At 37.3% G+C, this 72,089-nt stretch overlaps 2 protein-coding genes and 1 pseudogene across 3 annotated transcripts; 2 read left to right on the top strand and 1 right to left on the bottom strand.

Annotated features, from left to right (window-relative positions):
• Positions 1–828: 828 nt before the first annotated feature.
• LOC143624796 (ornithine aminotransferase, mitochondrial-like) lies at positions 829–5,801 on the top strand. Its single transcript, XM_077095329.1, has 10 exons — positions 829–1,048; positions 1,876–1,984; positions 2,078–2,308; positions 3,002–3,161; positions 3,935–3,990; positions 4,063–4,215; positions 4,315–4,412; positions 5,001–5,081; positions 5,205–5,438; positions 5,548–5,801. The coding sequence occupies exons 1-9, from the start codon at positions 897–899 to the stop codon at positions 5,275–5,277; spliced, it is 1,113 nt and encodes a 370-aa protein (XP_076951444.1). The 5' UTR covers positions 829–896; the 3' UTR covers positions 5,278–5,438; positions 5,548–5,801.
• Positions 5,802–37,092: 31,291 nt separating this feature from the next.
• LOC143624743 (F-box protein At5g46170 pseudogene) lies at positions 37,093–39,267 on the top strand (annotated as a pseudogene). Its single transcript, XR_013152169.1, has 2 exons — positions 37,093–38,239; positions 39,003–39,267. The product of XR_013152169.1 is annotated as an F-box protein At5g46170 pseudogene (transcript).
• Positions 39,268–49,826: 10,559 nt separating this feature from the next.
• On the bottom strand, positions 49,827–55,522 carry LOC143624793 (transcription factor TCP2-like). Its single transcript, XM_077095327.1, has 2 exons — positions 54,055–55,522; positions 49,827–50,120 (listed from the first exon to the last, which is right to left on the bottom strand). Exon 1 carries the CDS (start codon positions 55,380–55,382, stop codon positions 54,096–54,098), a length of 1,287 nt encoding a protein of 428 aa, XP_076951442.1. The 5' UTR covers positions 55,383–55,522; the 3' UTR covers positions 49,827–50,120; positions 54,055–54,095.
• Between the last annotated feature and the right edge of the window lie 16,567 nt (positions 55,523–72,089).

Genomic DNA, 72,089 nt, shown 5'->3' with positions numbered 1-72,089 from the left:
TTAGGCTTACCAGCTAATTTGAGCTTAATATGTGAAACTCGAGCTCATTTGTTAAATGAGCCTTAATAAAAATATTTTGCAAGGATATTGGTTTTGGGTATATTTTGGTGGTTCATATCATCTATCCCGATTCTTACCTATTTATAGTATAAATATTAGTATTTTTTCAATTTTTAAAATGATATTTTTATTACACACCTGTGACTAAAACCATTTTAAAATGATAATCTAGTCGTCCCGATTTTTTTGTATCGTGATCTAGTCGTCCCTAATTTTTTATAACATTAACAACACTCCCATTAGCTTTGATATAATCTAGTCGGCATGCTCAAAATCTTCATCTGATATGATCTAGTCGTCCAACAAAATTTACTAGTCGGCCCGTGTTTTTAACAACGTGATACAAGATTTACTCGTCATGACATAGACATGAATGCAGTCGTCGGGCCAACTGCTTTGTTTGCACTTAGATTGTCTCACGAATCAGTTGCCACCTCAGCTTTACGGGCACATGTTCGTTTTTTATTAGCTTTACGAACTAGTCGTCTTGTATTACTAAAAAGGTCGTTCCGTCTTTTTCTTAATTCTTAATGGACGTTTCTAAAGAATTCTTTGTAAAAGATAGACAAAATTAGAAAATCATTTTAAAAACTGGTTATTATGTATACTCACCAGCCACCAAACTAAGCACGCATTATTATCGTACAGTGACTAGGATTCACACATCCATGGTACCTTTTGGATAATAGCGTTTCATGAACACACTCCACCTTCATCTTCCAAATTGATATCGATCAATCAATCAAATCATAAACCAGTGTAAAACCCATCTTCCAATTCCTCTAATTAAACTTTCCGATCCAAATATCCGCAACCCAATTTTGTAAAAGCTGCATATGGCGAGCAGAATCTCTTTGCAACTTTTATCAAACAGAATCAAGAACACTGGAAGCTTTCGACGGTTCGGAACCATAACCGAACGCACGGCCTCTTCGACCGCGTCGTCTCGGCACCTTATCGATTTAGAACATGATTACAGCGCCCACAAGTACGCCCTATATTTATCTCTATCCAATTATCCGTTGATTATGTGGATTTTGCTAGAAATTGCATTCGTGGTGCCATCATTTCATAATATTTAGATAATTGTTGTATGGCCCAAGTAGGGGTGCAAACGGGTTGACCCGCTCGTGAGCTACCGGAGATTGGACCGATAAAAGGCTTGAAATCAGCCAAGCCTTATTGAGCCGGAGTCTCAAATAAAGCTAGTTTAGTTATTGAGCTCGAGCGCAAGCCTTAACGAGCCTAGTGTATTTTTTTAAGTTTGAACTCTTTTGGACTGTTATGTATTAATTTGACACTGAACAGCCGAGCTTTGGTTCGTTTAGGTACCCCACTCGAGCTCAATCCTAGCTTTCGCTCATTTAAGTTACCGCATAGAAGCTCGGGCTGAACTTAGCCTCAATTAAGGTTCTTTTTTTTAATATAATTTACATACATAAATTAATTATTAAGTAATAAACAAGCTCGAGCTTTAGGAAAAGAGCTCGAAATTATCCGAGCTCAAGCTCTCGTAAGTCAAAATGATTCGACCTTGGGCTCAGCTCGGCACGCTTGCACCCTTATGGGGTTTAATTGGTTTCTTAATGACGGTCATTAGGATTTCTTGTTAGCTTAGATTTGTTATCCAATGGACCGAGTTAGGGTTTCATTAAGAGAAACACGAGTTATGTGTAAAAGAGGTTTTTGAGTAATATAATGGGTAGTTATCCAATTTTTGCTTGTTTATGTGTTTTTCGTTTTTGTGAGTTATATCAATTTGTTCTTAAACAAATTGATATTGTTGATTTATATACTTAATTTGGTGTTTTCTAGTTATCATCCGGTCCCTGTAGTATTTTCTCATGGAAAGGGGTCAGCTATTTGGGATCCCGAAGGCAATAAATATCTCGATTTCCTTGCAGCTTACTCTGCAGTTAATCAGGTGAAATGCACTCGTAATCGTTACACGTTGTTTATGAATTTTTTATTATTTCGTTACTGGATCAAAAGGGTATTAAGTTGGTGTTTGTTGCAGGGACATTGCCATCCAAAGATCATGAAAGCATTAACCGATCAGGCACAAACACTAACTCTAAGCTCTAGAGCGTTCTACAATGACAAGTTTCCGGTATTTGCAGAGTATTTGACCAAGTTATTTGGATATGATATGGTTCTTCCCATGAACACTGGTGCAGAAGGAGTAGAAACCGCTTTAAAGCTCGCAAGAAAGTGGGGTTATGAGAAGAAAAGAATTCCCAAAGATAAGGTATTAAGTCTGTACTAATTTATATGTAAATTTTATTTCCATCGATATTCTTTTAGAACTATATGGACTCTATAAGCTTTCACTAATTACTATATTTTAGTTAGTTTTTTTGGTCTTTAAATGAACCGACCGTTTAGTCAACAGTTCCCGTTCAGCTTCCATTCAGCTGGAAGTTTGTTTATTTATTTAACAAATAGGACATGAACAAAAAACTTTGTTCATTTAGTTAAACAAATGAACATGAGCTACGTCTCGATCTCATTCATTTATGTTCATGAATGTTATTCATTTAAATTCGTGTATGTTTGTTAGTTTACGTTTGTTTAAGTTTTTTACTTTACATTCATTAATATATTCATTTAAATTTTTTTGGCCTATTTCAACTTAGTGTAGTACTAATGTTTTAGGCGTAACACATTGTTCTTCACATTACTTTTAACTAGTTTTGGCTCAATCATGCACGCTCATATATGTTCAGCTGTAAGTGTTCATTTAAGTTCGTGAACCGTTCGTTCTATTAATAAATAAACATAAATGAAATGAAAGTGTTCATTTTCTTAACGAAGGAACACAAACAAGAAAACCCAGTTCGTTTAATGATTCGTGTTCGACTGTTTGCTCGGTTAAGTTAAACAAACGAAAATGAGCATGCTCCATTCAGTTTGTTTACAATCTTGTTTGTTATATGTTCAGGCTATCATTGTGTCATGTTGCGGATGCTTCCATGGTCGTACAATGGGAGCTATTTCTATGAGCTGTGATAATGATGCCACTCGTGGATTTTGGCCATTGTTACCTGGTCAACTTAAAGTTGACTTTGGAGACGAAGCTGCTCTTACGAAACTTTTTGAAGGTTTTTCATTGTTGTTGCGTTTCCAATTTATAGAGGTGGCAAGATGGGAGGGTTTGGTAGTGAGTCAAAACAGGGCCGGTTTTAAAACGCAATTTTTTTTTGTACACGTTGAAATGAGCTGTGTTGGCTTGACCTAATGACTGGTTAGCCGCCATGATTATAGCAATAAATGGTCTGCATGAAACCGGAAGTATCGGTCTGTAACCGAAAATACAAGGTTTTAGTTTTATGTTTTTGTAAAAACCATAATTTTGGTTCGGTTTCGGTTTTGCATGTAATTAAAACCGAATAACCTAACCGAATGTATGGATTTTTGTTTTCATTTTTTAATGCTAGTAATTATTAGAGTTAGTATATAGTGTAACCCATTTATTTCATCCCAATTGTATAATAATCAATTATTAATTAACAAAAGGATTTAGACACAAATTCATTATTTTCGGTAAAAAACCGGCCCAAAAATTTCAAGCCAAAGTGGTAAAACCCAAAAAACGAGACCTAACAGAGATGGACACAAACCAAAAAAATCGAAATCGAACGCTTTTTAAAAACTAAAAAACCGAATTTTCAGTTTTTGGTTCGATTGAGCCCAAAACCGACCCATGCACACAAATAGCCTAAATCTGAATATGCTGATTTGGCCCGTTTTAGATAAAAGCACAACCGAAATTGACCCACTTATAAATCGGTCGAATTTTGTTCATCTACCATATAACACCTCTTGTTAATATGATTCTTAATGCTGTTGATCAATCATTATATGATATGTGCAGAGCACGGAGAACACATAGCTGGTTTTCTATTTGAGCCCATACAAGGCGAGGCCGGGGTATGTAATTTCACTATTTTCTGTTATTTTTTTTTATTCTAAACCGATAAAATATAATATATTATTTTACAGGTTATAGTTCCTCCAGATGGTTACCTAAAGGCGGTCCGAGAGCTTTGCTCAAAACATAACATATTAATGATTGCAGACGAAATACAAAGTGGATTAGCACGATCGGGGAGAATATTGGCGTGTGACTGGGAAGGTGTACGCCCCGATGTCATTGTAAAGTCTTCTTCTTTTTTTTTTAATTTCAATTTAATTATCAGATGAAATACTAAGTGATAATATTAAAATTCTTGTGTTGTATTTATTTTGATTCAGATATTAGGGAAAGCATTGGGTGGTGGAGTGATACCGGTAAGTGCAGTTCTTGCAGATAAAGATGTTATGCTTTGCATACAACCAGGGGAGCATGGGAGGTATGTTATATAATTTAGGCTTGTAAGCGAACCGTACAAACAAGAATCAAGCATGTTTGTGTTTATTCGTTTACATTTAACCAAACAATTGATCGAAGATGAAAGGGGTCTTCATGTTCATGTTTGTTCATTAAAAAAACGGGCACGTTCGTGCTCTCATTTATGTTCGTTTGTTAACTATATAAACGAACGGTTCACGAATGTAAGCAAACGAGCCTAACTGAGCTAAAATGAAATAAAAGTAGTTGGGCCTAAACATTTATTAAAACTAATTAAAACTAGACTAAGTTGTGGGTCAAAAAGTTTTAAATGAATATAATAATATAATAACAAAGGCAAACGAACTTAAATAAACGTAAACTAACTAACATAAATAGAACGTTCACGAACATTAATGACCGAACAAGACACGCGCTCATGTTTATTCGTTTATTAAATAAACAAACTTTCTGCTATGGTTCACAAATTGTTATCTGAATGTTCAGTTCGGTTGCAGGCGTATTATATATGTATAAAATAATGATTTCTGATTTATATATTTTCATAATAACTAACACATAACATGCATATTTTTTTGTTAAACTTTAGTACATTTGGAGGAAATCCATTGGCCAGTGCTGTTGCCATTGCATCATTGCAAGTGATACAAGACGAGAAACTTGCTGAGAGGTAATAAAGTTATTGTTTGATTTGAATCATTTAACATTGCATAATCACTTCCAAAACACATATCTAAACACACTGATTCTGTTAATTCTTTTTAATAACCCGTGTGTTTGTTATCTGCTTCAGATCTGCTGAAATGGGAGAGGAGTTGAGGCGATTATTAACAAAAACTCAGCAACAATTTCCCGAAACTGTGTAGGAAATTAGAGGAAAAGAATTATTTAACGCGGTGGAGCTAATTAGCAAGTCTTTATACCCTGCAACCGCGTATGATCTTTGTATCAAACTGAAAGGACGAGGAGTTCTTGCAAAACCGACTCATAATGCTACTATTCGGTTAACTCCTCCCCTTTCCATCAGGTAGATATGATTACTTTCTAGTTAATTGTTACTGGTAAATTTGTGAAAGTATGTTGTAATTAAATCCGATAATTTAATGACAAGTTGGCATAAATGTTGTATTTTATAGTTTGGACGAGATTAAGGAAGGAGCTAAAGCGTTTCATGATGTTTTGGAACACGATCTCCCCAAACTGGTGAAGGAGAAGCCTGAGCCAGCATCCCCGAAAGATCGAGATACGTGTGACCGTTGTGGACGGGAGTTGTATGTTTAATGACACTATCTCAATGCTAGGTTTATTTTAACCATGTAGTTTTTTTCTCTTTAATAACTCATTTTCTAAATGATCTTGATACATAATATGCATACCCTATCTAATTAAAAGGTCAATAGTTTATGGGATTGTTATTGTTCGGTTCGGATTGATATTTGAGTCGAACAAATGCCACTCCGTTTGAACACGACTAGACATTTTTTACGGGTTGTTTGGCACACTTAAACACGACCCCTTGTTAGCATGTTTAACATATTCGTAACAACTTGTTTAGTTAATGAGGTTGTGGGGAGGGGGTGGGTGTTCAAACAATATTTCGGCATACCCTTTAATTTTTCTTCTAGATCCGTCACTAGTAATCATCGCCAACCGAAGAAAGATGCAGAAGAGAAAGAAAAATAAGTGTATTATTGGCTTTGGGTAAGGGGTAGGTGATTAGGTATTAATAATGGATCTCTCTCTCTCTCTCTTGACCTAGTAGTAGGAAGACTTGGGTTCTTTAATGGAGACCCAAGTACGATTCCCACTTGTGTTACTTTAGATGGATACTGACAATTAAAGATTTGAGTTAGGCCTTGCGAGGTTGTCAGTTCAGATCCCGATCCCACTCCCATCATGTGTTACGACAGAGGGTTATGCTCTTGTGGCGACACAACGACTGTCAAGTGACCGTCGACGGTATAGTTTCCCGAGGGAACACCCAAGCCAAACTCTGAAGCCAGCGTGGGTCTGGTTAAGACAATATAGTCTGGTCAAAGTTGGGCAACGAGACTCTATAAGTTGGAGAGTGTGACCTAAACACAAAAAGAAAGTTGTCGTTCTTAAAAAATGTACTAATAATGGATAATGTATTTTTCTTAAAGTTCTTACAGATATTTTTTTTTCTTTCGTCTAAGCTAGGGTTTTATCTTAGCAGATATTTTTTTTCGTCGTCTAAATTAGGGACAAATTCACGAAGAGTTCAAACCACCGGGACCATTATTGCATTTTTTATACTCATACTATATCCATAACCTTTTGCAAAACATATAAACCATTTATGTGATTTACCTGTGTAATGTACCTATAAGAGCATCACCAGGGTGATTTTTGATGATGTTTTTTAGACTTTAAATGGTAAATGGATTATCAAACGCATTCTCTCTCCTATGTTCTCTCCCCTCTTTTCTTCACATCTATCTCACAAACTTGGAGATTCTTGTACAAGAATTTTACACCTCCATCTCTCCTCAACATCACAATCTCTCTCCTCCAACTCATTTTTTCTCTCTCTTTTAAAAATCTCTAAAAACATTCTATTAGAGATGGTCTAATAAGTTTTGGATTGTGCTTAAATTTAGGAATCATGAACCATCTTCCAAACTCTTGTAACACATTAGAATAGATTATTGAAATATAAGACACGCCAAAAACAATTCGTTAGGATAACTGTTCTCAACTGAATCCTCCATTAACATTATTAGTCAAGGTATCAAAATCAGAACATGTAACTACTAAAGCTAAGAGTCTGTTTGGTTGAGGGTAATGAAATGAATAGAGAAAGAAATAGAAGAATGAATGAAATGGATAATGAAATAAAATGGATCATTATAATTCTTTTGCCTTGTTTGGTTAACCTATAGAAATACTGAAATAGAATGAATTATTACCTTTTAGTATCCACGTACAAAAACGAAACGAAAATGCTGGAAAGAAATGGAAACAATAAAAATACTCCTATCTCAAGATAAAAAAAACACCATAGTAAAAAAATGGCAATTGCGACGGCAGCGGCGACAACAACGGTGATGGTGGTGGCATTGGGGACACAGATGGTGGTCAGGTATCGACAGTGGTGGTGGCAGCGTTGACAATGGTGGTGGCGACTACGACAACGATGTGGCGGCAGCAGTGGTTAGGTGGTTGGGTGGTAGCGTTGATGGCAGGTTGTGGTGGTGTGATGGAAGCGACATTGACAATGGTGGTGGTGGCTACGACGGCGGTGGTGGTGGCGGCGGTGGTCAACCTAGGGTGGTGGAGGTGGTGTCGGCGGCATCGGTGTTGGTGGTGGTAGTGCAGGCGGTGGTGGTGGCGTTCACAGCGGATCCAGAAAAAAAAATTTCAGGTGGTGCACTACTTTTATATGCTTCAATTTCATAGAATCGGGTGTAAAAAATTCCAAGTCGGTAGAGGTTCGGGCAAATTAAAACTAACAAATTAAAACTAAAATTTAACAAATAACTTAACAATTAAGAACATTAAGAACAATTAAATATTTAATAAATGAATATAAACTTACATTTATAGTAGGAGAAATCTAGAAATAGTAGCAAGAGTGAGTACGAGGAAGGAAGAGAGACAGCCACTTACTTAAAAAAAAATTACAAAATAATCAGTTGCTACATGGAATTGAACCTGTGACATTCCGTTTACAAAACAAGCAACTTATCAGCTATTCCAGGGCTTGTAGTGCAGATAGAGTAGTTCCTTTCTAATTTATATGGTGGTTCCTATAATAATTTCTATATATCGATACATTATTATTTCGAAACTCGGGTGGTTCCGGGGAACCACCCCTGGGCGGTCAGGCGGTCAGGTGGTCAGGTGGTGGTGGTGGTGGTGGTGGCGGCGACGACGGTGGTGTAACACCCCGACCAAAGGCGGATTATACATCGGGGCGCCACATATTGTTTCATTACTCGTGACACTATTGGGTGTCAATATTTAATAAATATATTCATTCACGCATGCGCAACGTATACATAAGATATAAATAAACCAACATAAATCAATATATTATAAATCAAAATATTCGAACAGCAATAACTTGTCTTGATACATTTTAATCTAGGTCCAAAAGTAAAAACGTCCTATGTGTCCACAAGCTCCAAAACAGCTACTGCAAACCTGAACATGTGTTAAAATAAACGTCAAACACTTGCGTGTTGGTGAGAAATCAAGTTTAATACAATACATAGATAACAATAAATCTGCGCGCAACACGTGTATGTCTGGTGTTTAACAAGGGTGCAATCAGATTGTGATCAAGCCTAGATAGATCATAGCTCATAGTTCATAGTTCAATCCGTGCTCCCAATTGAGCACAAAAACGAGAAAACATCTGTGCAAGTGTAAACAAAGAAAACCGTAAACGATAGGTCTCCCGTGTTCATCTAATGGATCCATGAAAACTGCGGAATAGGCCGAACAAAGCGGTTAATGATACACACATACAAATAAACAGCCAAGTAAACGTCCTCAACACATGGGATACTGCGCGACTAAAGCTCATAAACAAGTTTAAGACTCTAAGTTTGTATGAACACATGAACATCCCAAAACATTAAAAGCAAAAAGGGATTAGGTACGAGATTACTCACTTGATAAACGATGCGGTGAAAGATAAAGCAAGAACCAACTTCAAACAAGCACAAGTTAACCTATAATTAAAGATTATTGTTTTAATGATTTGTTTTAAGTCTTGATTATAAGTTAGCATAAGTAAATTATTATATATAATATATATATATTACCGGAAAAGCAGGACAGAACAGGGAGGAAGACGGAGGCAGAGAGGGAGGCGGCAGAGAGCAAGGAAAACAGGAGAGATTAAGTGTTTGTGTGTGTAGTGTTAGGAAAAATAATACTATTATTATTTATAGGAAAACCCTAGGAGACATAATCCCTAGAAAAGGGGAAAGGATCTTTAACAGGATCAAGCAAAAGATATCAAAAAGCATAAGAATCCAAAAGCAAAAGATATGGAAAGATATGGCAGCCGCAGAGGCAAGATAAAGCTGACAGGGAACAGTAAAAAGCATGGGCGGGTCAGATAAAGGTACTGGTCAAGCATGGAAAAAGCAGATCTCCAAAGATAATGTCAGTCACTTTTTCTGCCAACCAATGGGGTTGGTGCGCATGCTGCGCCGAAAGTAACTTTTCAGACATAAGATAGGTCAGGTCATCAGCACAGAAGATAAGACAACATAAAAGCAAACGGCTAGATTAAACAGAAGGAAACTCAAAGGGTTCAGCGCGAGAAGGCTAAGGCGCGCCGCGGGAAGAATCACATTTCTTAGCGCGCCGCGGGAGGAACTATAATTCCTAGCGCGCCGCGGGAAGAACTATAATTCTTCGCGCGTCGAGGGATGAACTACGATTCTTAGCGCGCTGCGAGAAGAACTACAAATCCTTAGCGCGTCGCGGGAAGAACTACCGTTCTTCGCGCGCTGCGAGAAGAATTACAATTCTTAGCGCGCTGCGAGAAGAGTTCGTCTCGCGTATCGCTGGAACAGATGGTCTTCACGCAGGCTTCCTTGAAAGGAGTCTGGCGCGTGGAGCTGCGCAGACAACCTTAGGCGGGAAGAAACAAAGGACAAGGAAAGAGTTGGAAGAAAGAGGGAAACAAGGCTTAAGGGCGGGACGGCGACAGGAGGGAAAAGAAGGCGGAAAGAGAGAAGGAGAGGGACGGGACGGCGGAAAGAAAGAGAGAGAAAGAGGCGGGAAGGAAATTATATATTATTAAAAGTAAAATATAAGTATAAATATTAAATCATAAAAGAAAGAGATCGGGTCAGAGAAACGGGTACCTGGGTCGGGTCGGATCGGGGCAGATGTCACAGTCTCCCCTACTTTAAGAAATTTCGTCCCGAAATTTATCTCGAAGTAGGTTGCGCAGAGAACAGGTGCGGGTACTTGATCTTCATTTGATCTTCCCTTTCCCATGTAAACTCGGCTCCGCGCTTGGACTCCCAGCGAACTTTCACGATAGGGATACGACTGCGCTTGGTTTGCTTTACCTCGCGATCCATAATCTCAACAGGCTTCTCAACGAAATGCATAGTTTCATCAATTTGAACTTCATCAAGTGGGATGTGAAGGTTCTCGTCGGCTAAACACTTCTTGAGATTGGATACATGGAACGTTGGATGCACATTACTGAGCGCGGGCGGCAGGTCAAGTTTGTAGGCAACTTTTCCTATACGCGCGAGAATCTTAAATGGTCCAACATATCGAGGAGCAAGCTTACTTTTCTTCCCAAAGTGGACAACACCTTTCCAAGGCGACACTTTGAGGAGAACAAGATCACCAACTTGAAATTCGAGAGGCTTTCGCCTGCGATCTGCATAACTCTTCTGTCGGCTTCGGGCAGTCAGCAGATGATCACGGATCTTGGCGATTTTATCGGTTGTCTCTTGAACAAGTTCGGGTCCTGTGATTTGAGTTTCACCCACTTCGCTCCAACAAATCGGGGAGCGGCACTTACGACCGTAAAGTGCTTCAAATGGGGCCATACCAATACTGGAATGATAACTGTTATTATAAGAGAACTCGATCAGAGGCAGGTGCGAATCCCAATTACCTCCAAAATCAAGAACACAAGATCGGAGCATATCCTCAAGAGTTTGAATAGTTCGCTCAGACTGACCGTCAGTCTGAGGATGATATGCCGTACTCATGTCCAAGCGAGTTCCTAGCGCAGATTGGAGAGATTTCCAAAAGCGAGATATAAAACGGCCATCGCGATCGGATATGATGCTCAAAGGAGTACCATGGCGGCAGACAATTTCCTTGACATAAAGCTGCGCGAGTTGCTCAACACGGTAGTTTTCACGAATGGGCAGAAAGTGAGCAGACTTAGTCAAACGATCCACTATTACCCAAATGCTATCATGTTTGCTTGTTGTCAAAGGTAACTTGGTAATAAAGTCCATCGCTACACATTCCCATTTCCACGTAGGAATTTCTGGTTGTTCGAGCAGACCAGATGGGCGTTGGTGTTCAGCTTTTACTTTAGAACAAGTCAGACATTTAGCTACGAACACAGCAATATCCTTTTTCATACCGGGCCACCAATAAGTAATGCGCAAATCCTTGTACATCTTATCAGCGCCAGGATGAATAGAATACCGAGATTTATGCGCTTCACTCAGGATATCGGCGCGAAGATTCTCATCAAAGGGAATCCAGATGCGATTAAGATAGCAGAGAATTCCACTCAGATTAGGGACAAAGAGTGCTTCCGCGCCACACGCTAACTCGGCGCGAAGGTTACCATTACTGATGGATGCGCGCTGCGCGTCACGAATACGCGATTCAAGGTTGCTTTGAATCGGCGCAAAGTGAAGATGCGTGCGCGGCAAAATACAGTTAAGCTGGCAGGGTTTTCGGCTGAGCGCATCGGCTACCACATTAGCCTTACCAGGATGATACCGGATCTCACAATCGTAATCGCTGATGAGTTCGTTCCATCGGCGTTGTCTCATGTTAAGTTCCTTTTGATCAAAGATATGCTGAAGGCTTTTATGGTCAGTGTAGAGGATACACTTAGTACCATAAAGGTAGTGTCTCCAGATCTTCAAGGCAAAAACAACTGCACCAAGTTCGAGGTCGTGAGTTGTATAATTCTTTTCATGAACCTTGAGTTGCCTTGATGCGTAAGCGATAACCTTGCCTCGTTGCATAAGAACACAACCGAGACCTTGGTTGGATGCATCGCAATACACGACAAAATCTTCATTACCCTCAGGTAGCGCAAGAACAGGAGCTTCACACAACAATCGCTTGAGCGTCAGAAAGGCTTCTTCTTGCTTCGAGCCCCAAATATACGGTTTACCTTTGTGCGTTAGAGCTGTTAAAGGCAAAGCGATCTTTGAGAAGTTCGAAATAAATCGCCGGTAGTAACCAGCTAAGCCCAGAAAGGAGCGGATCTCAGAAGGAGAGGATGGCGTAATCCAGTTCTTGATTGCTTCAATTTTGGATGGGTCGACATGAATACCCATCTTGTTCACAATATGGCCAAGAAACTGTACTTCATCAGACCAGAATTCACACTTGGAGAGCTTAGCATAGAGTTGCTCAGCTCTAAGCTTTTGCAACACCAACCGAAGATGTTGCTCGTGCTCGGCCTTGGTCTTAGAATACACCAGAACATCATCGATAAACACAATCACGAATTTATCCAAGAAAGGCCTACACACCCGATTCATTAGATCCATGAAAACGGCGGGTGCGTTGGTTAAACCGAAGGACATGACCAAGAATTCAAAATGGCCATAACGAGTTCGAAAAGCAGTCTTCGGAACATCTTCATCGCGGATGCGCAACTGGTGATAGCCAGAGCGGAGATCAATCTTCGAGAAACAAGAGGCACCTTGGAGTTGATCAAAGAGGTCGTCAATGCGCGGTAAGGGATACCAGTTCTTAATGGTGAGTTTGTTCAACTCGCGGTAATCAATACACATGCGAAACGATCCATCTTTCTTTTTAACGAACAACACCGGAGCACCCCAGGGCGAAGAGCTAGGGCGAATGAATCCTTTGGCGGTCAACTCTTGAAGTTGACTTGCCAATTCTTGCATCTCAGCGGGCGCAAGACGGTAAGGAGATTTAGCTACGGGGGAAGCACCAGGGACAAGATCAATACGGAACTCGACTTCACGAGCGGGAGGGATACCAGGAAGATCATCAGGAAAAACTTCAGGGAAATCACGCACGACAGGGATATCGCGAAGCTTCTTTTCTTCAGCAGGTTTAACCACATGGGCTAAAAATGCAATACACCTTTTCCGCATATGCCTTTGGGCTTCGGCGCAGGACATAAGCTTAAGACCACTGGAGGGTTTTTCGCCGTAGATATGAAGATCACCATTTTCTCGAGGAATGCGAATCAACTTCTTGGCGCAAATAACTTCGGCGCGATTATTCGAGAGCCAGTCCATACCAATAATAACATCAAAGCTCCCAAGAGGCATGGGGATGAGGTCGATCAGGAAATCGTTTTCGTTAAGGTTAAGCGTACAATCTTTAATCACTGAGTTTATTAAAATAATTTCACCGTTAGCCAATTCAACTGAAAAATCTTCTTTTAAATCGCTGCGCGGTCGCGCAAGCTTCTGCTCGAAGGCGCGAGAGATAAAACTTCGATCGGCGCCAGTATCAAAAAGTATAGAAGCATAAAATCCGTTAAGCAAAAATGTACCATTCACTACGTCATTATTCGCTTGCGCTTGGTGCGGTTATGTTAAAAGCTCGTCCACGCGTCACTTGATTCGAAATCTGGTTCACCGGATTCGCTTGCGTAATCTGAACTTGTAGTCTTGGGCACGCGTTCCGGAAATGACTGGGATCACCGCAGTTAAAGCACGATCTGGGTCGTGGGTTTTGGTAGGTTGGTTGTGGATTCTGCGGGTAGACTGGTGGTGTTTGCGCAATTGGGTTGGCGAGAGGGACTCTACAGTATTCGGCAGAGTGACCAACGCGGCCACATCGGTTACATTGTCGACACGGGGTTTGGGTTGGGTGGTGAAGTCTACAGGTTGGGCAAAAGGGTTGATTTCCTGTGTAAGGTTTCTTAGGTGGCGGGGCAGGGAGTGCGGGATTGGTTAAGGCATAGTTATGGACTACAGGAGGGGTTGGGTAGGCTGTCAGTGGGTTAGGCGTGTAAACTGGAGGTTGGTAGATGGGTTGCTGGACAATGGGCGGGTTGGTAAGCGCATAGGCCTTGCGCCTGCGCTTGAGGTTGTTACGGTTTGAGGGTTCAGGTTTGGTTTCTGTTGGTTCAGGGGCAGTCTTGGTGAGTTTGGTCTTTTCTGTTCCCCGCAGGAACAGGGTTCCTGCTCTGACATGGTTGTCGCTGAGTACAGCGGCCAACTCGATGGCGTCAGAGAGGGTTACTGGGTTTCTGGCCCATACAGAATCTTGAATTTCCATGGGGAGACCCCCAAGGAATTTCTCTATGGCTCGGCGGGAAGGGGTAACAAGGTGAGGGACCAGTAAGCTTAGCTCGTGGAAGCGCGTCGCGTACTCGCGCGCTTCACCGCTGTATTGCTTCAAGTTCCAGAATTCCTCCTCTAGGCGCTTAATTTCGTTGGGAGGGCAGAATTCTCGCGTCAGAATTTCCTTGAATTCCTCCCATGTCATGCTAGAAGCAGCCTCTGCGCCACGCGCATGAGCTACTCCATTCCACCATGTAAGCGCTCTAGATTCCAGGACACTGGAAGCATACAGGGTTCGTCTGTCTGAGGGGCATTGGGTGTGGAGGAAAGTGTTTTCAATCTTCTCGAGCCATTGGAGCATCACGGTGGCTCCTTCAAGACCTGTGAACTTCGGAGGGTTACCCGCGTTGAAGGATTTAATGTTGTAACCAGAGGTGTTGGTATTGTTTTGGCTCAAAGCTTGGGCTATTGCGGCGGCCATTTCCTGGGAACGTTGCTGTCTACGCATGCGCGAGGCTTCTCTTCTCTGAAATCGGCGAGATAGCGGAGGCATTCTATAAAAATTTTAATTTTAGTTAATATCTTGGTTTTAGCACAAAGTATAACCTCGAAAGGCTTGGTTTCACGGAGCCAGTTACTGTTAAAAGTTAAAGTAAAATAAATGACCCTAGATGCAGACTTAATAAAGGTAACAAACTCGAATCAAGAATCGACAATTCATGTATCACCATGACTTTCCGAATTCCCAATTTTAAAATATACGAGCAAACGAGTATTGGAGATTGACGATTCATGTATCACCATGACTTTTCAATCTTCAATATAAAACATACAAGAAAATGAGTATTGGAGGTTGACAATTCATGTATCACCATGACTTTTCAAGTCTCCAACCTCAGAACATAATCGCAAATGGAAATTGAAAATCAACTATTCATGTATCACCATGACTTTTTGGATTTTCAAGTCCAACAAACGAATATGTAAGTAAAATCAATAAAAATCGAAATTCAACAAAAATCGAAATATCGCGAAATAAAACATAAAATCATATACTGCGCAAGCGCGAGCATATTCATAAATAACGAGTAATTTAACAATAAGCGCGCAAACATGAGATTTCTCTCATGCGCGAGAAGGGACTCTTAGGTATTCTAGGCCGTTACGTCTAACCACCTATCCTAAAGTCAACGAGCTCTGATACCAATCTGTAACACCCCGACCAAAGGCGGATTATACATCGGGGCGCCACATATTGTTTCATTACTCGTGACACTATTGGGTGTCAATATTTAATAAATATATTCATTCACGCATGCGCAACGTATACATAAGATATAAATAAACCAACATAAATCAATATATTATAAATCAAAATATTCGAACAGCAATAACTTGTCTTGATACATTTTAATCTAGGTCCAAAAGTAAAAACGTCCTATGTGTCCACAAGCTCCAAAACAGCTACTGCAAACCTGAACATGTGTTAAAATAAACGTCAAACACTTGCGTGTTGGTGAGAAATCAAGTTTAATACAATACATAGATAACAATAAATCTGCGCGCAACACGTGTACGTCTGGTGTTTAACAAGGGTGCAATCAGATTGTGATCAAGCCTAGATAGATCATAGCTCATAGTTCATAGTTCAATCCGTGCTCCCAATTGAGCACAAAAACGAGAAAACATCTGTGCAAGTGTAAACAAAGAAAACCGTAAACGATAGGTCTCCCGTGTTCATCTAATGGATCCATGAAAACTGCGGAATAGGCCGAACAAAGCGGTTAATGATACACACATACAAATAAACAGCCAAGTAAACGTCCTCAACACATGGGATACTGCGCGACTAAAGCTCATAAACAAGTTTAAGACTCTAAGTTTGTATGAACACATGAACATCCCAAAACATTAAAAGCAAAAAGGGATTAGGTACGAGATTACTCACTTGATAAACGATGCGGTGAAAGATAAAGCAAGAACCAACTTCAAACAAGCACAAGTTAACCTATAATTAAAGATTATTGTTTTAATGATTTGTTTTAAGTCTTGATTATAAGTTAGCATAAGTAAATTATTATATATAATATATATATATTACCGGAAAAGCAGGACAGAACAGGGAGGAAGACGGAGGCAGAGAGGGAGGCGGCAGAGAGCAAGGAAAACAGGAGAGATTAAGTGTTTGTGTGTGTAGTGTTAGGAAAAATAATACTATTATTATTTATAGGAAAACCCTAGGAGACATAATCCCTAGAAAAGGGGAAAGGATCTTTAACAGGATCAAGCAAAAGATATCAAAAAGCATAAGAATCCAAAAGCAAAAGATATGGAAAGATATGGCAGCCGCAGAGGCAAGATAAAGCTGACAGGGAACAGTAAAAAGCATGGGCGGGTCAGATAAAGGTACTGGTCAAGCATGGAAAAAGCAGATCTCCAAAGATAATGTCAGTCACTTTTTCTGCCAACCAATGGGGTTGGTGCGCATACTGCGCCGAAAGTAACTTTTCAGACATAAGATAGGTCAGGTCATCAGCACAGAAGATAAGACAACATAAAAGCAAACGGCTAGATTAAACAGAAGGAAACTCAAAGGGTTCAGCGCGAGAAGGCTAAGGCGCGCCGCGGGAAGAATCACATTTCTTAGCGCGCCGCGGGAGGAACTATAATTCCTAGCGCGCCGCGGGAAGAACTATAATTCTTCGCGCGTCGAGGGATGAACTACGATTCTTAGCGCGCTGCGAGAAGAACTACAAATCCTTAGCGCGTCGCGGGAAGAACTACCGTTCTTCGCGCGCTGCGAGAAGAATTACAATTCTTAGCGCGCTGCGAGAAGAGTTCGTCTCGCGTATCGCTGGAACAGATGGTCTTCACGCAGGCTTCCTTGAAAGGAGTCTGGCGCGTGGAGCTGCGCAGACAACCTTAGGCGGGAAGAAACAAAGGACAAGGAAAGAGTTGGAAGAAAGAGGGAAACAAGGCTTAAGGGCGGGACGGCGACAATAGGGAAAAGAAGGCGGAAAGAGAGAAGGAGAGGGACAGGACGGCGGAAAGAAAGAGAGAGAAAGAGGCGGGAAGGAAACTATATATTATTAAAAGTAAAATATAAGTATAAATATTAAATCATAAAAGAAAGAGATCGGGTCAGAGAAACGGGTACCTGGGTCGGGTCGGATCGGGGCAGATGTCACAGGTGGCGGTCAGGTGGCGGTGGTTAAGTGGTGGTGCCTAGAGAGTATGGTGAAATAGAAAAAAAAAAGTGGGAGGGATAGAACGGTTTTGATGGAATGTAATAACTTATGTAATTGTTGATTCAATTTCATTTGCCAGCCGAACACCTTTTTTTTATTCTCTCACAATGTCTCAAACCATTCACTCTCTCAATATGACATACCAAACGCTATCTAACATTTTAAAACGCTATATGTGTCGGTATGTGTTTATTACCTCCCATATTTGTTAAATAATATATTATAATATTGGTAGCATATTTTTGTAACCACAATAGTTGTGCCGTTGCTAAACAACTATACATACATAAGATGTTAGGTAATGAACACAACCTAACTAGACTAATCACCCAACTTGTTCCCATAAAGTATTCGGAACTCAGTGTCATATACACTTGGTGGTTTAGTGGTCACCACTCACTATCTATTTTGCTTGTTGAACAGGCTCTGTCTAGTCCAGTTAACATTAACCCACTCTCCACCAAGCATCATGAGAAGTGCTTGTTAAAATATTGATTTTGATTGTTTTTATAGATTTAACGGTGGTGTACTTGTAATCTTTTCTTTATCGAGTTCATTTTTTAAACATGTGTAAATCGAGGTCACTCTTCACCACTGATTCGTCTACACAATTCGCTTAAGTCGTATTAAAGGGGCTAACGCAACAACTTTTTGTGAAAATTTTATATGAATCGAAACAAATTTAATAAACTTAACACGATTTTAAAGTTTCTTTTATAACAATGATAAGTTATTTTATAGAAAGATACGAGACATATTCTTGTTTTACTTTCACTTTTTGTTAGGAAGGAACACAAAAGAGGGCACAAGAAATCCAACCTAAGGAATCCATAGTTATATTATATTATCCTAGGTGACAAGAACGAGACACAATAATATTAAAACTTTTAGTGGTTAATTATATATTATCACCTTAAAGCCAAGTCACCTTCCATGCCCTTGTTTTTCCCCATGATATATGTTTTTGAAGCACTATAATCTTGAATTTGTGACTTGCTGATGTAATGAATTTTAATATTTTGGTTTTAGTTTATCTTAATCACGTATTTTGAATATTCGCTTCGGATATGAAACTTTAAGTATTCATAGATGTTCTTGTTATTCTAAATAAAAGGGCTTGGTAACTAATCGTTTTTCCAAAGGGAGCACCATTTGTCCCATTCACAACAATTCAATTAGTTATCTAAGCGAAAAAAAATAGACCTTTCATCTTTGAAACTAGCACTTTTGATGTTATTTGGCGCATAACAATTTCTACGTGCCTATTATGTATCCCTTGGATCGATAAACCTTTAGACCTTATTAACCAAAGAGATACAACTATAGTTTTAATGGATTATAGATAAGGTGTTCATTCAACTGGTTTGTCGAAATTTCCGAGTTGAACCATTATTCTGAAAACCGTAAACTAAACGGGTTCGTTTCGTTTGTCAAGTGAATTTTAACAATCAAATCGTCCAACAATTATTTTGTTTACTAGTTTAGGCCAATATGTATATTGTGTAACAGTGTTATTTTGGCATTTCTTGTGAATTGATCATATGGTTAATTATATTAATGATGTTCCTAATTATATACACGTAACTACATATTCAAAACGATTTTACGACCAAAGAGAAACCGCCAAAAGTTCATCTGATTATATAGCATAAACTATTAGCTGAGTTATTTAAACAGTGAATCGTGTATCACAATGTACACTCCCGAACTGATTGGACTTTAATTTGCTTCGTGTTAGACGATTTCAATATAAATTTGCACCATACCATATAACTCTAGACATTTGATACAAAATTTTAATACACGTGATTCAATAATGAAACATGAAAAATAAGAACGCACATCTAAAGACTTAGCTATATTTAAATTGTCATCGTATGTACTTTAAGTCAGATTAAGACAACAGTTAATAGCATTTAAGTCAGAGTAGGGTTCAGCGCGTCGTACACGGAACCTCTTCAGCTTCTAGGTCCCAAAGCTTCGTTTTTAGCAGGATTGGCTTTGCTGTTCAAAAGGGGGTTGCGGCGCAGCTTGTTGCCCGTTTGCCTGCCACTTTATTGTAATCGTTTTATAGTAAATTATATAAAACTTCGATTGTGATGAAAAAAAAAATAAGGTGTTTTCAAACTCAAAAAAAAAAAATAAAAAAATTTCAAAGTAAAAACTTTATATATTATTTAATGTATCAAATGCTATCTATAGTTGATGTTAATTTTATAGAAAATAAAATAAAAATCTTTTAGTTAGTTTCACTTCACCATACACTGTTCTTTACCGTCTGTTACTTTTTTACAAATGCCTTGTAGACTAATAATATCAAGATGTAAACATTGTTCTTCCACTGCCGGTCTAGAAGTTTTCTAATAATTTTTAACTACCAATTCAAATAATACTGTAGAATGCCCGTTTAATAAAGGGAAAATCTCATACAATAGTAATCAACTTTCAAAAGTGTTTCAATTAGGTCACTGATGCATATTTTTCTTAAATCGGGTCACTAAATCTTCAAATCAAGTCTCACCGATTTTTTTGTGCGTCAAGAAAGAAATGGAGGATAAGATGCGGGGGTCGGAATTTGCAATATATGTAGTTAAATTTTTTAAAAAAAATTAAAAAACGTTAATTATATTAAAATTTTAAAATAAAAAATAAAATTCACGTCGCCACTCAGCGTCAACTTAAAAAAAAAGATAAAAACATTTCCTATGTGAAACAAAAAAGAAAAATGCTAAAAAAACATGTTAAAACCTTTAATTTAATCCAACACGAAAGTTGAGTGACTTAATTGGAACACTCTTTAAAGTTGAGTGACCTAATTGAAACACTTTTGAAAGTTGGTTACTTTTTTATGAAATTACCCATTTAATAAAATATTATTATTGTTATAAAAATAGATAAAAATTGGTGAGAGCTCGTGCACACTTAATCTATGAAATAAAACCAAACGTGGAGCACCAATACACAATCATAGCCTACGTCTATATATGTGTAACTTAGTTTATTTATTTATTGAATTTTTCATAAGGTTAAATATCAGGTAAATGCCATCCTAACAAGTAATTTTAATGACTTTTAATTCCATTATATGTTCTTATTAACCATTCATACATGCTATTTTATGTATATTTTGTACGATTTGAATCCTTCACTTTGACAAAGACATTTTGATAGAGAGCAAACATCTTACCACAAGAATGTCGTTTTAAAAGAGAAAATCTTACCATGATCAGATGTTCTAGTAGTAAAGATTAACTGATACTCAACATGTAGAATTATGAAACATTAATTTATAATAAGTATGAGTGAACTTGTATACACGACATGTAACCATCCCTTAACAATTCTACGACAATTAATTACGAGAATATGTAAAACTTAATATACACACTATTTTAGTATCTATATATTCTTTTGAAAAAATATTTATATCCATACTCATGTATGTTTAAATATTTAATACCTGTTGATATGGCTTGAAAAGACAGGGTGTCAAACCCACCCAAACGCTAAAGCGCACCTTTAGGCGTTGGTACATTTGAAGAGTTAGGGTGCCAAACCTGCCCAAACGCCAAAAAGCACCTTTAGGCGTTGTATTACATCCTATCAGACGCCAACCATTTTCTGACACCTTGGAAACGTAGCGCCAAAAAACTTTCGAGGTATGGTGCAAAAAGGAAGTATCTTAATGAAAGGAACGTCCATCCAATAAGAAAGTGGCAACACATAGTTAATAGTACTACATAGTACAAACATCACCGTAAGTCAGCTCCTTTACCCACCAACCTTCCAGACGCACGTGGGAACTCTTTGATTGGTGGAATTCTTAACATAGCAGGCGACCCATACTTTCTCTCCTCCAATCCGGCTATAAATATCACTCAAACCTCAACAGTAAAGGGATCGGAACTTCAAGGCGAGAACACTTACTAGTGCTCCACGATAACTTGTATTTTATCAGTCTCCCATACTGATTCTCACGCCGGATGGTGGTTACGAGAAGAACCCCCCACATCTCCTTCTCGTAACGAGCTCACGGTGTTCTGTTTTGCAGGTGCTTACACTCAGATTGGCCAGATTACATCTAACCCCTGTAGGAAATACTTGATCTCAACCTAAGGACTAGGTAATTAGAACGAGGCATCTAACGCTAAAGCGCTTGGCAAGTTATTGCCAAATTGGAAAGGGCCTTGTCAAGTTGGCAAAGACCTAGGCAAAGGCGCTTATGCGTTAATTAAACTCGATTGCACGTCAGCTCCGCGTACCAGGAGCGCGGCGCAGTTACGAAGTTGTTACATGTAAATCGATTTCTTTATTATGTAAATGCGAACCTAGCGCGCCATGGTATTATTAATGAAAACGATACTCCGCAGTTGACAGTTTAGTTTGGCGTTGATAACGTATAAACAAATAAATAGAAAAGTACAAGTAATAAACTGAGTCTTTCATTCCATTAATAACAAAATATTTACAAAACCGGACACCGACATCCGCTGATTATGTACAAAATATATAAGTCCTAAATAACTTATGTACAAATCTATTCTTGGCGGGGAGAGGCTTCATAATCGACCTTTTCTTCTTGATATCCTTCCGCTGGATCTTGCTCCGCAGCAGTACCATCGCCAGTTGTAGAAGAGGTGCTCGAGCTTGATGGCTGCAACAACTCCCTTAGCTTTTGCGCACCATCTTCTTCTTTGACATGTTGGGCGATGTCGAACATAATAGGGAACGACAAGGAGTCATATACTGCCCGCAACTTGATATTCTGCTTCGACATCAGCATTATGAAGAGTATAGAGTTCTCGGGGAATATGATTTTGCAGTGTGTAAGTGCCTGCTGTAACCCCGCCTTGTGTCCCACCTGCTACGCTGTCGTCATAAGGTGCCCAACGCTCTTCATTATAGCATCATCAGTTATGATTCGCTGGGCAACCTGCACATAAAATACAAGTAACAAAAGACAACTGGTAGAATAAATAAATAAATAAATAAATAAAGGAAGAAGGAGAAACTAACCTTGCAGATGGAAGGCTTCGACAGCCAATTGTGGTCACCGACAAGGCCGACGCTCTGAGCGGTTAAGGTTTTAATCGTTTGCTCGCGAGCCGTTGTGGCGTCAGCAAGCCTACCAGCGTCCGCCTTCCTGACTGCCGCCTCGGTCTCAAGTTCCTCGATCCGCTTACGCAGATCAACATTCTCTTGCTCATACTTGGCGGCGCCCTCTCGCGCAGCTTAAGCGCGGCCGCGTGCTTCGGCAAGATCTTCATTAGACTTGTAGCACACGGCCTGAAATTCCTTATAGCGCTCAACGCGCTCCCGAACAGACTCCGTTAAGTCCGCCTCTGCCTTCTTCTGCTTTTCCTTAGCAGCAACCAGAGCATGGTGGTGCTCTGCCGCCTCCTGACTAGCCTTCCAGGCGGTATATTCAAAAATCTTCAACTCAAGCTCCGAGTGATGTCCCATCGAGGCAGATACAGTTGGTTAGCCTCGATGGAATCACCTGGGTTCACAACCTTCGACCCACTTCCATCGGCGCTCCAAGGTCTTCAAAAAACTTCCCGATCATAACCGTCCCAATCTTGAAAGGAGGTGGTTGGACAATCTCATCGTCGTCAAGGACAAAGACCTTGTATGGAGACTTCTCTGATGACTTCAAAAACTCAGCGGAAGAGACCGACTCAGGCCCCTTATCCACCGTTTGATCTACTTGAACCTTAGGTGAGTTAGCCATGATCACAATCATAGGTTGCGATGTTTCCACTGTGATTTTGACCTCAGGCAGAGTAACCACTTCTGCCGTCATAGGTTGCGCCATCGCAATGGTCTCGGCTTTGGACGGTTTAACCCCTCCGTCTTCATAGGCGAACTCGCCAAAGTAACTTTAGGCTAGGCCTCCGACGAGCTGCCTACACACGTCTTCATTGGCGAAGAGACTGATGCGTCAATGGTTGTATTCGAGACATCTTCCTGCGCACTCTCTTCCACTTACTTCTTTTTCGCCAGAAGCAACTTCCGCGCCTTTATGCAGGAAAGTATTAGCAAAGTTCAAAAATAAAATAAAATTAAATAAACGAAACAGAAGAAGGGAAAATAGAAACAAACCTAGCGAAGTAACTAGGCTAGGCAATTTGACGGCCAAGTCTAGGTTTTTTAAACGGAGAAACGCCTTCCTCTTCTTCTTCATCGACTCCCGCCGAGGGCGCTAATGTGACACCCGGCTTTTTTAAGCCTAATTTGGTACTAATAAAATCCGTGATTATATAAATAAAATATTATAATTAATGAAATAATGTTATTTTAGTCTAAAAACTCCAAAAATATATGAGTTATATTTTAATGTGTTCAAAAAGTTAAGTTTTGACGCGTAGCGAAACTGCTCAAAACTGACACTAACAACGACCCGGGTATGGTTAAAAGTCCAAAAAATATTCCAAAACATTGAGAATGATCAAAAATAATATATTATTAATGAAAATATTAATAATATGTCACACACTTATTTTTAAAGGTTTCGGTTCGCATTAATTAGAAATTAAGCGAGCAGAAGCAGGTATAAGACACCGTAAGAACCCGAACCCAACCAACTCCAAAAATTTACGTCTTTATATGTTTTCGAAGCTAATTTTATGAGGAATTCAAATATGTAATTGGTTTTGCACATAAATAGGCCTAACTAATTATAAATTACAAATTATAATAAAGTGTTTTAATATACAAATTATATTAACAAATTAAACAAAAAAAAAATAAATACCCCCCCCCCCCCCCCCCTCTCCTTTGAGCCGTCGACAAAAGTGATGTGTGTTGGTGGAAGAGTAGTACACCCACTTGTCCAAGTATTCTTGCATGAAAGACATTTATAACAAATGTCTCATTATCATCAGCATTAGTCACCTACACACTTCACCCATCTCTTTCTTTCCCTCTCCCCAACACAAACCACCACAAACTCCTCCTTCTCCCTCTCTCTCGGCCACCACCCCCATCCCCATCATCCTCTCTTCCATTTTATCTTTCAACTCATCCATATTACACTAAAAAACCTAAGATTAATTCAAGAGATTTGGAGTTAGAAGCAAACTAGGAGAGATTCAAGCATAAACACACTTAAAGACCCATTAAGCTCATTCTCTTTCATCTTTTTTTCTAAAACCCTAAGGTATAATGCAAACCTCAAAAGTTAGTTTCTTTAAGAAACCTCTTGTTCTTGCAACTTGAAAGAGTTCACACAAACATGCAAACACATAAACACATGTAAAAATGGAACAAGGATATGATGTGTGTGTGAAGCGTGAGGGGTGTGTGTGTGTGTGTTCCGTACACACATATACATACATGCATGCATGTATTTTGCTTCCATTATTAAGTTTGATAATGTTTGGGTGTGATGATTCTTGAGTGAAATATGATGGGTTTTAGAGTAGAGAGAGAAAGAAATCCATGAGTGAGTGAGAAAGATTATGAATGTGTGTGTTCAAGTGCTTAATGTTACATGCATACTTGAATCTAGATGTTGAGGTTTGAATTTATTAAAAGTAGGATTGATTATGGTGATTTTGAAAGTTTAATGATAAAGGGTATGATAATATAAAATTTAAAAGTTAGAACTCTTGAAAACCCACTTAAAATATGGTTAATACATTCATGTTACTTGAAGCTTGATAGAATACATGCATATATGTACCTTGATGATTCATGTTTAAATATTGTTATGCATACTCAAGAATTGATGATATGTACATGATTTTTGAAAGAAATGGATTGATATTATCACAATATTAGATTTATGAAATGGTTAGCCTAGACTTATGACAAAAGTTGATGACAAAAGTTGGAAAAGTAAAGTTTTAACTTATAATAAAAACCATAGTTTAGATAATTAAATGAAGGAATAAAATCTGAAATTTTCCAAGTATTATAAATGCTATGTATCATTAGAAAATGATTTACTAAGTCTAGATATTAATGTGTAACAAAATGAATTTATAATGCGAATTAAATGCATGTTTATAATCAATAAAAGTATAATTTTAGGAAATAATAATAAATCTGGAAATTTATATATGTTTACATGTTAGAATAATTAGATTTTGTATAAAATATGCTTAAGATGCTTTACTTGGTTCAAAATGAATATCGGTTAGGATTTTAAGAGCTGAAATAAAACAGCCCCTAAAACCTAAAAACTCATATATATATATATTAAGTGTAATGAGGTCAAGATGATAAGACTTGACAATAAACGAGTCGCGTCGCAAAAGACAATGCGAAACGTTAAAGACGGCCATTTTTATGGAAAATTTAGCTAAACCGAGAACGAAAGTATTTTTATAAACTAAATCATAAAACTTATATGTTTTAACTATATAAATTTTTTTTATACTTAAAACCATAAAATAATTATACAAAATGTTAACCGGTTCGCCGTTAAACGTGAAACCGACAAAACCGGAAAATAGTTTCAAAACATAAAGATTACAAAACTTGGAATAAAAGTGTATATTGTTAGTAATAAAGTTATAAACTTAAGTCTAATAAAAATAAATAATCTTTTGTTAATATAATTATTATTAAATAAATAATAATATTTATGTGCTTAACTTGTTTAATTGAATGTTTATATGCATAAGAATAAATAGTAAGATTTAGGGATATTAGTTGTTTATAATTTGTTAGAAACTGTGTGCTTGTGTGAGAATTAACAATTTGGACTTAACCGAACCAAAGGTCGCCAGTGGGTTGTTTGAACACAAAAATAATAAATAATGAAAATAAACGTTTTTAAATAATATAATGTTTGTGTGAACGCTTCAAGTTGGATGAACAACGCATATTATAAATATGAATAGATTATTAAAAACGTGTAATATATTAATAGGGCATGAGTATTTGGACGTTTACCGACATTATACCGCTAAAGGTGAGTTTCTCATAAATCCCCACTGTTTTAACACATTTAAATGATTTTATAAATGTTTTTGGGGAAAACACGTTTGGGTTAAAATGCGTTTTATTTTAACAACTGTGGTATTGGAATGACTTTAAATTTGGCTGATATGGTCGGACTGCCGAGGGCATAAATCGAAATCATTTTCCACAGCCTTATAATCATTAACTGTTAAACAGACATAAAAATATTGATAGATCTATCGGGGTGATGCCCTATCATCACCGGTCGCGCCGGTGGGGTAAGTGATAAATATTTCGATTGTGGTACGCTTTGATTTTAGATTTAAGGGAGTCATACATTTGTTATATTCCTAGCTAGTCTATAACTATCACACTTGTTAAATAAAATGTTGAATTTTATGCACTTTCGCTTCTATAGTGAAAGGGAGGCCATATGGTCTCTTGTGGTAAAGCGAGGACCGGTGTGAAAATTTGAATAACTTTCGTGTATAAAACGAAAGTAGACCTTGGTCTAGCAAAGGCAAGGTAATGAAATGACTTCGGTCCGTATGGATGAAGTGGTATTTATGGGAATAATTAAACAAAGAAAATCTCTGTCTCAATGAAATAAATGTGAAGCGAAATACAAGATTTAAAGTTAATGATGATATTCCCATTTATTAAAATGAAGAAATAATTGATGTTAAAGCCGAAAGCTGTTACATCATGGTTTTTAAATTGAGAACTCACCAACCTTTGTGTTGACAAAATTATTTTAAACATGTTTTTAGGTAAATGAAAAGGGAATGCTTTGTGAGGATGATGTGGGAAAAACTAGTGTGTAATACTTGAGCGTTGGACTTCTATTTTAAACAAAACGTGTACAATAACACGTGTATTTATGACATTTTGAAATGAATGAAATCCAACTTGTATATTTAATATGTTGTGCTTAAATACTGATGACTAAACGGCATCTGTCACCGTCCAAATTAGTTGACTAAGTCTTCCTCTGTTAAATTAAGAATTTTTGGGGGTGTGACAGCTAAATTGTGTGGAACAGTAAACGCCTTCGCGCCCCCGGCGGACCAGCCAGATGAAACTAAGGACACCTATGTGTCGCCAACAGTTTCATGCTAAAATACTGAAGACAACCTGGTATCCACAACAGTTTCAGTCCTGGTGGTTGGGAGTAACTTCGTATCCGTAGCAGTTCCAATCTTACTAGGAACTATGGTGGAGGAAGAATACAGCAAGCCAAATGGAACATCAGAAACGACGATTTCATCATCGTTGTCATCCTTCAAGGACCTCTTCTTAGAGCCATTCGAGGAGACCACCATTTTCCCGCTACCGCATATGAGACCGTTTACCTGCAGCATAAAAAGAACACATTAGTGTCACTATGAACTACAGTCATAAAAAAGGATACTAACCCTCCTTTGGGTTCACAAAACTCGAAGGTTCCGGAGGAGGCGGAGGCAATGCCTGGTCCGTCGTGGCGAGAAAAACAAAATTCTTCGCCCGTCTTAAACGATATCGACTCCTCCCATGGACCCAATGTCCGCCAGAAACAAGGTCTTCATACCCTTAGGCGCCGGCTGCAGCAAGAACAGTGAGTCTTCCACCTCTGTAAAATCAAGAACGAATACGTACGTGAAGTCAGAATACAAGGAAATAAATTCCTTAATGAAAAAGACAGAATGCTACCTTGCAGGCCGTTCTTGATGATCGGCACCTTCATCGCCTCATCCCAGATGTAACTCATCCCTAAGAGCACCAGCGCTCGTTCAGGATACATGCGGATCAGAGACAAGCTGCCCTTCAAAGTATCATATTAGCTCGTGTTGGAATACAGAACTGGTTTGGGATCCGGCAACTCCTTACCCTCCATGAAGTGCATCGCATGGGGGACTACCCGCTCAGAAATGTAGAAGAAGAGGCTCTTGCACTCATGCAAACTCTTGGGCGCATCCCCAGTGATCGCCTTTGCTCCCGACCGGGTGTACAGATTGTACCAACCATGGGAATTCCGCCATTGGTAGAAAGCTACCAACTTGTCAGCTGAAGGAGCTATCCCCAAACAATGACAAGTAAACTCAAAATGCGAAGGCGCGCCATCCCGAGTGGATGAACTTGGGTCAGGTGCAACCTAAAGGCATCCAAAACCTCCAGCAAGAACCTCGTCATTGGCAACAAGATGTTGCCCATCTTGAAGAACTCCTTGTAAGCAGCATTCTTGTTGGGAGGAGGTTCCTTCACTGTCTTGCCAGGCGCCGGCAGCTTCGGCTCGAACATAGGGCCGATCCAGTAATCCTTGACCACCTCATTGAAGTCGGAATGAGATATCCGACAACCAACAAAATCCATCGTAAGAGGCTTTTTCTGCCCCCCCCCCCCTTTTCTGCCCCTTCTCTTGAAGAGAATGACCAACCATGAGGTAAAACAAAGGATAACACCTGGAAAACACTGAAGGATTTCGGGAAAATATTCTTCGGAGTAGATGAATTGTAAGGCCCCAAACCCCGGGAACCCCACAGTTGGTATTCATTTAAAACACTCGTAAAAATAATTAAACTTAAAAACAATTCACTTCATTAAAATAACTCTCTTAGAGTATAATTCAGCGGAAAACATAAATAATAAAGTAAGTTCCCAAAATTCCGGGAATGTTGCCCAAAACCAATTCGATTATATTTATAAAACCTTTTAAATTAAAATGTTCAAAAATAAAATATTCCATCCACGTATGCCCTTCACCGTCCAAGTAGCTTCGTGCACGTCCAAGCGATAAGGCATCCTCTTCCTAACCTGAAACTCACACTAACATGCACACAAAGTCAGCTTGAGCTGAGTGAGTTCAAGTATTAAATAAATAACATCAGTAAATAATAATCATGATAGTCATTCCAAAAGTTTTAAAGTAAAAAAGAATACATTAGTTAAACCATCATCATTGATTAATAATCATTTTCATACATATATATACATACATACATATATATATAAACATCTTATAAGTACATCTCTCTATATATATACAAATATATATATAACATCCAAGTAATAACATCAGGGTCGAGCAAACGTACAACCCAAACACGTAACATCTCATCAACGCATGCAAACACAAAGTAGGCATACGTAACATCAGTAGTCGATATGACTACAACATCGCCAAATATAGGCCATACAATAATTTATATATATATATATATATATATATTACACACACACATACTATAACATTCCAAGGCCAACTATATATTAGCAAGCCTATATAAAATAGTTTAAACGTTTCATCAGGAAAAATCGTTTGGGTGTGCATGCTAGCCCAAAACTTAAAAGAGTAAAAATGGGGCATCATGAACTCACCTGACACAAGACACGGATTCACCATGAGCTAGAGAATCCCTAAGTAATCCCAAAACTCAAACACCTGTCGGTTTACATTCAGTCAATACTAATGACATCAAGATGACTCATTTATCCTACGAGACGTTCTAACATGGTTCGAGTTACCTAAACCCTCGACCTCATCAAACTTAATCACAAAAGCCCCCGAGGTCTAACATTCACCAAAACGACCCTTAGGTACTCCCGGGAATAAAAAATTCTCAAATTACCCCCGGAAGCACTAGGTGATACCAATACGCTCGTTTAAGAGTCGTTTAGGCCGTTAACATCCAACTCAGCCCAGTGTGGACCCATTATGATAAAATCACAGCCAACAAGTCCACACGACGCTACACGAGTCAAATGGGCCGGTAACTCGCAAGTACAACGCACCAACTACTCAATAACCGCAATTGCGCGTTGTACCGACCCGTTGGAGTAACCGACAACCAATTCAGCCCCATAACTTATAAAAATGATTTTGCAACAGCCCGTACATCAAACCAAGTGTCCCAGAGCTGAATTGGTCGTTAATCACTTCAACACTCGCGTTAAACGCATCAAACTACAATTCTAGTCAACCGAACACTAACAATCTAACTACAACTAGTTGACCAATCTAACGAACACCAATGAACATGATTTTTAGGTATGATATACGGGAAATACCTAGGAAGATTGTGGTACAAAAACTCACTTCAAACAGCCTTGACAAGAACACAATTGAACATCCACCGGTTAAGCCTAAAACGAACCTATCGATCAATAACAAGTAGAACGTGTAGATTTTAGCATGCGAAGATGCATTTAATTACATAGGATAACCTTTAAAATAAATTATTAATTTTTACCAGACTTTAATAAATTTCTTAGGTTTATAAAAATATTTTTATTATATTTTTCTAGTGGACACAAAAATTATAAAAATTTCTCCAACACAGCAAGATACGTGCAGCTATTTCAGTGCGCAACAAAATGGTTTTATTTTTATAAAATTCATTACCAAACCAAATTAAACGATTCCAATTGGGTTTGATTCTTAACTCAAAATATTAAGTTCCAGAAGTAGAACCAACTAATTTGGACTTGTTGAAAAAGAGTTATGATGTCGGGAAGACAGACCAGAGTCCGTCATCCCGCATCAGCTTTGACACTCGATTTTATAAATTCATAAAAACTATTCAAATCTCGTCCAAAAATTACATATTATACCTTTCTGGAAACTAGACTCAAAGTAGAACATCATGGAATCAAGAATCGATCAAAAAAAATGGATTATCATCGCGTTACAGACCCTACAATAAACGTATATGAATCTGTCAGCAAACTGTTATCATCAAAACTCAACCCTAACGTGTTCGATAACGGGTTTAATGGTGAAAAAGACTTGCATGGACGATAGCCTAACCTTTAATTGAAGTTTTACGCTCATGACTTGGCCGGAAACAAAGAAAAATCGCAGGGGGGGGGTGGTTCTCTTGGCCGATCGGCTGCGCCTAATGGTGCTAGGGTTAGGATTTTTTGTTTTTTATGATATAACAAAATGTTACACACTAGCCCTCAAAGTTTAAGGGATATGGCAACTTGGAAGAAAATGTTAGATAACTTAACGTACCGGGAAGATGGTCGGGTCAACGAAAGATGCCGGATAACTCCCAAGAAATATACATACTCTACATGCAAGAAATCTTTAAACCGAAAAAAAATTAGCGGGCGTTACATGAATATTTGCCGGAAATCTCTCGTCGGAGGGAATAAAGTTAGAAGAAGATGGAAAGAATAGCGAAAAAATGAAGGGTAACTCTTCTTTATATACCCATCGCAATTAATATAATAGAGGGATATCGAGGAGAGGAAAATTGGCGATCCAACCAAAAGGTGCCACATATATGGAACATATCAGCAAGTGTGTTACAGCTGCGTGCATCATAGGGATTCTCGCTCACACGCTTGACACAGGCAAAAAAAATTGCCTGCAGAAAGTAACCGTCACTCCACGTCCCCTCACTCAAGCGCCCTTATCTCTTCCATCAATAATTTCAAATTTTCCGGCCTATTTCACGTGGAAAAACAGCTCAACAAGTGAAAATTCAACAAAACACACAAGTGTACTCAAGGAAGGTTTTCAATAACCTTTTATCAAAAAAGACTTCTGCCTAAGGAAGGTTTTCAATAACCTCTTGCCAAAAAGGTTTCCGCTTGAGGAAGGTTTTCAATAACCTCCCGCGAAAAGGGCTTCTGCCAGAGGAAGGTTCTCAGTAACCTTTCCGCCTAAGGAAGGTTTTCAATGACCTCTCGCCAAAAGGGCTTCCGCCCTTATGCCAAAAAAGGCCTCCGCCTAAGGAAGGTTTTTAATAACCTTCTGCCAAAAAATACTTATGCCTATGGAGGGTTTCCAACAACCCTCTGCCATAAAGGCTCTGCCCGAAAGAAAGTTTTTCAGTTACCTCATCTACAATATGTTCTTGACAAAAGGAGGGCCTACCCGCGGGGGAAACTCCAGGGACAACTCACATCATCTCATCAGACCATGATTCTTCCCAGTGTTATCACTTGGGAAAAACAATGGACTGGGGGGTTTTAAGAGGTAGGGTGCCAAACCTACCCAAGCGTCAAAGCACGCCTTTAGGCGATGTATTACATCCTATCAGGTGCCAAACATTCTCTGGCACCTCGAGAAACGTAGTGCCAAAGATCTTCCGACGTATGGTGCAAAAAGGAAGTATATTGTTGAAAGGGATGCCCAGCCAATAAGAAAGTGACAACACATAGTTAATAATACTACATAGTACAAACATCACAATCAGTCAAGTGCTTTACTTGCCAACCTTCTAGACACACGTGGGAACTCTCTGATTGGTGGAATTCCTTATATGGAAGGCGACCCATATCTTTTCTCCTCCAATCTGTCTATAAATCACTCAAACCTCAACGGTAAAGGGATCGGAACTTCTTGGCGAGAACACTTACTAGTGCTCCGCGATAACTTGTATTTTACTCAGTCTCTCATACTGATTCTCACGCCGGAAGGTGGTTACAAGAAGACCCCCCTCCCCCAAATCTCCTTCTCGTAACGAGCTCACGGTGTTCTTGTTTGCAGGTGCTTACACTCAGATTGGCCGGATTACATCTAACTCTCGTGGGAAATACTTGATCTCAACCCAAGGAATAAGTAATTAGACCGAAGGGTGAACTAGTGTTTCTTTATGGATTGTTACATATTATTTAATTTATAAATAAAGTCTATACTCATAAACCAACGACCCGTACGAAAGTTAAAGTACGAATCATAGACTAGAAAATATAATGAAAGCCCATCTTCTCTTCAAACATGAGCCAACTTGGGATGCAAAAAAAATGTTTGCCTCTTGAACTTGAGTAGGAGACCCTTTTTTATAAGGGTCACCTCTTCCTACTTTGCTTCTTACATGAGCCATGAATGCACAAAAAGTTTAGGTTTTTTATTAAGAAAAGTAACAAAGGTCACATGCATGTATAAATGTTCAACAGTCTATAAATTACATTTTGATTGCTACTATAACATTATAACTAAAAAGTAGCTCCTATAGATATTTAATATCATTTGTGACATTGTCTAAATTAGGTTGGATGATAATGTTATCTAGCAAGTGAACAAGTAATGCAAGTGTTTCAATGATCTAACTAGTTTTCAAAACTATGTGGGGTTGGTTCGGGATTTACTCTTGATTCATACATCAACGCATCATTGTGTTAAGAGGAAAAAAGTTTTGCACGGAATCATTTTGACCATCTATCGTTGAATTTGGAATAGGAGAAATAAGAATACCTTTTCTTGTACGCGGCCTTACACAGTTACCGAAGTGTGGAGAAGATCAAGTCGTTGACCTTTCTTTGGATAAAAAATAAGCCGTCTTTTAAATTTTTGTCTCTGAAAAAAAAACCGATGTGCGTGCGTGTGGTGTGTGGGGGGGGGGGGGGGTATGCATGTTTCATAGACTATATACATATAACAACTGAAACTTTTTGGTCTGCTGATGTTAACAAGGTTGATGAATTCGATTATAAGCATTGTCATTTAAAGAAAATGAAAAACATTAAACATGCTAGGAAACAAGTTACCAAGCAATCTAACCTTCATCCTCTTGCATTGTTTTAACTTTTAATTGAAACATATTGATTCAGTGTACCAAACAACATTGTTAGTTGTTTAAATGATTAAAACGTCTATTAATGTAAATAAATGAAAAAAAAATTGTAGTTCCAAACGAAAATAGTTAACTTTAAATAACTGTAGTCAAGTAGACAAAGGATATATCTGGATATTAACCGTAAGCTTACCTAACCACAAAGATATTTGTGTACTTGACTGTAAGAATAACGCTGTGCATCTTTGATTAACCAACACAAAGCACACTATATATAATAAAATAAATTATCATAATATCAGTATTTTGTTTATTGTTTAAAAGGTCGTTTCATGTTTGATGTTTGGCAACATCTCCATCATTAAGTGTTGAATTTGAATGACTAAAAGACTCAGAGCTAATAGGTGTTGAGTACGCCAATGTAATAGTTATTGAAGATGGAGGGAGGGGGGGGGGGGGGGGTTGACAAACGTACCAAGGATTATGAACACGAGTTTAAGAGATTTCCTATAACGATGTGTGTGACAACCCTGCATACGCTATTCTATTATTATATTAATTTATAAGTTTTATCATCACTTATCAACATATTTCAATATCATATGTAATCTAAATTTTTAGACACAAGTAAAATACTTATTAAATGAACTAGGTTTTTACTTTAACCATCATTCAAAAAGGCTAACAACAAAACTTGTTATTCGTGTACCTCCTATTTCAACGTAAACATCACTATTTAATAAAACCAAAGTGTCAAAACCCGAAAGTTTGTTAATTTAAAAATCCCTTTCATCACAACTAAAGAAGCCTTTAGTTTACTGACAAACGTCTTATATTTGATTGACGCTTACAATCATGGGGGATTTAAGTAGGATTTAGGAGTAGCCCATATATTTAAGGTTTTTAGCATTCTTAAAAACAATATGTATATTATTATGATTAGCAGTCCAATAACATTATCTGGAAGTGTTAAGAGTGGCTATCAAACATCACTATAAGTTGCTTAAACTCTACCTGTACAGGTTCGAAACAGGTTGTCCACACATATTCTTTTCCAAACTACAACTTTCAAAATGATGCATTAACTATTAACTGTTTGCAAAATTAGTCGTCAATAGTCATTTACACCCACTTTTAACATTCAAATACCAGATTGATCAATAACTATAAATCATTTGCAAATTTAGATTACTAGTAGTTTCGGAAAACAAAGGAAATTAAGATACCTGGAGCTTTTCTTCTAAATCTGTTATTGCTTATTACTATACATCTATATCTATATAGTAGGAATTGTTAAGGACAAAAGGTCTCTATACAATAACTCTCCAAAGGTTACATGGTTACATACAACTGCATACCAACTAAAAAAACACTAGTTTGTAAAACCGTATGTTAATTCCGGTGCAGACCACCCCCACCCCCACCCCCACCCTCCCCGCGTTTTGGTCTTCAAATTTGTGGCCGGCATCGTGTACATAATGTGTGGAGAACGGCGCTTTGGGTGAGAGATAAAGAGAGAGGAGAAATAAATAATGATTGTAGGAGAGTTGTGAGAATTTTCTTACTAAATCTGTTTTTCTATAAAACTTTAAAATGCTGATTAAACGCCACATGAGGTAAACTAGAAAAATTCTCAAAATAAGCCAATTAAGGAGAGAGATTCTTAATTTTGGCCAAAAAATTTAAAAAATCCCATAATAATTTATTAACCCTTGAGATTTTAAGCCAAATCTATCTGACTCGTGACATTTGGGTTGCCAAATCCGTGGGATTTCAAGCAAAATCCGTCTGACCCACGAGATTTTCAAGCCAAATCTGTCTGGCCCCTGAGATTTCAAGCCAAATCTATCTGGCCCCTGAGATTTCAAGCCAAATCCGTTTGGCCCGTGAGTTTTGATACCAAAACTATTTCCTTGAAAACCATCTCCTCTATGAGATTTGGAAAAAGTTTGAATTCATCTCTATCCACCATTAATTCAACACCACCACCACCACCTCACTTCTTTGAAATAATCTCGATCAATCTTCGTCACCATCTCCGTCCTTCAATATCCAGCATCACCATCTCCGACCACAGTCGGCTACACTATCTCCAACTACCGTTGCATTCACCATCTCCGCCCATCGTTGTATTCACCATATCCGGCCACCATCGCCTTCACCATCCAACATCAACATATTCGGCCACCGTTGTCTTCGTCGTTTTCCAACATCAACATATCTGCATCACGTCGTCTTCTTCGTCGTCTTCTCCGGTTTCCGGCAGGTTACGATGGTGGTGAATCAATGGTTCCGTCGTCTTCTCCGGTTTCCGGCAAGCGGCGGCGGCGGTGAATCAATGGTTCCATCGTCTTCTCCATTTTCCGGCAAGTGACGGTGGTGGTGGTGAATCAATGGTGGAATGAGGTGGATTTAATTTTTTTTAAAAAACTCACGGATGAGACTGCTTTGGCTTGAAATCTTACGGGTCAGAAAGATTTTTCTTTAAAATCTCATAGATCAGACGGATTTGCTTTAAAATCTCATAGGTTGGGGTCAACATCTTTACACGTGTCAGTATTTCATTGGGGGTAAAAATCATCAGTGGGAAACACAATGTCACGATGGAGATGACTTTCGGTGAATTATTAATGGAAGTTTTAAAATTTGTGACATATTTTGAGACTCTTTCTCTCTTCAAATGACCCATTTTAAGGATTTTCCCAGTAAATTAGCTAGGTTGTATTGTTTTGCGCAATGTCTAATAAGACATTTAAATAACAAAAAGTAAACTAGTGTGTTTGTAGTTACATTTAAATACTGTTTAAATAGTTAAATGCACCCATGTTTACCAAAGACCAAAAACAATAATAGTAGACATAGTAGTACCTATACCACAACCTCATATAATAAATAACTACAACATTTCATTTTGCTTTGCTTCAACAACAATACATCCACTAGGTACACATCTTTCTCTCTCCTCATCTCCTCCCACCATTTCTCTTGCTTGCTTGCCTTCAGTGCATATCAATCTTCATCTTCATATCTTCAGATCAGATCTCATGTCTTCAGATCTCGTCTTCAGAATCCACCCCGAACCAGTCGACCATTTCGACCTGTTACCCGACTCCCTCCTTTTAATCATCTTCAACAACATCGCCGACGTCAAGACCCTCGGCCGCTGCTCGGTCGTCTCCAAGCGGTTTCAAACCCTGATCCCGCAAACAGAAAACGTCGTCGTCCGGGTCGACTGCGTTATCTCGGACGACGACGCCAGTACGGTCTCCGGGACTTCCGACAAGTCCCGCGGACCGTTCTCGAGTCTCGCCAGACTCGTGTTTGGCGGGATCGTGAAACCGATCCAAGCGATCGGGCAGTTTCTGGGTCCCAAGAGACTCTCGCTGTCACCTCCGTCGTCGTCCTGCTCTACCTCCACCTCGGCCTTATCTGTGGGTGGTAAGGCCGAGGAAGACGACGACGGAGGTGAGCAGTCTGGGGTGGGAGTGACCCACCACTCCCCCACACAAGTTCTTAAGAACTTTAATGAGATTCGGTACCTCAAAATTGAGTTACCGAGTGGTGAATTAGGTATCGAAGATGATGTGTTGTTGAAATGGAAGGCGGATTTCGGGTCTACACTCGATAATTGCGTTATACTTGGCGCGTCTTCGGTAACCCATTCGCCAATTGTAACATCTGAAAACATTTGTTTAGCGGCTAACGATGATAATGGAAGCATACCCGAGTCGTTTTACACTAACGGCGGGTTAAAATTGCGAGTGGTGTGGACGATAAGTTCGTTGATTGCGGCATCCGCGCGGCATTACTTGCTTCAACCGATAATTTCTGAGCATAAAACGTTGGATTCGTTGGTGTTAACGGATGCGGAGAGACAAGGGGTGTTGTGTATGAATAAGGAGCAGTTGGAGGAGTTGAGGGTGAAGCCATTATCGGCTTCCTCAGCTTCGAAGAGGACGTTGGTTCCGGCTTTGAATATGAAGCTTTGGTATGCGCCGTATTTGGAGTTGCCTAATGGGAGTGTGCTTAAAGGGGCGACGTTGGTGGCGATTAGGCCGAGTGAGCAGGCGGGTCAGAAGGAGGTGTCGGATGGGTCGTGGGTTGGGTCTGCGTTTGAGGAGCCGTATGGGACGGCTGCTAGGATGTTGGTTAAACGGAGAACTTATTGCCTTGAGATGAATTCGTTCTAAGGTACTCAATGTTAATGGAGAAGTGAAGTTATTATGTGATTATCTTGTTTTCCAAGTCATTATGATTGTTAGTTTATAGTGTAAATTGTAGTTTCCAGATGACATAAATTGTGAGGACGGAAGTGCTAAAAGAATTGTTTTAAATTACTGATAACACAAAATTGTGAGAAAACTGGAGTGGTAACAGATAAAAGAGTCAGAGAGACGAGACGTCACGTCAGGAAAGTAGCACAAATCCTATTGAAAACAGTCATTAGGAAATTGTTTAGCTTTTGATATTTTGATTTGAGTTGTAGCTAACATTGTTACCTGTCTAGAAGTTATTGCTAAGTTTGTTTGATGTCAATATACTTGGTTGGTACTTGGTAGCTATCTATTTCAGTATGAGTTAAGTGGTTTGATTAAACTCTAGATTAATTTGGGCATTAGCTGCTTCAATGATTGTTGGTGGTTGAATATTCTACTTAGCTTAATTTGGGGCGTTGGGTGTTGAATTGATTGTGGTTAGTTGAGTAATTTATTTTCTTGACTATGCTTTTATTCCCACTATTGCATAGTATGCTTTCCACCTAGCAACATAAAAATAATATGGTCTTGTGGGTGGTATTCAGCATTTGTTCCGTGACTCTGTCCATAGCTGATGTGGGATTTTCATAGGGTGTTACGATATTTACTAGTTTTAGAAATTTAAACTCAATAATCTTCGAAGACATTTGAACTTTTTTGCTATTGTTCTCGTTTTTATGTTTTTTACTGCCTTTCAGTTTTCATGGCTACATGAAGGCGTTGGCTTTTGATGACTAATATTGGAGTTGAAAGATACTTGAAGGCAATGGAAACACACAATTTTGTTTTATATGTTTATATAGATGAGCTTTGATGGTGCAAATGTTACTTGGATGAAGTGAGAAGAAGGTTGGTGCACTTGGTTGTTTTAAGTAATGTTTGGTATCTGGTATGTTTCACTTTATGTATGATATATAAAAAGCTATAGGATGTTGTAGTGAATATTTGGAGGTATGAAACATGAGCAGTGTGTGTATATGTGGCTATCATGTTCAATCATTCAGTAATGCTATGAGAAACTGCCATTATTGTAATAAGTTTTATTTATTTTTTCTTTTTATTAACTACGACATGTTATTGGAAAACTCATGGGACACCGTCAATTCCCTGGTAAACAAACGCAATAGCAAAGTCACAGCTTGTACTGGACAACTGGTTGTCGTAAGGTTATAATAGAAAACGAGTTGAAGTGGAGTAAGTTCTGAGTGTTTATTTGTGTATTGGCTTTCGGAATAACAAGCATGTTCAAGCTGTTTATTTCACTTGTAACTAATCAGACAGTTTTGAATATCATGATCACCTACAAAACATGTTTTTAATGTATACACAAAAATTAGGTAAGTAGTTTAATAAGCAACCTAAACACCTTATGGGTGTTTTAACTTTAGTAACCAGTAAACCTTATTGATTTGGTTGTCTTAACCCTAGAGAATATTATTTTTATTTATAAATAAACTTTTACATAAATATTATACCTGATAGAAATAAGCAGTGGAGTCGTGTGAGCCCGAGTCACCGTGAGGTAAAGGAATAGGGATGCTCTTCGGGTGTGTGCTGGTGTTCTAGAGAGAAAACAAAGATCTATAGAAAGGAATAGGGATGTTCTTTGGGTTGAAATTTGGGTTTCGGGCTTCTGAGGTTTGATAATTTTGAGTTTAAAACCGAAATCCAACCCTAATTTGTCACGTTTTTCCGTTCGGGGTTATTTGTGTTCATGATTTATCAGGTTGGAAGGGTGCGCATAATGTTTAATCGTTGGTAGGGTGTTTGATAGTTCGGGTTTCTTGGGTTGGCCCAGGGCGGTCTCTGAGAATTTATATGCCTTGGCCGAGCCGAAATAAAATGGCCCGTAGACCCTAACGAATAACGAAATAATATAAGCAAAAAAAATAAATAGACCTTATGTAAATGGTTTTTTGTTTGGTTTAAACAATTAAATTTTTAAATGGACTTACTTGGTTATGATTTAGGTTGTGCAAACAACTTTTTGTATAAAAATAAGATTAAAAATGTTTCAAGTAAGACTAGAAGCTACAACCTTTCGGTTAAGAGTCATACCCCTTTGTCACTAGATCAAGCTAGTTATTGTATAATTAGGGTAAAACATTAAATATACATACATATATATATATATATATATATATAAATTTTGTGCCCCTGAAAATTAAGTGCCCGGGCTGGTCGCCCATATTGCCCTATGCCCCCGCTGGCCTGGGTTAACCCAAAACCTAGCAAAGTGTAACAAGCAACCGAGCCGAATTACTACAGTTCGGGTTTTGATAGCGTCTTTTCGGGTTCGGGCTAGCATTTTTTCGGGTCAGGTTGCGGTTACAAGTGACAGGCCTTGAAAGGGATCTAGTGGGTGTTGGTCAATTACAAAGTAACTTAAATACCCTTTATTTTTATGTAATTTACAAGCCTTAAGATCTTCTAATTAGTGTCATCTGTTCAAAGGACTATATAAGAATCAAATCCGTAAACATTATCTAATTAGTATATTTAAAAAGTTTGGTGTCACAAAGATTTTTTTAATATTTTATTAGTTTTGTTTTATTTTTATGTAAATTAGTTTGATACTTTATCAATTGTGATAACACTATGTTCCCGTAGTCCAATTTAGTGAAGGAAAGGAAAAGAAAGCGAGAAGAATTAGGAAAAAAAGGTGTTCCTGAGTTATTTTTTTTTTGAAGAGGGAAACAAAAAGAAAGGAATTAATTTGGAAGGAAAATTAACCCTAATCTAATTCGAAAAGAATTGGAGGAAAGAAAAATGGAACAAGATTAATCAAACTCAAATTACAAAGATACTCTCATCCTATTTATTTTAGGTCTTCGTTGTTATTTTTACCTGCAACCAAATTGTCTCCTACTCTGAAGCCTCAAGCACACAGTCGACCACCAGATCCTTTCTTGTGAAATCATTAGGTATTCTTGCTTCTAGTTTCTGTCTTTTATATTAATATATTGCAAGTTTTTGACTTTTTTCTTTTAGGATTGTTGTACTCCATGTATTTATTTGTGTCCAAAGAAGACGTATGAAACCCCCAACAATTGAACCAATCACTTTATTAAAATTGTGATATAGTACTGGAAAGCTTTTTAGAATTTTGCAAGTTGTATTTTTTAGTCGTCTACATTCTTTCACTTTGAGATTTGTACCACAACAGATAGCAACTCTTTGGTTTAGAGTTTGTCTTTATAGAATCATAAATCACTCATTTTTTTCAAGTGTACACATAAACATTCTTATATGTCCTTTATTCTAATCAAATAACGCTTTTCAACAGTTACTAAATTTGCAATGGACAATCAGATACCAAACATAGCTCATTATAAGCGAGCCAGACAATTGCAAATAATTTACATAATTTGCTTACATGTGGTTTTATTACACAACGTAGAACGTCCACTAGAAAACATGCTAATTTACCAACTAGGGAGGACATTTTACAAAAAAGACGATATGTATGAGAAGAGATGTTATATGACCTTTTAAATGGAAATAAATGTCGTGAACTTATCCGTATGAGTGAGAAAGCTTTTATGACACTTTCTGGATCAACAAACAGTCGTTGCTTCCATAGAGTTCTGCAAGCGATTTTATCGTTAGAGAGTCTTTATCTTCAACAACCTAAAGGCGACATTGTTCCAAAAGAAATTCAAGAAAATGCGAGATTTTTTCCTTTTTTCAAAGGATTATATAGGGGCAATTGACGGAACACATGTTCGTGTCAGAGTACCTAATAAAGATGCCCCTAGATATCGTGGTCGTAAGGGATACCCAACAATAAATGTACCGGCTGTTTGTACATTTGATCTAAAGTTTACGTATGTTTTAACTGGTTGGGAGGGCACTGCATCGGACTCAAGAATAATAAAGAATGAACTTACTAGAGAAGATAAACTAGTAATACAAGTACCCTGATGACACCATATAGAGGTGTTAGGTATCATTTGAAAGAGTACTCTACTCGTGCCCCTGAAAATTCAAAGGAGTTGTTTAACCTTCGTCATGCATCATTACGTAATGCAATTGAACAAGCATTTGGTATCCTAAAAAAGAGGTTTACTATTATTAGAAGCACAACGGAACCATTTTACTCTTGTGAAACACAATCTGCCATATTCTTGGCATGTTGTATTTTACACAACTTTTTACTAGACGAAGATCGAGATAAAGATCTTGAATATGAGGTCATACATGAGGTGCTAGATGGACCAGAAGAGAAAGAGCATCATAATTCAAGATACCCGCGAGAGAGTAGCATCAGAGTAGACCAACTAAGGAACTCAATTGCAAATGAAATGTGGACCAACTATTTGATGTATTAAAACAATGAAATAGATATGTCAAAATAGTTACAGAATAGTACATTATAGTATATTCAGTTTGACATTGAATTGATGATTGATGTTTGAAATTATTCATGTTATTTAGTATTTTTATTTATCATAATTATTACATTTACCATTTGTAATTTTGTGATTATTATTATTACAATGTATCATTATTTTATTCATGTTGCTATGTAGAAAGTTATCATGAGCAAACAGGAAGCTAAGGAAGCTACTGGAAATACTGGTAAGAAGGAACACTTTAAGTGGACAAAAATGATGGATAATCCATTCATACAAGCGATGATAACACAACAAGATAAGGGCTACTACAGTTGCATACACTAATATGGTTGAGGAGCTTACTACAAAGCTTCAAACGAATTTTACAAAAAATCATTTGAAGCATCGTTTAAAAACACTAAAGGATCGGTTTTCTCAATGGTATGATATGTTTCAAGGAACTTCATTAAGTGGTTTCTCATGGATTCTGAGACTCTACTAATTGAAGCGGAGGATGAAGTGTGGGAAAAATTAATAGATGTAAGTGCTTCAGTTATTTCCTTAAATTGTTGTACAATCATTGATAATAATATTTATCTGCCCAATGCTAAATTACTGAAGACGAAATAAAAGTCACAAACTACAATGAATGCTGGAACTGTTTGTAAGGGATAGGCCATCTAGTACACATGCTGAAACTGCAAATGCCCGATTGAGGAATAGTGACAACATTAAAGTAGAAACAATTACAGAATCTGATGACTTGCTAGCTGCTGAAAAAGTAACTATGGAAAACCAACACAGTAATGATGATGGTGATGATATTCAAGTGGTAGATTTTGTGACTTCTCAAGCCGAGCCGTCTTCAAATGCAAATAAAAGCAAAAAAAGAAAAGTTGAACAAGAAGATGAAGCGTTTAGCTCAAAGCTTGTGAATTGCCTTGCCAATGTGGCTAAAATATTTGATGGAGCTTATCCTCACGAGTATACGGGTGAGGAAATGTAAAGAATTAGAGCTAATGGGTTTGGAACCCCATGAAATACCGAACGCTTTAATTTATTTGGCAACTAATCAAGCAAAAGCTAAGGCATTATTTAGTTGTTCTCTTCAGATGTGGATGGGTATACTGAATGCTATGATGAGGGATGGTATTTAAGCCAGGTTAAAAGATGGTGAAAGAATTACTCTTATGCATTTATTTAGTTGGCAGTTTTATTTTGTTTGGTAATTTTGGACAAATATGACATTACTATTTCTTTTCATGGGTGGTATTACTTTTTGATTATGGATGTTGAAAACAATGGTATGTTTTTTGCTGTTGAAATATGTTTGGTGTTTAATTATAATCCTTGTTGACTACCTACACTTTCTACATTATGCTCACAACATCTGCAAATGCAATCAGTTTAGTGTTTAATAACTCTTTTTTTCTTTTTTGTTTCTTTTTTGCATTGATAAGTTAGATAAATATATGCTGCTTTCGATTCAACTCAAATTATTATATGATTATTAAAATGTTATTATTAGCAGATAACTTTAGAATCATCATTATAAAATATGTGCCAGAAGTTATCTAATTAGGATATGGTTTATTTAAATTATGATTTGAATTTCTAATACATTTTTGGTTCGTTTGGAGCATTGCTTAATTTGCACCTTTTTTGTGTGTATGTGTGTTATGGCTTGATATTTATGTAACTAAGCAAAGTAGGAATTATAATTTTGCTATGAAGGTTTGTATAAATTTAGGTGCAAGATTACAAATGCCACCATGAAGATGATAGTATAAGTTAATACTTACAAGGAACAAGGGTATAGTTGTAAAATTGTAAGTTTTCTTTCTTTTCCTTTCAACTCGGAAACACATGAAAGCTTTAATTTCTTTTCATTTCCTCTGAACTCGGGAACATGATAGTAACTTCTATGTTTTCTATTCCATCCTTTTCTTTTCTTTTATTAATTCCATTTCCATTCCTTTCTTCTATCTATTAAACTTGGGAATAGTTAGTATGTTGGTTGTTGATATGCTTGTTAAAGCTTAGGAAAGAAAATTGGGAAAAGGATTGTGCAAGTTCAAGTCCCACATCTAGAAGTTTCTTTTACCAATTTTTTTGTTTTTCATGTGGAGACTTTCTTTGAATATCTTTTTGGTTTTTTTATTATTATTTTATTTATTTTTGGTTTAAATAACTTAATTTGTCAAAATTGTTATTTAGGTTTATTTTCGATACCGTAACGAACCTATTCGATACCCATCGAATTCACGTCAATTCATTGTCGCAACATCTATGTTTTACCGATCACATAAACGTCGTTTTAAATATGTTATTTTTGGTATCATAAGCTATACGAGGGCCACTAATATACCATATTCACGTTGGTTCTCCGTCTCGACATGTGTTTTTTTTTGCTTTAAATATGTTAATTTGATGTATCTGGGTGTTGACGAATTAATTATTTTGCTTAGTTCCGGTTATATAACCCGATGCCGACCGAATTTGCGTTGGCATATAAATAGCCAAGCATCACTAACCTAGGGCAACACCCTGGGTAAGTAACCTAGTTTATAATATTTATAATGAGAGACTAAACTCGTAAATTTAGAGAAAAAAATAAATAAAATAATAATAATAGTAATAGTAAGACTAATAATAATACATACTATTATATTACTGACAAAACATCAAAACTAGTCCTTTATGTTTGCACGTTTTTTCAATGGTTGTCCATTCGCAAACTTAATGGCAAAAAACATCCTTTATGCTTTAAAACTCTATCAAGTTATGTCCTTTGGTCCTAACCCAGTTAACTTTTCTTGTTAAATTCGGTCATGTGCCAGGCACATGAGGGTAATTTAGTCTTTTACCATTTTTATTTATAATATATTTATTAAAGTTCAGAGCTTTATAAGAAACCCTTCCTCTCTCTCTCTCTCTCTAATATCATCATCGGAACCCGATTTCATCCATCGGAGCTTCAAATCATCAACAACCTTGCTGCTGCCTTTAAAGCCCAAACGATTGTTCTGTAAAAAGAGCTTGACAGTGGAGATGGAACCAGTGGTGGTTGCAGGCGGAGCGACGGTGATTGCAGGTTGAGCCCGATCCGACGGTGGTTGAAGGTGGAGGCGAAGCCGACGGTTTTTACAGGTGGAGGCGGGGCTGATGGTGGTTACAGTTGGCGACGGAGCCGTTGGAGGTTGCGGTGGGCATAGACATCAAAAAACCCTAATTTGGGGATTTAGGGTTTTAAAGTTTGCATCATATTCCCCCTTTTTTTTGGGGGTTTGAAAGCTATAATTTGGGGTGGGTTAGATATGCGTTAGTGGTGGTGAGGCCTGTTTGGCCGGCGGTGGTTTTTTGAGACAACAAGGAGACAGTGGATTTCTTTGAAGAGTTGGGCGGAGGTGGGGTTGGGGAGAGAGTAGAGAGGTTTGTATGCATGAGAACCCGCGGTGGTGCGGCGGTGGTCGTTTGATGATGCGATGATGGTGATCCCATGGTGTTACCGGAATGTTTAGGTCAATTTTTGATCTAGATCTAGCTTCGATTTCCAACTCAGATCTTTCAATTTGAATGAAATCGAAGTCAGATCCGGTTAACTTTTGCGTTCATCGTTGGTGGGGGTTAGGTCAGGTGGTGGCGTCGACGGAAAGTGGTGGTGGTGCTGACGGAAAGTGGTGGTTGCGCCGGCAGCAGGGGGTGGGGACTTGTGGTTGTTTGGTCAGGGTGGGTGGTGATGGTGGCTAGATTGTTAGAGAGAGAGAGAGAGTTTAAGAGAGACTGAGAGAGGGAGAGATAGAGAGAGAGAGAGAGTTTTTTTATTCTATTTTTAATATATTTTAATTATTAGATAAATTTGTTAAATTATAAAAATTACCCTCATAGGTATTGCACATGACCAAATTACAAAAATACCCTCATATTTCCTCATGTGCCTGGCACATGACCGAATTTAACGAGAAAAGTTAACCGGGTTAGGACCAAATGACATAACGTGATAGAGTTTTAAAGCATAAAGGATGTTTTTGCCATTAAGTTTGCGAAAGGACAACCATTGAAAAAACGTGCAAACATAAAAGACTAGTTTTGATGTTTTGTCTATATTAATAATAGTAATAGTAGACAAAATAGCAAAAGACGTCCTTTAAGTTTGAACGCTTTTTCAGTGGACGTCCTTTAGCGAAACAAATGGTAGATTACATAAGTTACGTTTCAAATATCTATCACGTTACGTCCTTTGACACTAGCTTCATTAATTTTTTTGGTTAAAGTCAGTCATATGCACCTCATGTGAGGCAACTTGGTCTTTTGACCCCTTGAGGGGTTATTTGTGTAATTAGTTTAACAATTTGGACTTTAAATAAATAAACTTAAATAATAAAATCATTTAAACCAACCCATCTCCTTCTAATTCTCTCTATAATATCCACCGCCACCACCAACCAATCACCACTGCCTTTCGCCGACCGCTGCCACTACCCACCACCTTCCGCCGCCACCACCACCAACACCATCATAGCCGCTGCAACCCACCACTAGTGCCGTACTTTTCTCGATAAAACCCACGCAGACAACCACTTCATCTTCGTCCCCAAATACAAGAAGCTCGGTTAGGGTTTTTAAAGGATGAAGCTCGGTTACAAATTTTTCAAGTTGCGCCTCCACCTGCAACCACCTTCGGCTCCGCTTCCCTCTGCAACCATGGCAACCTCCGTGTCCACCGGCTCCGTCTTAACCTACAACCACGACGCCACAATCAAAAACAAACAAACTAGCATCGATTCAAAATAGGATTTCGATTGTGGTTGAGTTTGATTTGTCCTAACATAGATCTAGGGTTTCGATTGGGGTAGAGTTAGGCTTCGATGACGGGGAAGAAGAGGGTAAAGGCTTGGTGATGGAAGTGGCAGTTTCAGGCGGTGGTGTTAAATGTTGCCGGAAATGACGGTGTCGGCCGTGGTGGTGGGATACGGTTTGTGCAACGGAGAGAGAAAGAGAGAGAGAGAGAGAGAGAGAGGGGGGCTATATATATATTTTTATTTTTTTTAGTTTTAATTAAAAAATATATAGGTGAAATTACAAAACTACCCTCATGTGCCTTGCACATGATCGGATTTAACGAGAAAAGTTAACGGGGTTAGTGTCAAAGGACGTAACGTGATAGGGATTTGAAACATAGCGTATGCAATCTGTCATTTGTTTCGCTAAAGGACGTTCACTGAAAAAGCGTTCAAACATAAATGACGTCCTTTGTTATTTTGTCGTAATAGTAATATGACTTCACTTGCTTTATGTGGTAGTAGCGTTTAATCAAACAAGTGTATCAGTAATGGGCTTGACACTCTTATGGATCAATGCCATACGTTTCAAAATCCAAATTATGTCACACGAAAAGTAAAGCCCAAGACAAGTATACACACTTGTTTCTAGTATGGTAGTTAACACTTAACAGTATAGAGGTGCATAAATCGGGTACTTTCAGGAACTGAAATCAGCTAGGAACTAGTTCCGGTATATTCAACAAAATTCAAGAACCGGGTCAGGTAGGAATCGGTTCCGAGTATGGTCGTTTCTTTTACCAGGTTTTTATTGGGTTTTGGCCAGGTCTGGTCCGAATTTTGACTGGGTAGAGGTGGAACCGGTTCCGGCGTGTCGGGTATGATTTTTCTGAGGAACTAAAACATGATTCTTACCCATGGATCCAATACACCATATCGATCCGGAACCAGGGTTTTTTGCCCACCTCTAGTTAGTGGTGTTCAAAACCGGTTTATAAACCTAACCGGTTTGGTCAATGACTGGTCAAAACCGATTTGACTCAAACCGGTTCGTTTATAAACCGGTTTAGAAGCAAGATCGGCCAGCCTGATCTAGGTTGGTTTGTTCCAGTTTAGAACCGGTTTTAAAATCGGTTTAGTAGATCTTAAGGGGAACCGGTCCTAGAACTAGCGGTTTGGGTCGGTTCGGGAGAACCGGTTTTATTGTCAAACCGGTTCGGTTAGCATAAAACTGGTACCTCTACCTCTAGTTATCACGACGTAAAGGTAAGGCCCAAAAACAAGTTAAGCCCAATCTTGTATTTTTACACAAATAACAAAATATACTTATTATTTAGTTATTTTTGTTATGAAATTACAAGTAATAATATTATTATATAATACATAAATTTTATATTAATTAAAAAATAATAGGCTCAATAGCCTAATCAAGCTAGCGCTCTGTCCCAATTTTTAATGAGTATCAAGTTAGGCTTGAACACGTCTAAACTCGTCTAAAACTTTAGCGATACGATTTTTAATTTTTTATTGGACTTTTTGCTTTAGTTTGTCAAGTTAAATTTCTATTATTTTTTAAGGAAAGCAAGACACCTCCAATATAAACTAGTTACTTAAAACTACTCAACAAACAAGCAAGTGATATTCTCAATAACTAGAAAAATAAAGTTGGGAAAAGACATCATATTGGTTGGCATTGATTCTCTTTTAGAACAAAAATCATTATTTTCAATTTAAAAGCATAAATTCAATAAATAAAAGAAACTTAGGATTGGTCATATCAACCATTCTTTTATAACTAAATTGTCGAGTATTTTCAATTTAAAGTGGGTGACACTAAAAGTAAATTGTTTCATCTCAAGAACAATTAAAAGCAGATTCTCATCAAAAGAAGCACTATGATCATAGAAAGGTATCAACACTGTTCCAATACATGTGTTCGTTGCGGGAATGAGACGAAATTAACATAACACTGGCTTACATCTGTTGGTTTGATTTGACGCGCAAGGAATGATAGTGTTCAACAACAATTCAGTGTTAGTAGTGAAGGTTTTGGTAGACAACAAGTCGAGCTCAATTCTTTTGGGTAAAATATAGGAGGAATTTTGATTCCTTAGAGTGAGTTAAATGGTATGCTTTTCAAAATTTTGTTTCATTATAAAGGATTGGATGTTCTTGCTTCTTGTTGGTATATATATTAATTAATAATAAAAGTGTCGCGGTTAAAAAAAAACAAAGGATGATTTGAAAATATAGCAAGACACGTTTATAAGCATTTATACACACAGGATTTTAATTCATGTAGCAAACAAGCGTTGTACGAAATCATGCTTAATTAATACACTGCTTAATTAAACGTGTCCCACGAGCTAACACGTGACATGAAACCGTACATAAACATAAAATTTGCACTAAATAGTGTTTAAACATAATGAACAACAACAAAAAGAATCTCACACCATACATTTATCTAGCTATCACAACAAAACACAAGCAAACAAGTGCAGGCAGTTAAAAGTTACAAAATCCAAAGGAAGGGAAGAACATATTGTTATCCTTCCTCTAGATGAATCAATCATTGTCAATGCAACTGCAAATAACTTATATAATTATATTATAATTGTCATGATACATAGATATATCGCGTTCGAAAACCCTGCAATTTCTCGCGATTTTGCCATCATGTCTCCATCTTCCATACCTGTAAGATAAACCAACATTTAAACTATCAGAAATATTATAATCCCATGCAATAAGTTTCTTGTAACAGTGAGTGATCATATGTGGTCCATTTTTGGTATTTAAAATTCATTTTGGATATTTTGTTAACTACAAGTTTATTTGAAAAACCAACTTGGTAGATATAGCAAAATATTGTAAAAATAATAATCTTCGAACAACAAAAGTGGAATGGTAAATAAATCAGAATCGATGGAACACTCAAAACTTGAAACATTTGGGACAAATAATAGGATGTGCATTCAGGTGTGAGAGCGGGTATCAACTTCGGTCTAAAAACATTTCATAAATTCAGGACGGGTATGATATCGGGCGATACCTGCCCTTTTACCCGTATCAAATATTTGTATATTATATAATCGTATATAATAAATAGTGTCAAGTTCGTTAAGAACTTGCCACTAAAAAATTGTTAGCAATGTTGTTGAGCATTTAATATTTTAAGTCGACTTTTTAGGTGAACTTAAGAATGGGTTTCGGGTAATTAGCACCTTAACAAGTGAATTTTAACTAGATAAAATCACAAACGGGTATACATGATACATTTTGTATACCTGCGAACCCGATAGATTGCTAACTAATTATATAAAATAAGATATATAACCAAGTATGATACTTAGATTATATCAGAGGTCCAGAACAATTATCACTGTGAACAAAAAAAACTTATTATGATTATTTAAAGAGACATCACCTAGCATTCATTATACAATTATTTTATGACAATTAATGGACCACGATATCCACTCTTTTTCATCTTGTGAATGGCATTGACTGCATACACTATCATTTAATTAGCCTGCCACTTCATTCAGTGTCTGCATACTATCAATTAATTAGCCTGCAATTTTCTGTCTGTTTATCTGCTTTTTTCTATTCTACTTTCCTGATAATTAGAGTTCTTGAATCAATCCAAGTTCAGATTTCCAAATTCAAATGCACTTTCATAAACTCATAAAATTAGATTAAACAATAATCTGAAAACTGATTCTATACACAATCATATTCTATGGTTATATAACAACATAATCAACTACATATAATTCTCTCTCACACTATATGGTTTATAGTCAATAATACTACATGGAATTTTTTGTGCATGCAAATCTATAATCTTTTACTTAAAATTGGTTCAATAAAGATGCCCATGCTCCTAAATATATACATATGGATGCATTATGAGAGTAGTGAACTTAATTTTATACAAGCCCAGATCAAAAATCAAGCTGAAAACATTGGCTGTTGTCAACCAGCATTATCAAATTAAACCCTAGTCATCTTTAATCACCAGTTTCCAAATACATTACCTTAGACCAAAAGATTGTAGATAAACAGTTTGATGGTCCTAAATGAACATTATGAGTATTTTCAAATAAGCAAAAAATAATTAAAACAAATAAAACAAGTGTTTTGTAAGAAGAAATGTCAATAAAACCCTGTGAGGTGTTAAAAGTTAAAACATGGAAAAAAATATTATTTAATTTTTAATGGATTAAACCCTTAAAGAACTTATATCCTGCTAGAAAGACATAAAATTAACTTTTCATTCTTTACTTTCAACCTTTTACAACCTTCTTTTCCTATTATCAAAGTAATTATTAAAGTTAGTCATAAGCATTCCATGTGGTTTGTAAAAAACAAATACTATAGTGGTCTAACTTTAAAAGGTTTCATGTTTTGGATTTGTAATTGACATTTTATATTCTCTTTGGGGTCTAAATCTAACACTATCTTTTGTTAAAAACCTGTTAAATAGATAAAAATGACCAATTTACCCTTTTACAGTCCAATGTACTCTTTATGAAGTTACTCAAAAAATAAGCAAAAACCACACCCCTACACTCGACACTACGCGCACTTGATCCTCTCATACTATTCATTGTGGTCTCCTGCAACGGGCTCTTGGTCATGATGCGACATTCACCCATCAAGCTACAATCCGTCAACGGTTCTTGGTCAACCGGATTGGTCTCTCTCCTCCGCCAACAAGTTCCAACAAACTCAATCCATAATCGTGGACCAATTTAAGGTCACCATCATATTTTGCCACTACATATGACCGAGTATCTTGATCCGCTAGTAAGGTTCTAATCGAGGGAAACAATAGGAATCCTGATCTACGACATGATTTTGAGAGTAGAGAAGAAGCAAAGGGGTTCTTTGGATTGGAAAGACTCAATGAATCATTGATAAGGAAACAAAAAGGAATCACATCATGGAAATTTACAAAGATGGTAAAGGCTTAACCGACAAACAATACTATATAATATTTTTGCTCGATAGGTGCCCTCCTCAAAATTTTTGGATCCACCATCGTCATCACCACACACGACCATAACCATTACCATTGATCCTTGGATTTAAAAAGCGTGAGACCCACCAAGATGATATGGTAGCGGTCCAAAGTGAAATCCGTGCACCGCTTTTTTACTCTAGACGCAAGGTGTTTCTCTATCATTTTATATTTCTCATAGGTTGTTAGCATCACTTACCAAAAATTTAGTTATAAATAAGTTGTATATATGATTTAATATACAAATAACATATACGTATAAACTAAAAAGCTAGATGTACATCATCCTATCGCCTTCCGCCTAAGAGCGCTTTTTAAAATCCAATTACCATCATCACCTATACCACCGGATAACATCGCATGTCAATATCTAGTCAAAACATTAACATATTTTGAAGAAACCATGACCATCCCGCCCGTTAAACTTAGTAAACCATAAAATAATCTGTTCGGCTTCAACAGACTTGTAATTAAAAAAAAAAAAAACTATGTTTACGTGTGCTTAAGTGATTTAATGTTATAGTTACATAAATACTACATCTTTTTAACTGTTTAAATCTCATATTTGACACTAAATACCTATACATAAGTCATAACTACATGTCATTAGTTGATTAAGTGTTATTAATAAATTATTTACATAACTATGACTTTTCTTTCATTTTCAGCCTATAAATCCACCAATCACAAGGTATCCATCCGTACGTGCATAGACTTAACCTATAACAAGCCAATCCCTTAAGTGGGTCCCATAGAAAGCAAAACCCTAAAGCAGTATGGTGTGGTGCTCGAAATAATCTGATAAGACTCGGGCGGCCCAGCCCAGAAACACAAATGAATTTCGGGTTCAGTGAAGCATAGCCATTAGCCAATTAAATTAATAAAAAAGTACTTAAAACCTAAGGAATCTGTCAGTGTTTTAATGTTAGTGGGTTTGTGAAGAATAAAGTGGATGGTTTTAACACTAAACATTTAACACCTGTCTTCCCTATCAAACATGCTACATTATTAGGAAACCAGATTTTGAAACCATAAACCCTATTCATATTTTCAACATACATTAAAAAACAATAACATAATAAATAAAGATCATATTTGTCAAATTGAAATAGTTGTTTCAAATATCAAGAATCTTGGATCTAAATATAAATTTGTTATCATCCAAAAATATAGCCTTTACCTGATAAAGATCTTAAAAAAAGAAAAGATCCTAGTCATGATGAGTCATTCTAAATATATAAATCCCAACAGCTTGAATGAACCAAACTGACTAGATTTGACTCATCTGATCAGGTCAGAAAAGACAGTTATTTTTTCAGTTTTCGGAAATGAAGTAGATTTTACCCCAAAAGGACATTTTATTGTTTGCTTGTTTTATTTCCATTAATAATTTCATATGCAGAATATATGCATAAATAATTATAAATATATATGTATGTGTCTGAATGGGATGAGATTTTTTACCAAAACCAGTACCGGTATTCATTTTTCATATTTTAATATCAGTAGTCTTCGGTTTCGGTAAAAAAACAGTATTTTCATTACTGTACCGATCTCATCCCAGCGTGTGCGCGCAAAATGGAAATGATTGAAAGAGAATTACCCGAGAAAGAAGAGATGGGAAAGAGGCGATTGATCAATTTTTTAGTTGTCTTTGTTACCATCTCCTCCGGGACTGTAGCCAAGATGGTAGCCACCAGTAGCCTGAAAATGATCGATGGAGCTATTCGGAACGATATAAAACGGAAAATTGGATCCGTCAATGGAAGATGTTTGGAACCTCTGGAGGTGGTGATTTTGGTGAGGTAAAAATGATGAAGGTAAATTGGACTGAAGGGTCCCCCTAGTGAAATTACCACCTGGAGCACCGGATGATGAAGATGGTGACGTCATTGAGAAGTTCAAGTTGTAACGCTGTTGTTGTTGTTGCTGTTGTTGTTCACCGCCAACTCCCGGTTGTAAATAACTGTCTTGAAGAAATGAGAATTGATGTTGCTGGTGGTTGTGGTTGTTAAGGCTGTTAGGGTGGTTGTTATCTCCCATACTGAAGTTGAATGGTGCTGGTAATTGAAACAATTGTGAAGGAGTTTGCGGTGGACGGTTGAAGAAATACTCCATTGGAGATCGAACGGTGTTCGTGTTAATCCCGCCGGTTAAAAGATCTGTAAAAGATGAATTTTCCGGTAAGTTGTTGTTCACCGGATTCATAACCGAAGCCGAAACCCTAGACGAATCGATTTCCTTCTCTTTATCCTTTTTCGACGCCATCACTCGAGCTCTTTCCCATGCTTTAATTCGATTCTCGGATCGAGATAACGAGAGCCCGGAACCCTTACTGGTTTCCGAAGTGCTACTGCACGCAGGCGATTTTGCAATCGCCTGCGAGACGTTATTATTATTATTAATAGTAGATTTTTTTTTGTCGTTACTCACCTGGTGGTGGTAACGTTGGTCTCCCCCGATTGCTGACACAATCGGAAGATCCAGCGACGGTAGCTCGTCAATTGAGCTAGCCGCCGCTTTGAGCAACCACTCGACCGCCTTGCTAGGCTGGTCATACCCTAACCGATCTTGCAGATCGTAAAACTGGATCGCCGTGCCAACTGACAGTCGTACACGACGGTCCCGTAGACCTTTCGAGGTCAAAACCTTACTATGCCTATCCTTCCCTCCTGAAGCCCGAGAAACCCTAACGATTCTTGAAGATGGCCATCCGCAAAGGCGTGCAACGCCGCCGCCTACCACATCAATAGCCCCTACACTTCCTCCAGCACCGCCGCCGCCATCATCGACATGATTCTGAAGCTCCAAATTACCTCTACTTGTGGCTATCTTTTGAGGGTTTGAAGAGTTGTCAGTAGTGGTTGTACTACCATTAGAAGAAACCCTTTGAAACTTACAGACTTGCCTTTGAATCTCATCTACTTCCATATCCAGCCAATTACATACCTTGTTTGGAAACTAGAAGAAAATCAAATTGAACACAAACACTAACTCTCTACCCCAAATATCTTATCTAGAGAGAGAATAACAAAGTGTGGTTTATGGTTTTAGAGAGAGAAAGTAATGATATTATTTATATTGGTGTGTGTGAGGACTAAGGAGTGGTGGGTGTCAACTTACTGTCCTTGTCCTTAGTATTGATGGCTAGTTTGGCTTTTGTAGTCAATTATACAGACAGACACACGCAGATAGATACAACAACTGTGTGAATGTATGTATGGATACTACTGGCCGGAATATGTCAGATGGGAAGCACCGATTAAAGCTTATTTTTCCTCAGAAAGCAAAGCCTGCAATGTTTATCACTGAGAAAGAAAGGTGAAAAGGTAGGATTAACATCTTTTTTCCATGTGATTGTATTATTTTTTTATTTTCATTTGTATTAATATTTGTGTTTTAAATTAACCTAGGCATAAGGTGTATTAGTGGTCCAGTCGGGTCGGGTTGGAAAGTAGAAGGTTAGTTGTGGACTTGTGGTTTGATTATATGTAGGTGGGGTTAAGAATTAGAAGTGAAAGATGATAAATTGATCTCAGTGGTTCAAACACATAAAATGTTATTAGACTAAAAGAGAACTAACTAAAACGTAAAGATTAGAGTCATAATATAGTTGTCTCGTCCCTATGATTACACTACAAACCTTCAAAATATGATAATTAATCTAATAAAAATTGATAGTGATTGACAGTCATACTCTTATGATGCCATTTATGAGTATGTATGTATGTATATATGTATGTGTATGCATGTATGTGAAAATAGAATATTGGACAATTTTATCGAGATTTATATATGTTAAATGGTTCACGATTTCTTTGTAGCGAATTCTTCACCTTTTTGGTCATTCCTGTAGAGCGGTCAAGTTGTCTTGTTATTTTTGGTTCTTTTTCGGAGAAAATTAACGAGAATAATAGTTCTTGCTAATTTTATAGACGAATAATTATATGTAACCATGATATACACTATACGTCCCATTGCTTTTTGTATCACTATCTTTAATGATTAATATCGATGTACATGATGTATGTGTCTCGCTTGTACATAGGTCTATGACATTATAGGTCGTGGTGTTAGCCAGTTTTCACGGCATTAGCTATTTCAATATTAGCGAATGGAAAACTTAAGGTTAGCCACAATAAAAAAAACTCGTTGATTTTTTAACCGTTGTTAAACTTTTAACATTGGACTATCATTCGGGGCTATTTAAACATACATCACATGTTACTAAAAAAAGACACCTATATCTTATAGAATAGTGACTAATTTTCAAAAGTGTTTTAATTAGGTCATTCATGCATAATTTTTCTAAATCGGGTCACTAAATCTTCAAATCGAGTCTCACCGACTTTTTTGTGCGTCAAGAAAAAAATGAAGGATAAGATGTGAGGGTCAGAATTTGCAATATATGTAGTTAAATTTTAAAACGTTAATTATATTAAAGTTTAATACTAAAAAATAAAATTCACGTCGTCACTCAGCGTCAACTTAAAAAAAAGATAAAAATATTTCTTATGTGAAACAAAAAAAAAGGCTAAAAGAACATGTTAAAACCTTTAATTTAATAAAATATAAAAGTTGAGTGATTTAATTGGAACATGTATTTTATGATTATTATTATTATTACTACTACTAATATTATAGTTATTATCATTATTTTTTTAATATGTTTAGGGTATTTATAATAAGAGGAAAGTGAATACGGTGCTGTTAGCCATGTAAGCTTATACGAAAAAGCAATCAAAACTACGTAGTTTTGATTAAAAGCCTATCATTTTAACTAAAATCCCTTCCATATTTACAATAATTCTATAAATGAAGGTTACAAAATGTCAACTCTTTTGATTATAACTTTATAAGGTTTGTTTGCAGGGATTTCCATCCCAAAAATCAAGTATCTCAAGGTTTGTTCAAGAGGAATTAAATCGGCTATTATGATCTAAAAACACAAGTTTTGCAGGTTTTGAAGATGAAGCGTGTTTTCTTTTTGAAATTTGTTTGTCATTGTTTATAATTGAAGTACTCTATATGACATCATCATTGAGAATAATACATTAATACATAACCTAAAGTTGGAAAGAAAATAAAAACAAAACTTAAGTAATCCAAGAAATCAAAAGCCACCGATGTGATAAGAAAAGTTTGCAGATTTTAAATGAGGTTGTTGTGTTTTTATTTGTTAAATTTTATTTTTCATTCTTCTGTTATTTAAATTATATATAACCTCATTGTAATTAATACATAACTTAAAATTTTTAAAGAAAAAAAATTAACTACTCCATGAGTACGAGCAAGATCCAAGAGTTTGAAAGCTAACTTATGTGTTTTGTGGTGAAATTTGAGATTCGTAAATAAAGATTTTTGTTAAAAAGGGAAGGTAGTTTAGTTAAAATGATAGGTTTTTAATCAAAACTACGTAATTTTGATTGGTTTTTTGTGTAAGTTTAGACGGCTAACAGTATCGTATTTACTTTTTCTTTAATTTCATTTTCTTAACAACAGGGGAACCTTGTCCGTACAAACACTTATGTGTCTCAATATTCCCACCATTTGAGTTGTCCTAATAATAATACTTATATTCAAAGTAGATGATGGGCCTTTATAGATCCTATTAATCAAATATAATTTACTAATAAAATAACAATAAAGTAACATAGTTAAAAGTCGTTTAAAAATTGAATTAATAAATGTATAGAAGGAGAATTCTTGTTATATAAAAGTAAAATTGTAAAAGCATGATTTTTAGTTTACTTCCAGGTCAGTTGGTTGGAGAGTTATAAATACTTAGACATGGTAAATTATAAAGAACTTAATTTTCAGACAATTATATATTATACACTTTTATATATATACCAAATATCATATAGGTACTAATATCTATAACAAAATACGTGAATATCAATATAAATAAAAAAGAGATACAAATTTTTAAATACTAAAGTATTCTAAAAATTGATAATCAATAAAATTAATAAAGTGATATTCATGTTTTAATATTATAGACATAGAAATTATGTTTTATTTATTTTTATTTAAAATTGGCTTGAGTTTTGTAGGTCTTAGATACAGAATCAAACAACAATGTTCTTGGATCAATCTCCCTGTAAGCAAGCAGAAATCACTTACAAGTAACCGAGATCACAGATCTTGTTATGGTTCGGCTATTTCCGATTAAGGAAAGGAAAGAAGTAAGTGGAGAGAGTTGGTGAATGTATAAGATAGTGAATATGTCAAAAAAATGTGTCATGCATGGAAGCTTGCACTATTTATAGTGCAAGTTCCATGCACTCTTCTTTCATTATTTTAGTCAAATGGACTTTTGTTTACAATGACCTATGGCCCAAACATACAAGAAGATGAAAGACAAATTCATTACAAAGTAAATAAACAAGATAATACAAAAGACTACGTTTACAAAATAGGGCCTAACAATCTCCATCTAGTCTTTAGTTTTGTCTTCAGTCTTCATCGTCAGTCGGTCTCGACACCAAGCATTCGTCGTCTTTTTAGTTGATCCTCAACAAGTCGTTGAACAAACTTGTTGAACTTTTCAACTATCTGATCTGTGTTTTCTTTGCCATGATTGTCAAGTGTACGCATAGGAGACTGGTATAGCTTAAATTGTCCTCTTTGCAAAGCCCATTAGTTCGTGCTCATCGAACACACGAAGAGGATGCATGGTTAGGCGCTGAATCACTGTTTCGCCTTGTTCTTATTGAACTCCCAGCATAAGAAATCATGGAGTACATTAGGCTCGAACGGTTCTCCATGATAGATTTCCCTACCTTCTTTAGGCATCTTGAATCTCCAATCCTTTCTTTGTTTGCCTGTTGCTGGATCGATCTTAGTCGGATGCTTGAAGGTTCTTCCTTATTCAGCTGAAAGTTGGAGTAGGCAGCCTTTTATTCTCTATGAATGTGTCATTTGAACCATCCTTCCGGCCTCTTCTCTCCTGCTCCATCACCTACAGCCCTTCTGAAGTAATTCATTTCTAGCTTAGACAGAGTATACATCTCAGTGTGATGCATGTAGGTGATGTCACCGTTTCCTCTTTTGATAGCCAGGACTTGCTCTTATCATGAAATTTGGCATAAAGAATCAGCGAGTCATCATGATAGGGGTAGTTTTGGAAATGAGCACTCCCATGATTGCTGACACAGTGCCAGTTCCTCTTTTTCGGTTTTGGTACGTGAGAGGTATCAGCAGCAAGAGCAATCACGGATTCGGCTTCAGGAACTGGATCTCTGACCTCTTGATCTGGCGTGTCAGGGTGTGGCGAATAGTTGATATCATCATCAATGTCAGAGACCCTCGTTGCTTCCTTGGCTGGAGATTGGGTACCTGCAATTTCATCAACATAAAAATTGAGTTAAATTGCTTCTCTAGTGCAGCATCCCGATCCCTGACTCCATTAGCCGCCTCGCTGACAGAGGGGTCATTATGTGGCTGAGCAGTTTGTGTATCCACTCCACTGCGACTAAAAATACCAGCACCACCATCTCTTCCACCATTACTTCCACCACCACCATCATCATCTTAGTCTGATTCTTCGTCAAAGCTATCCCTCATATCTTCCTCATCATCATCACCTTCCTCCTCAGTCTCTTCCTTATTTCTAGCTTCGGAACCTCCGACAACCAGATTTCTAGTGACACCTCCTTCACCACCGCTACCACCAGGTACGATTATTCCTACCGTTGAATGTTATCCTTTCTTTCGTTTATTTCCGTTTCCTCCACCGGGATTCACCTAACTCCCAAATACAGCATCTAGCCGATCGTTAACATTTTCAATGTCTTTATCTGTCAAGTTCATGATTTTAGAGGCTACAAGATACTTATTGGCCATATCTTCATTCATCTTCAACTGAGATTCATTCAGAAGATCTTGCTCGACCAATCTTCTCTTTAATCTGTCAATAACAGACCGGAATTCGATATTCTCAGCATTGGCGATTCCTACATTTCTTGAGGCTCCTTGATCACCTTCTAACAAACCAATCCTGGCCTCCTGGCGTTCAGTCTCCTGCAACATCCTATCTGTCTCCTTCTCCAAATCGTCTTTTAATTTTGCTTCAAGATGAGAGGACGACGGCATGTCACTTTCCAGATATGAAATTCTAGATTCCATCCTTAACCTTTCCTCATGTTGTTGAATGAGCGATAGAGATTGATCTGTCAGTAGCTTCTGTTGATTGTCCGCTCTCTTTTGGAGGGTTTCGATTCATAACTTTTGACTCTCAATGAGAGCTCTGTCAAATTCTTTCTCCTCTTCAAGTTTAGCAATGCTCTCAATCAATGTGGCTTTCTCTTTAGCATCCTCCACCTCCTTCTTCTTCTTCTGACTCTTCACATACTTAAACAATACTCTTTCTTTGTCAGCCCGTTTAGCGTTTGATTCTTCTAGTTCAATAATCCTATCGAGGATCGGATCAGCTTACACTGGAGATTTATTATACTTTCCACTAGACAGTGGTGTGGGGCAAGGAATATGGATTTTTAGGTTGTGGGAGGAGTATCGGATTGGGTAGGTTGAGTAGTGGTTTGTAAGGGTAAGGTTATGGTTTGGGTAGGGAAGGGAGTGGCTAAGGTCAAAGGTAGTGTATGGGGTTGGTCTTTGGTTGTGGTTTCGGGTTGGGTTGAAATGGAAATGTAAGTAGCTTGGGTAGTTGGTGAAGATGTGAAAGTTGAGGACCAAAAGGTTGTGGTTCTTAATGGTGAGGTGAAAATGTCGGGTGATTTGAATGGAGAGGTAAAAGGTTGGTTAGGAGAGATAGGTTGGTCTATGGTTGTGGTGGTGAGTGGTGGGGAGAATGATTGGTGGAAGGTTAAGGTTTGTATGGGTTGGTCTAGGGAGGTTGGTAGGTTTTCCAAAAATGAGGTTTGTATAGGCTTGTATTGTTTTGATGGAGAAATATTAGGGGATGTTACGGGTGAGTCATGAAGTAGGGTTTTAGTTGTGATGATGAACCTTGACTTGTTTGCTTTTTAGTTAAACCAATATGCGGAATAAGGTGGTGGGTGAGGCATTGTGGGGTCAGGTTGAGTGGAATGTGGAGATGGTATGGTGGTTTGGGCCCCAGTTGTGGAACCCTTGATGATTAAGGACGGAGCCTTCTTGGAGTCCCCGACCTTTCTCAAATGCTTGAGCGGTTGTTCTGCTTCCTTCTCTTCCTCGGCTTGTTGGGAAGAACCACCAGTAGAAGGCTTACCAGTGGCCTTCCTTTTCTTCTCCTTTCTCTTAATTTCCACCTTACTAGCCTCAACATCTGTCTTGGTATCTTCTTCAGCAGACTCCAACTCCTCGACAATTTCGACATCACCAGAAACATGACCACTCTGCTCTGTCTCACTAAACAACCCAAAGTTTCTCCCAGGAGTTTCCCCATCTGTACTAATAGCTACTGCTCGATGTGCTCAACATAGCTTCAAATAATAGCGATGAGCAAATTCGGTACTGGTACCGAAATTGGTCTGATTTGGTACCGTCGATACTAAATCGATACCAAAGTTTTGAGTTTCGGGACTGGTAGGGTACGGGACGGTACTGGTATTTCCCGAATTTTTTACTTTCAATACCGGTACCGGTACCGGGAATTTATGATTTTCTGGACTGGGATTTTTGGTACTGGTATCGGTACGGTACCGATCTCATCCCTATCAAATACTGTCTGTTTCACCATCTTGGCATGATGTGGCTCCAATGAGGGTAGCTCAACGCCCTTTGCATCTACTTTAGCTTTATACACTGGCTTTGGTACGTTCGGTATGAGATCATCCAATAGCATTTGCACGAACCTTGGATACGTCATCCAAGTGCTATTAGTGGATGCATTAGCAAGCATGCAAAGGAAGATTAGTCTCGAACAGTTGAACTTCACATGATTTGTCAACACGGCCATAACACTGACCCAGTCCGTTTTCAAACTATCGAATTCACCCTTCAAGTCTAATAAGCAGTGCACAACGATGTGGAACAGATATCTTCAATAATGTGGGAGATGTCTTTTCTCCAATGTTTTCCACTGGGTATCATACCCAATGTCTTTCACATACTACTGTAGCTCAGATCTTTTCGCTTTATGGAAGAAGTGGTCTTCTTCATCTTTAATATTCAGAGCCCTTCTGACATCAGCTTAGTGATAGACAAGTTCTTCCCGGCCACTTTTGTAGTTAGGGAGTTGGAGTCTTTGGAACCTTTGGCGTTTGTCCCAAACTCTTCAATCCAGCAAGTATGTATCTTGGGATTTGCTGTGATTGCGTGCATCAGTGGTGTCTCCCTTAGGCATTTGATCATAGAGGTGAACACCTTGTGTTTCCTCTTTTTGGGAAGATTAAGAGGACAATACATGTTATGTTGCTGCAAAATAATCATCAATATACCATTAGAACAAACATTTAACCACATAAAGTAAGAATAAAGTAGCATAAAGTTAATGTATTTACAAAATGGAAAAATAATAAAACTAAATTTTTTTTTGAAACATTGCTAAGTCCAAACAAATCGCAGCGCATGGAAAAACAAATTGCATCGCATAAGAGTTTGATTCGCATCACATAAGGTAATTCGAATCGCATGGAGGTTTTAATAGCATCGCATGAGTATGCGACGCGATCTAAATATTTGTGCGATTTGATTGAAAATTATGTGATCCAATTCAATGTTCGTAGCTTATCTGATTTGAATTTCATGCGATCTTATTTGAATATTTAGGCGATCAGATTCAAATTCCTTTTGTCCAAAAATATCAATTTCACTTAGATCTAGGGTCGCCTAGAATCAAATCGTCTTTCTGTCTCATTTTTCATACAAACTCTCACTTAATCTTAATCAATTGGACTCTAAACAGTCCGATAGTTCCTAATGTACAAAAAGTTATACAAACTCAAACAGAAATCTAATTAGATCTATTCATGGGTCTATTGAGATGTTGGTGCCAACAATCTTTGATTGATTTTAATAGAAATAACATATAGGAGTTCATGGATTCAATTGATGGTTGGATTAACTGTCGGCAAGCAGTGAACAAGAACATTGATCAATTGAAACAATAAGGATGATGCTATACCACGTGTAACATATCGGATTTTTCAAACCCGTATTCGTTTACGTTTAATCCGACCCGGGAATATTTTTAGATCTTTGTTATTAACCAAAAATCAAATATTTATAAGTATTAAAGATTTACATATTAATTTTATATCCCTTATACTTTCCATGTTGTTCATTCCTTGTTTTAATCATAAAATGTTCAATATTTAGCCAATTTTCAAACTACAAGGGCCTAACTTGTCAAAAAAATGAAACTTCTCACCCCTAGGGCCGGTGTGCCGCGCGACGAGACCACCATGTTGTGGTCACGCGGCACTGGAGCCATCTGATCAATTTGTGTTTCGTTATTTGCTTCCTAGTTCGTTTTTAGCATGTAAATCGCTTTTTTTTGCATGAATCGAGTGAATTAAGGTCCAAGAAAAGGAATGTAACCAAAATACATGTCCATTATCATAACCCCTTGATCAAATTCAAATTTTACTGATCTTTAAATTGATTCGGTCATTAAAAACATATTCGGTTACCTAAACGAGTGAAATCACTATAATTAGTTCGTTTTAGTGTTTTCTATATAAACAAAGCTTAAATCTTCCGCCGCAAACTTCCCTAAACCCTAATCTATCATTCTTAGCCGTCACATGCTTCTGTCCTTCATCATTCTCTTTGTTTTTGCCATAATCCTCAATTAAACAAGCTTTGGACGTTTGACTTTGCTTATACATCAACCTTTGACTTCCGTTTCCCATCGATTCAAGCATTATCCGGGTAAGTTTTCTTCTGTGAAATCATTCATACATATTCCCTAGTCAATAAACTTCAATCAATTTTGGTGGTTGAAGGGTGTTGACTGGTCAATTTAATTAAAACCCGTTAAAGGGCAAAACAGTCAACAAGTTTGACTTTACGTTTTCTCATACTTCTTGTCGGATTCAACGTTCGATCCAGAAGACTTTAATTCTCATAACGAAATTTAAGGCTACTGACCAAAACCCGACTTCCGACTCGCTGTTCGGATTCTGGTCAGTACCGACTCGTTTAAATCTTAAATTTAACGTAACCGGAGTTCTAAACATCTGTTTGGATTGATTCCAGCGACGACGAGTTCGTTTTTACTTATATTATCATATCTCAAAGTTTCAAGTTCTGATAGTTTATTTCACTCAACGCGTTAGTGGACGACTCGCTTAATCATTAACTCGTTTATTCATATTTGTATTAACTTGCCTTTATTCTAAGGTGAGTTTTATCATTCCCCTATTTTGCTAAGTTTTCTAAACATTTTGGGGACATATGCGTATTATTCATGTTTCATATTATATATATATATATATATATATCAAGATAACAAATGTGTAATTGTGTGTGATTAATCGTATATACTTGTTACATGCTTGCTTGTGCTAATATTCATTCATTCGTATATTTCAGAGGGGTCCAATGTATTCCCTTGTATAGGATGCTCATATTATTGACCAACGCCCGATTAGCTTGGCAATGGTCTAACTACTAGCTTATGGTTTGATTCATTACCACAATTTACTACGTTATGCTTATTTATCATAATGATATCATTGCAAAATTGGTGATAAACCTCACTCAATTTTATGTTGACAAACTCTATTGTATTTTCTACACATATGCAGATTATCATGTAAATTGAAGATTGAAATTGGACACCTAGACAAGACCTTAGGATTAAAAGAAGACAATCATTATTTGAACTTTTGTTGGATTACATTTACTTATTTAAATTATTTTGCCATACTTGAATATTGTGTTCACTTTTTTTTAAATGAAATAATTAACTTAATAGTTATTGTCATTTTTATATATGATAGTACCTTAAGCTGTGAACAATCGACTCACATCCCGGCATTTCTGCCTTAGGTTGTGGCGTGACACCACGGGTGAAAGATCATGATGATCAACATCCAGTGTGAAGAATGAAAGATCATGAGGTTTTGTGTTTGTAAAGAGTTTGAGGAGAGAGAGATGGGAGGTTTTTGCTTGAAAAGTTATGCGAAAATTGAAAGATATTTTGGGTTGGCCTTTTTAGTAGGGTCAAAACATCTCGAGTTTAAGTGATTTTACACTCTCAACCCCCCAACTTCAAAAATATTTACAGGTTCAAACCCGAAAAATATTTATACACCGAATCCAAACATTCAAATATATAAAGATATATTTTTGTCAATCTACACACTTGACAACATTTGTATAAGGGATCTCACTACAAAAAAGAGCGGTATCTAAGACTGAAATGAAATAATTAAAATTTAAAAAATAAAATTAAAATGAAACGAAATAATAAAATAAAATTAAAAATAAAATAAAATAAAAGTAAAAATAAAATCAAAATTACTTAAAGCAGTGGTTTTTTAAGTTAAAAACACAAAATAAAACAAATAACAATTTGCCTTCATTGATATGACTTTAAGTGGAGTCATGTATCCGCTTTATAAAAGTAAAACCACTAGTATAGGCGAATAATTTAGTTTATATCACTCTGACACTTACTCATTTGTCAAGCTTATCTACACATCAAGCAATGATCTTGTTGGCTTTTGATTTATTATTTTCATGTGTTAGGATCATTAAAGACAATTTCTTATCATTTTTCAAAGGTCGGATCGATTTCTGAAAATTTTATAAATTTTAAAATTATCTGACTCCCTCTAAACAGGAGCTCCCTCTAAGCGGGAAAATATCTTTTGAAACATTTTCTGACTATCATAAAAAAAATAAAATCTTTTTGATAAGTCAAGTGACTCAATTTTTTTTTTCTTAAAAGCAAACTGAAAATCTTTTTGGTGAGTTGAACTTAACTCGTTTAAAAAATCAAAAAGATAGTTTAATCAAAACAGATCATGCCAATCGACTCTATAAGATATAGAAATCGGGCAAGATCAAAGGCTTTTGTGAAAAGATCTGCAAAGTTGTAATCGCCCCTTTAAATAATGATAAGTTTACGATCAAAACAATCATGAATGAAATGCATTCGGATTTTATTGTGTTTTGTGTTGGAGTGTTGGACCGGGTTAACACAATATAAACAGCTGCTTCATTGGCACACTTGATAGGGGTGATAAAGAAATTCAAACCGTAATCCAGCAGTTGATGCTGGATCCATATCACTTGTGAGCAGCAACTAGATGCGGAGATCTATTCTGCTTCAACCGTGGAGGTAGACGCAGTGACTTGCTTTTTGCATTACCAAGAAATTAACCAGTCACCAGGAACTAACATCCGCCGGTAGTTGATTTTTGTCTAAATTGCATCCCCCATAATCACTGTCGGTGTAAGCAAGTAGCTTCAAAGGAGAGTCTTTTGGATGCAAAAGACCCAAACATGGTTTTTCCTTGAGATACTGAAAGATAAGCTTGACAACAACTAAGTGAGATTCTTTTGAATCACTGATATCTGGCACACTGACAAATAGGGAACATGATGTCTGGCCTGCTTGCAGTGAGATACATCAAGGAGCCAATCATGGACCTGTACATGTGTTGATCAACTGGCTTTCCTGATGGATCTGGAGCTAACATCGGTCTTGTAGCAATCGAAGTGACAAATGGAGATGCATCCTTAAACCCGAATCTCTGAACAATTTCGTGGACGTAGTTCTCCTGGTGAATCAAAATCCCATATGTCTTTTGTTTAACTCGTAAGCCTAGAAAGAATGTCATTTCTTCCAAGGAACTCATCTCAAATCGATGCTACATAACCTCCGAGAACTCTCTACACAGCTTATCATTCGTAGACCCAAAGATAATATCATCAACGTACACTTGGACTAGAATCAGATCGTGTCCAGCTTTCTTGACAAAGAGTGTTTGATCAATAACACCTCTTCTATAGCCATGCTCTAAAAGATGTTCTGCTAGGGTAGCATACCAAGCACAAGGTGCTTGCTGAAGGCCACAGAGAGCTTTGTCAAGATGGTAGACATAGTTAGGACGATCAGAATCCTCAAAACCTAGCGGTTTCTTGACATAGATTTCTTCTTTAACTTTCTCGTACATGAAGGCAGTCTTAACATCCATTTGATAGACTTTGAAGTTCGACGCATTGGCCAAAAAGAGACGAATGGTCTCAAGTCTAGCAACGGGAGCATAAACTTCATCGTAATCAAGACCTTCACATTGAGAGAAGCCTTGTACAACGAATCTAGCTTTATTTCTTGTGATCACCCCTTTATAATCCTTTTTATTTCTGAACACCCATCTTGTCCTGATAGGTTTCTTGTTCTCCGGCTTCTTAACCAGCTTCCTAGCATTCAGCTTCCTAAACTACAGCAGTTCCTCTTGCATGGCTTCAACCCATGAATTCTTTTTGAGAGCCATTTTGTAATCCTTTGGTTCAACCTGCGATATAAAACATGCAAAAATACATTTGTTAATAGTACCAAATTGGCTTCGTGTTTGGATGATGGCTGAGGGAGATCCAATGATGTTTTATGTTGGATGAGATCGGTGAATCGTCAATTGAGGAGTTGGATCAATTTGTTCAATAGGCTCTTCCTGAATTTCCAAGGTTAGGCTCTCTATGGGATGGAATATGCTAGGAGCACTCATCAGAACATCAGCGACTAGTTGAACGGTGTCTGGCTGATCAACCACATGGCTTGGGCAATGGGACCATCCCATAGATTCTCCATGAACAGAACAACGATTGCAGGAACTGACATAGAGTTAGTGTTTTCAGAAAAACCAGAAGGAACTTCATTTGCACCAGTCCCTTCAGCAACAACCTAGAAATTATTTGATGAGGGAGATGTGGGAATAGACTCGACCACACTAGGTTCTGCCTGAAGATTCACTACAGGTTCATTTTGATTCGAATCAACGTTGTCAGCCGACATGAATGAACCATCTAAACATGAATCAGAAGCATCTTCAATTACCATATCAGTTGTATCTGCTGGTTGAAGTAATGAATCAACTGCAGCATGTTGAAGTGCTAAAGGCAACATATTTCTATTTGAAGGACCAGCAGATAGATGAACATCATCCAAACTGTTTAACACATAATGCATTAAAACTGACTAAGACATTGAAGCATGGGCTGGAGTAATGGCAACAGGAGGGGTAGAGATGCACCGAAACTTACTGGCAATCCATCATAATCAAATAACCAGTTGGGTCCATGTGTGCATCTGTCGAGTTAAGCTCTTGCAGTCAACTTTGAATGATTCCACAATCACTTTTACTTTCTTGTTATAAACGTGATAAGCACACTTTTTGGCACCATATCCAGCAAAATAACACTCATCAGCCTTCTCTGCAAACTTTGAAGCCGAGTTGGCATTTGTGTGAAGCAAAGTGCATGGAAATCCAAATGTCTTGAAGTAGTTGACTTGTGGCTTAGTCTTATAATAGACTTCATAAGGAGTCTTGTTTAGACGTTTGTTCAGTAGCATACGGTTCTGAATGAAGCAAGCTGCATTAATTGCTTCTCCCAAGAAAAACAATGGAAGCTTTTAGTATGAGAGCATTGTTCTTGCAACTTCGATCAGTATTCAATTACATCGTTCAGCAACTCCATTCTGTTGCGGAATGTATGGAGCGCTGAACTGGCGATCAATACCATTTGAGTGACAAAAGTCATCAACAACTTTTTTGCAAAATTCAGTTCCATTGTCACTTATAATACACTTGACTCGCTTGTCAGTTTGATTCTCAACAAGCGTCATGAATCTGATAATAACTAAGCAGTTTCATCCTTGTGCCCTAAAAGGAAAGTCCAGCTGAAACAGGAAAAATCATCAATAACAACAAGATAGTAGGCTTTTCAGCCTAGTGCCTGAGGTTGAATAGGACCAAACAAATCCATGTGTAACATCTGAAGAATGAAATAAACATAATTGACAGTTTTGGGCCTGTGAGGGAGCTTGTGTTGCTTGCATTTTGAGCATGAAAGACATTTTTCTATGCAAGAGAAATCTTTAATAGGCAAGCCCCTCACATGCTCACATTTTACCAATTTGTTTAAATTCTTGAAGTTGACACGACCCAGATGTCGATGCCAAAGTGATGAATCTTTCTCCGAGGATTTTGATATTAGACATGAAGCAGTTCTATGTGAATATGAACCCGTCATATCTAATATATATTCATCATTAAGCCTTGGAGTACGCATCAATATCCATTCTTCAGGGACTTTGAAACCTAGTTTCAAGATCAAACATTTATTTTCTGTGAACATAGTAAAGAACTTCTTGTCACAAATCTAGGACACACTGAGCAAGTTGTGATTGAGCTGCTCCACAAGATTGACATCATCAAAGGTTAGGGTGCCATTTGAAACCTTCCCTATTTTGGTTATATTTCCTCATGTATCTCAAGCAAAGGAAACATGTCCACCATTGAACGGTTGAACGTCAAATAGCAAGGACTCGTCTCCTGTCATGAGTCGAGTGCAGCCACTATCTAAGTACCAAATACTGTTGATAGGCCTTCTTGACTGACCCTATTCAAATGAGTAATTAGTTAGACATGGTTTCCTGAGACTTAGTTATATCGGGAAGGTTAATGAGAAAATCATCAAATTTTATGTTTTTTCCTGAAATAATGAAGTAATGTGATAAATCAAAATCAGAGGAACAGTCCTTAGAAGCATGTTTCCTATTTTAAGAAGATCTTTTGGAACATCTCTTTTTTTTTCAAAATGGATTCCTCAGGTATTTCGACCTTAGGATCCCTTTTCCCATTTGTTTTTGGTGGGCTTTTGGACCTTTTCAATCTTAAAATCCTTTTTGGTTCTTTCTGTGTTGGTTATCCAAAAAGGTTTTTTTTTTTTTTTTTTTTTTGGTTTTTGATGGATCTCACATCCATTTTACTTGTCACACTCGGCCATAGGGGCCTGGACGTATGACCAATAGTTGGTATCGGTTTTTAAAATATATCAGAGTTTATTTTGTTAAAGCGAAAATTTAATTTCTTTATATAAATAGGGATTTAAATACCCTTGATAATATAGAATACTTATTTTTACTTAATCATGTTTTACAGGGAGTTTAACAAAATGAGCCCACAGATCCTTCTATATCTCTAGTGAGCTGCCTCCATGTTACTCTACTGGACTTACACTTACTACTAATTACCTGAAAATGTTTAAAAATAATACGTCAGCTAAAAGCTGGTGAATAACATTAACAGACACAAAGTATTTTAAGTTGGCAAGAATTTAAAACCCGTGCAATCGTAATGTGTGTTAGTATATCTGCACACTCAGCGGGACTGTTTCACCCGAGCGTATAACCACGGAGCACACTAGTCTTTTTAGGATTGACCGTAGTTTTACGTATGCCTACAACTGAGTCTCTTTACTAGCCATGTTACAGCCTTTCATCCGTATCACGTGTATAAACTTGATCCAACTATATATGCACTTATGGCCTGAATGCTTTTATAGCAGATTACCTTTACGCATCAAACATTTTGAAAACCATTCAAGCCATGTATTTGATTAGTAAATCATATGTAAAATGATTAACACCTTTGCGTTAGTTTTAGAGTCAATGTACTCACCTTTGTTATGATCAGTATGTCTTTGCTGATTTATGTTGTGCATGTTATCTCGAACTTGTAGTTACAAGAATATCTTTGTATGAATATCTAGATCAACTGATCTAGCTTTAGACCTTTAGTCTAGTTTGTAGCTTTAAACCTTGATACAACATTTATTTTGATATACAAGCCATTTTTATTCAAAATGCTTACTTTAGTTCGTATAACGTATGGTGTGGCATGCTTTGGCCTAATAGGTTCGAACACTGTCATCAAGCTCTCCAGGAAAGTAAATAGGTCCTGTGGTTGATTGGGATTTATACGAATTACTTTCCTTAGACAAGAAACTGTAATACCGGTTTTGTTACCCTTCTAGTTACTACATGCCCGTCATGCTTTTCTTGTTAATTAAATATATATATATATATATATATATATATATATATATATATATATATATATATATATATAGTGTTTCTTCCTTTAGAAGAAAGTCAATTGAGAATAACCTTTATATATAAAACTTTATGTATCTTAATAATAAAGAAACATTTATTTTTCTAAACCTTTATATATAAAAAACTTAAATATATATCTATAAACTTTCCAAGGTTTAGGCTATACCCTCGACTAGGATTTAAGCTATGAAGTAAAATATCTTAAACATAACTCTTACCTTAAAATGGGTATAACCCTTAAGGACGAACGAGAAGTACTTCAACTATACGTTGTGTGTCGGGGTGTGAAACATCGGAACTTCAGAATGGCGTCGGGACTCTAACTCGATGGCATGAACTACGAGAAAGTAAGAGTGTGGATTTGTGTTTTGGATGCCAAATGAGGAGCCCATGTTCACTATTTATAAGCATCCTCGTTCGGACCATCACTCACCACCATGCGACATATGTGTTTTTCGATGATGAGTCATGCTATCTGGTGTTGGCATGTGGCATTATAATTGATTAGTCACTAGCCACATGTCACTTTGTGAGGAGACGTGTAGTTACGTGTTGACATGTTTCCTTTCATGTTGCCACCACGTGACATGTGTCTTTTCATGGTGATGAGTCATAGAACA

Source organism: Bidens hawaiensis, unplaced genomic scaffold, assembly GCF_021521415.1.
Source record: "Bidens hawaiensis isolate Kalapana, Puna unplaced genomic scaffold, B.hawaiensis_p1.1 tig00003961_1, whole genome shotgun sequence".
Taxonomy (NCBI): domain Eukaryota; kingdom Viridiplantae; phylum Streptophyta; class Magnoliopsida; order Asterales; family Asteraceae; genus Bidens; species Bidens hawaiensis.
Note: the sequence above shows the minus strand (reverse complement) of the source record. Positions and strands in the feature narration are given on the sequence as shown.

What these genes read in the sequence shown, in the direction of transcription:
- LOC143624793 (XM_077095327.1), bottom strand. Translation starts at nt 55,382, where the DNA reads ATGGAAGTAGATGAGATTCAAAGGCAAGTCTGTAAGTTTCAAAGGGTT.
- LOC143624796 (XM_077095329.1), top strand. Translation starts at nt 897, where the DNA reads ATGGCGAGCAGAATCTCTTTGCAACTTTTATCAAACAGAATCAAGAAC. An exon ending in CCATACAAGGCGAGGCCGGG is followed by an intron (nt 3,991 to 4,062) that starts GTATGTAATTTC and finishes ATTATTTTACAG; the next exon opens with GTTATAGTTCCTCCAGATGG. An exon ending in GACGAGAAACTTGCTGAGAG is followed by an intron (nt 5,082 to 5,204) that starts GTAATAAAGTTA and finishes TATCTGCTTCAG; the next exon opens with ATCTGCTGAAATGGGAGAGG.